At 39.0% G+C, this 55251-nt stretch overlaps 1 protein-coding gene across 1 annotated transcript; it reads left to right on the plus strand.

The window, feature by feature from the left end:
* Positions 1-2558: 2558 nt before the first annotated feature.
* Positions 2559-49896, plus strand: LOC127641903 (cell surface hyaluronidase-like). Its single transcript, XM_052124708.1, has 24 exons — positions 2559-2772; positions 4147-4492; positions 9171-9311; positions 9940-10507; positions 26389-26558; positions 27430-27618; positions 28580-28749; positions 29184-29396; positions 30955-31160; positions 33537-33606; positions 34104-34232; positions 38462-38550; positions 40488-40619; positions 40723-40758; positions 40997-41152; positions 41658-41835; positions 42460-42675; positions 43642-43853; positions 43975-44157; positions 46416-46644; positions 46863-46961; positions 47902-48047; positions 48311-48417; positions 48535-49896. Exons 2-24 carry the CDS (start codon positions 4168-4170, stop codon positions 48741-48743), a joined length of 4173 nt encoding a protein of 1390 aa, XP_051980668.1. The 5' UTR covers positions 2559-2772; positions 4147-4167; the 3' UTR covers positions 48744-49896.
* Positions 49897-55251: the final 5355 nt, after the last annotated feature.

Raw genomic sequence — 55251 nt, forward strand, 5'->3', positions numbered from 1 at the left:
AGGACATGTGCATGTCCAAAAATCTTAACCAATTATGTAGCATTTGGAATATGTTTGTAAATCAGTCAGTGTAGAAAGAACTGTAAGGTCTTACTGTAGCTCTAAGTAATGTAAGTTAGAGTCATCTATTTTATTTTTTCTTTATAATGGTATGCTCATAATTGAATTGCTTTTCACAGTGTTTCCAAGCCTGGGGCTTTGGAACAAATGGAAGTGAAGAACACATTTGGCCCATTCTGTTTAGGGTGGGACTGTGTTTAAAGATAGACATTAAAGTGGGTTCAAAGGATTAGAGGAGAAAAAAAAAGTGATATTAGTCTAAACATCATTCTTTGTGTTCTGCAGAACAATGGAAGTCACATATGGGATGGCATGAGGGTGAGTAAATGAAAAGAGAATTTGCATTTTTAGTTTGGGTGAACTATCCATTTAAATACAGTAATAGATAGATATAGACACTGTGTGCTATTAAAAAAAAAAAACCTTTTATGAAAGTTACAGTGGAACTAAATGATTTGTTAATGGCTTTGTTGAATGGTTATGCAGCTTATAATGCTGAGAATAACATATAGCCTTATGCCTAACTTTCTGCACTGATCAACTGAACGCTAACTCATGAGCCCCTGCAAAACGTTAAATTAGTTTTTCACTCCCTCTCTTCATGCGTGTCATACGCACGGATCCACATTGGGATCCACTTTTTAAGTGTTGTTATGAATAATTATGAATCTGGTGGGCTCAACTTTTTGGACTTCAATACTCTAAACAATACTTTTAAGATTAATTGGGCTAAGCATTTTCTTAAAAACCCTGTCTCTATTTGGACTTTTATTTCATATTCTCTCGCTTTGGTGGTCTGAGCTTTATTTTGAACTGTAAGTACAATGTGGACAAACTCCCTATAAAACTGCCAATTTTCACAAGCAGGTCCTTTTAGCATGGTCTCTCATTTATAAGCATAATTTATCACCTCACATGTATCTAATTTGGAATAACAGATATATTTTTTTATAAAAACAAGTCACTCTTTTTTGAGAATTGGGTACTCAATCAGATTCTGCTGGTGGGCCAGCTATTTGATGGAGAGACTTTTCTCTTATAGAGAGTTTTTATTAACATATAATATTCCAGTTACACCAAGATCATTTGCAATTGTACTTGACGCCATTCCATCAGGCACAATCATGCTTTTTAGAAATACTGGCAGACCTCCGCCTACTTCTGTCTAGTACCTCCCCGATGTGGATGAATCGCCAGTTGGAAAAATCTGTTTTCTCAACTTCCTCGAAAGAATAAGAACATTCGTGCTTTGTTTCAGAAAGAAATTGTCTCTATTCCAAATGTTATTTTTTATTGGAACCGATTTGTAAATGTCATTGATTGGAAAAAAGTTTGGATGATTCCTCACAGATGCCTAATAATAAACAAGGTGAAGGAAGTGTCGCTCAGAATGATTCACAGATATACCCTGCTAATCATTACATGGTTAAATTTAAAAGAGACATCAATACAAACTGTTCTTTTTCTGAAGTCCACCCAGAAACTGTTTTGCACCTCTTTTGGTATTGCTCACACACCAGGACATTTTGGCAAAACTTCAGCAGATTCATCATTGACCATATTTATAAAAACTTTGCCTTACTGTGGGAGAATGTTGTATTTTGCTTTTATAGATGGCAAAGTAAAGAAAAGATGTACTTCATTATAAATGTATTAATTCTGTTGGCAAAATTTCTCATTCATAAACGTAAATTCAGCACTAAAAAAACTAATTTTGTACTTTTTCTCCATGAAGTTGTACATTATATTAATTTGATTTCTGGCTCCAACAACACAAAGGTGGTTAAAAATGTCAACATATGGTCCTCCTTCTCGTTATAATGACCTATAAGCTTCCTCTGGCAAAACCATTGCATTTTTTCTACATATTATGTTTGTATATTGTTATGTATATTTTGATAAGTCACCTGTGATTTGTATCCTTTTTTGGCAATAAAGATGACTTAAAAAAAAACTGGTGCTTGTTATGAACTGTTGTAATAGGTTTCTTCATCTAGGGGTCGCTTGATGGCTCAGGAATACGAATCCTCCAGCGAGCCACATTCAAATACTCTAAAAAAGTATAACCATGTGTATCTATTGATCTAAAGGATTGATACTTGACATACAAATGGATTATTCACGCAAGCAATCTCTACAAAAGGATGAAAAAAATATAGCTAACCAATAATCTCAAACGACGGTGATTGGTCCATCCTGACCAGCGCTGAGAAAAGGAACATGGATCATATGACTAGGTGCTACTTTGTCACAGTCTGGGCAAATCAATAATTACAGTGAAACACTTTACTAGTAATAACATTAAAAATACACAATGAAGAGAAACATTATGAGAAGTACACACATCCTACCTGACAAATTAAAAACGTCTAGGGCCGATATGCTCCGCCCATTATATAGCACAGAATCATTTTAATGTTCCGTTTCTTCCCACTTACTCAATTTCTATAGCGTTCCCTCACACTCACGCCTCTAATTTCACTTCCTCCGCGAGCCGCGCCTGTGATGTGGATGGCTGATTTCAGCACAGGAAAGGAAACATCATGTAAAAGACGAGTAAAACACACAGCGCGTTCTGCCTGTTAAGCACTTTGAGTTGCACGTGGCTCTCTGCGGTTGAGAGAGAGAGAGAGAGAGAGAGAGAGAGAGAGAGAGAGAGAGAGAGAAGCGGAGAAGCAAGGGAATACGTGACAGTGTAAATCTTGCGAAAAGGTAAGATGTCTCCTCCACGTTGACCATTAGGGACCCCCTGCCTAAGATAGGAAGGTATTTCTGTGAGTTTGCACTGACTTTCGGTCATGCATTGCGGAATTTATGTGGTGTGTTGAAAGTCAAGTCTGAAACGAGAAACCAAGATACAAATGTATCTGAAGTTGATGAATCTTTGTGGCATGGTTTAAACTTTAGATGCAACGCGATGTAACGAGTTGTAATGCCAGTCAGTTTACACACAAATGAAACAAAGTTTAAACTACAGCATTTTTCGAAGTTGAGCAAAAGTTGTTATATTCAAGTTGAGAAAAGTTCAAGCACAAATCTATTGTGTCATATTCTTTTATATTACACATTTGTGTAATTGAATTGGAGTATGCTGCCTTTTTTCCTGCAATGCAGGTCATGTGACTTAATGTTGCGTTCCTTTGTGTATGGGAACATATCAAATTATTATCTGAACGTGTTGTCATTAGTATATCCTCCATGTCGTCATTAGTATATCCTCCATGTCCCTCTCTGACTTGAAATACAACTTTGTTTCAAAGCATTGACTGCTAATGTCCATTCACCCCTTTAGTCTATGGTAATTCATTACTTAAACTGTGATTTTTATTTTTTATTTGATTTATTTATTTTTTTGTGCAAGGGGTAATTTGAAAAGTGAGGAATGGGCCACATTAAAGCATGGGTATTGATTATATTCCAAAAGAAGGGTATTATAAAATGATTAAAAATGATTTGTGGCTGAGGAGCTGCTGTCTTGTGCAGTTTTTTATATTATCTGCCACTGAACTGTGCTTGATCAATGCAAGGAAGAAATTAGGTCTAATATTTGATAAGAAATGGGCCACGGCTCAGCAGTTGAATTGGTATTTCTAATGTGTAAAAGATTTGAAAAGGGTTTTGTGATTCATTTTGTCCTGATGAGTTTAACTTGAGTTTATAGTTGTTTGGTACAAGTGAAGCCAAATTGTGAAGAGTCTTTGGTCGGATCCTTTAGGTTGCTTTGAATGATGATTGAGGTATTTGACCGAGGTGGTTATTGGTCACCAGTGTCTGTTGTTCTGTGGCACGGAGGAGCCATTCGTTGAATGACTGAGCACTTTTTTCTGACCTTAATCAGTGCCATGTGTTTTCTAAATAACTTGAAAATGTGAAAACCCACTGAAAGCTTTCACTTCAAAGCACAGTGTGATGCTACTATTAAACTGAGACCCAGTTGAAAGTACTTTTAGTCAAAACAGTGCCAGGCCAGTGTTAATGCTAGGTCATGCTTGTGTAGTCCGTTTTGTTAACTTTGTCGAGAACTCCTTTTCAGGCTCATCAACAATATATTTTGTGTATGCTTGTTGTCCTTATTTTGTCTTGTAGAACGTGGCAGACATTTATACCATGCAGGTGAATGATCGCCCCAGCAGTCACCCCATTTTTGTGACTCCTGTCAATGGAAATGCTCAGCGGTCATCAGGATATGCTCCAGGCAGGATTGTTCCAGTTCGTTCTCCACCCCCAGCCAAGGGTCCTCCACCACCCCCAATGAAGCACCTGGCCCCGCCCCCTGCACAGCCTTCAGTTTTTAATCTGTCGGAAGATGAGAGCAGGAGGGAACGCAACCAGAAAAGGAAAAATACTTATATCTGTTCTGGCATCTTCTTTGGGCTGTTGCTCCTGATTCTCATACCCATCCTCAGTCTTGCCTCCAAAGATGTTTTGGATGGTAAGACACCTAGTACCCTTGAGTGTGCATTAATTTGTGTGGTTGCTTGACATTTAGTTCTGTTAACTCTCAGTCTGAAGGCGAATAAAGGCTGCTCTGTGGCAGTGCCTACTCAAAATTCTGTATAAAGACACAATGCCGCATAAAAGCCAGTCTAAATTATGCCTTCTCTGACTTGGAGGCAGTTCTGATGCTGCTTTAGCTCTGTATATGAAATGCAGCTTCAGACTAGCCTTAAACGTTGTTGTTTTCAGGATGGAGCATGCATTTCCTAATTTAATTAAGATTGTAAAAGGATAATTTAATATTTTCATTCGTTTCATATTTCTATATTCATAATTATATATTTTAAATATTAATCTCATAACATTTTTGATTCATTGTAATTGCTGTGTAAATGCCTTTCTGTCTGCTCTAAGCAGCATTAAACCATCTTTATATTATTAATACACCTAAATGCCACTTCAGAGCCACCTTTGTAATATAAAGATGGTCTGAGACAAGCAAGTGTCTTAAGAGGCCCTTCAGACCAAAAAAAGGAAACAAAAGAAGCTAGATTCTTCGCAATGAATAAAACTTTTAGAAAGTTAAAGTTCTTATTAAAGGAATTTTTCGGGTTCAATAAATGTTTAGCTCAATCGACGGCATTTGTGTGAGGCACTTTCAATGGAAGTGAATGTGGCCAATTTTTGGAGGGTTTAAACACAGAAATGTCATGCTTATAATTTTTTAAATACACTTTCATGAATTCTTCTGTTAAAACTTGTGTATTATTTGAGCTGTAAAGTTGTTTATATTGTCATTTTAACATGTCGCTTAACTTGTATTGAACCCGGTGTTCTGATGATTTGTGCTACCCATCGATATGTGCTACTTACTGGTTATGCGCATGTGCAGACTCAGTTTTGTTCTGCGTTACCACGCCCATAAATCTATGCATCCTTGCTGTGGAGACTTGACGGTGAGCATTGCAATATCTTTAATCCTTTTTTTATTACATAATTTGACATGTGAACGTGTAAATGTTAGCATGCACACCTTATTTTCAGCATAATATAGCAATTAGCTATTTGTGCAACATATACGTGCAAAAAGTGCCAGAGTGTGTGAAATGTGTACAAAGTAGGTAGCAGCACTTGACACGGAAGTAATCAGAATGTGCTAATGTTCATGTAGTGTGATATGGCGTGAGGCTTCAAAATAAATAAATAAATGTACTGTTTTGCCAGATTCAGTGTACTTTCATCATTTATTTAGTTTAAAAAAACTGGGAGCATTATTTGATAGGGCACGTTGGTCTATCAAAATATGCAACTCCTTACATCTTGAAGACATTATTATGTAGTATTGTTTTTTCTAATGACAGTGAACATAAGGTAAATATTCATGTGTCAAAAAATGCCAGCAGAAACAAGAATAACTGAAAGTTTCAGTTAGGAAAGGTGTGCTTTGACAGGTCAAAGATGAATATTTTATGATAATTTTTACTTTTCACACAGTTTTAAAAATAAAAACAGTACAGTATACAGTACTCATAACTTATATGAAATACAATTATAATAAAATTATAATATACAATAATGTCATTTTTATTTGTTATATCAAATGTGATAATTGCTGGTTCATTTAAAATATAAAAATATGCTCCCCATACACTTACCCTGTTTTAAATGAAATAACGATGTCTTAACCCTTGTATGCTGTTCGGGCTGTTTTCAGCCACTAGGGTGTTTTTTTTAGTCGTTTTTTGGCCATAACTTTCTCTGTGTTTCAGCTAATGGAATGATTTTTGGTGACAAATCTTATTTTCACACATATTTTAGGAAAATGCTTTGAAAATTTTCAAAAACTCAACAGTACACTGTGGGCAAATTCACTACCCTTTGGTTATGTTCGTGGCTGAAAACAGCCACTACTTTAAACTGCTGTAAAAATTTATCAGATAAATATTTTTTTTTTTTTTTGCATAAATCTATTAATCAACCTCAGTCCTGTTCAAAACTACTAAATGTTTAAAAAAAATTCAGGATTTTAACTCTTTAATTGCCAAATTCATAAATGATGTCACTGATTTGGGGAAAAAAAAATACAAAATGACGTATTTTCAATATAAAATGTGATTGTGGACTGGATTTTTTTTTACCTTTTATCACAGTCTTGGACATGTCAAAGATTACAAACAACATTGGTTTCGATGCATTGTTAGTTTTTGTGCAGCATCAGATTTAAACTTTTTCTCCCTTATTTACTGTTCGTGGCTGTTTTTGCCCCATTGACTTCCATTATAACCACATTTTTTGATTGCAAAGCCATGACACCATATAGTCATGAATTTTTGATTGTTTGTGGTTTTCCCTGTTGGGAAGAGGTAAAATTTGTAATTTTTACTGTTGATAACCATGTGGCACCATTAACCCTTTAGATAGGCCTGTGCAAAAAAAAGCTTAGTTTCTGGCTTTTACATGGGAGTTATATGGAGTATAATAGCATATTAAAGTGTGTGTGTGGGTGTGTGTGTTGGTGTGTGTGTGGGTGTGTGTGTGTGTGTGTGTGAGAGAGAGAGAGAGAGAGAGAGTGTGAGAACTCACCTTGTTATTTTTTAGTATTTTTGAAGCTGCACATAACAATGAGAATAATCATGCAAACATTGTCAAAACACAAACAGTATCTTCTAAATTTATCTCTAACAAGCACATGAATTCAAGTAAAATTTAACAGGAATAGGATGCATGTAGTAACAAATGTGTAATGGCACATACCTTGTCTAGATTGTCGACACCTCCCTTGCAGCGGTTGTAATCTGCGATTATCTCTGGCTTCTTTTTTGGTCCCTCTGTCTTTTACATGGAGTTATATGGGGTATAATAGCATATTAAAGTGTGTGTGTGTGTGTGTGTGTGTGTGTGTGTGTGTGTGTGTGTGTGTGTGTGTGTGTATGTGTGTGTGTGTGTGTGTGTGAGAGAGAGAGAGAGAGAGAGTGTGAGAACTCACCTTGTTATTTTTTAGTATTTTTGAAGCTGCACATGACAATGAGAATAATCATGCAAACATTGTCAAAACACAAACAGTATCTTCTAAATTTATCTCTAACAAGCACATGAATTCAAGTAAAAATTAACAGGAATAGGATGCATGTAGTAACAAATGTGTAATGGCACATACCTTGTCTAGATTGTCGACACCTTATCATCTCTAAAACTTCACTACAAGTCAAGCCCTTTCTCATGTTGCTTGCTGTTCTTCTCACCATCAAATGACCAGCAGGCTTGCATGCAAGTGTTTAAATCCACTTGCTTTGTTTTTGATTACTCTGCATTTCTCACCATCAAAAGGCACTTTGTTTTTGTTTACTCCATGTAGTTGTGAGAGCTGAGGTGCATGTTTTGATTTTCTCAGACGCAACAAGGTGAGTGCTCACACTCTCTCTCTCTCTCACACACACACACACCAACACACACCAACACACACCCACACACACCCACACACACACTTTAATATGCTATTATACTCCATATAACTCCATGTAAAAGCCAGAAACTAAGCTTTTTTTTGCACAGGCCTATCTAAAGGGTTAATGGTGCCACGTGGTTATCAACAGTAAAAATGACAAATTTTACCTCTTCCCAACAGGGAAAACCACAAACAATCAAAAATGCATGACTATATGGTGTCATGGCTTTGCAATCAAAAAATGTGGTTATAATGGAAGTCAATGGGGCAAAAACAGCCACGAACAGTAAATGAGGGAGAAAAAGTTAAAATCTGATGCTGCACAAAAACTAACAATGCATCGAAACCAATGTTGTTTGTAATCTTTGACATGTCCAAGACTGTGATAAAAGGTAAAAAAAAATCCAGTCCACAATCACATTTTATATTGAAAATACGTCATTTTGTATTTTTTTTTCCCCCCAAATCAGTGACATCATTTATGAATTTGGCAATTAAAGAGTTAAAATCCTGATTTTTTTTAAACATTTAGTAGTTTTGAACAGGACTGAGGTTGATTAATAGATTTATGCAAAGAAAATTGAAAAAAATATTTATCTGATACATTTTTACAGCAGTTTAAAGTAGTGGCTGTTTTCTGCCACGAACAGTAAATGAGGGAGAAAAAGTTAAAATCTGATGCTGCACAAAAACTAACAATGCATCGAAACCAATGTTGTTTCTAATCTATAAAGTAGTGGCTGTTTTCAGCCACGAACATAACGAAAGGGTAGTGAATTTGAACAATGCACAAGGGTTAATATTGTGAGATTTACATCATTATGGAAACAGTAGCTAGAGAATGAATCGACATTCTCTGTGATCGATTCGCGCTTGGGTAGCATTTTTCGACAAGGCAGCACAAATTGTCAGAACACCGGAACATTCCTTTAACTTGGCGTACAAAAAGCTCTGTGCTCTCCGCAAGATGTTGAAAAATAAGCTAGATTCAGGAAACAGTCAAAGACATCCATCTAGCACATGTTTGCAAAGAAAATCGATTGAAAAACAGTGCAGACAGACACAAAATCGACTTCAGTGTGAAGAGACTCTTAAGTCAAAGACATTTTTGATATTGATAATGTCAAACCTTCCCAAACAGCCGTGGCAGTCCCTGACTCTCCATTGTTTTCCTATGCCATTGTCTTGCAGTCAGACACTCAAATAATTTTCCTTACTATGTTTTTAGAGAACTGCCCTCATCACAACCCTGTGCTGCAGACCTGGAACCCAGGCCATGATCCCAAAAAGATGGTGGTTGTACACAGTGGTGAGCATTATTGCTTGGCTGCATCTGCCACCCTGCACTCAATCACCATCCAGTCTGGAGGTAAGATTTTCCTTTTGTCCACTATTGGCCTAATAGCAAGGGAAGCTTGTAGTATTCTAAAACATTTTGAGCAGTCTTTGATCTTAGTCAGAGTAGACAGCATACAATTTTGCTGTCAACTGGATCTTTTTTTTATTTTATTTTTTTTAACAGTTCTTTTAATGTTTTTTCATTAACACGGAGTTATTTAAAGGGATAGTTCAACCACAAATGAAAATTCTGTAATTATTTACTGACCATTATGTAATTACAAACCCATATGAATTTTTTACCTCCATGAATCACAAAAGGAGATGTTAGGCAGAATGTTAACCATTCACATTCATTGATTGTAAATAAAAAAAAAAGAAAAGTGAAAAAGAAAATGGTGAGATGACAGAATTTTCATTTTTGTGTTTACTAGCCTTTTAACAGTCCTGTCCATTGAACAAACTATAAGTTTATCCCTCAAATCTTCATTTTCAGTCATGGAAAATCTTTTATATTGTGTCTACCCTGACTAGGATCTTTTGAGATTACTATTGCAAAGCACTTTTTCCTGTGTTATTTATTGTACAAGTCTGTTTGAGAGTGCATTTTATAACTTTTAAGATGCAGAGTTTTCTTTTTGTGCTGCATTTTATTTTAGGTTCAGTTGTTTTTGCCGATGATAAATTCGGCTCCAAAAACATTACATTACGAACGCGCCACATTTTGGTTAAAGATGGTGGTTCTCTTCATATTGGGGCTCCAAAATGCCGCTATCGCTCCCTGGCCACCATTACCCTGGTTGGCCGCTCAGACGAGACTGCTGTGGCCGAGGTTCCAGGGATGGGACGCAAATTTTTAGGTGTGAATGGCGGAGGTACTCTGGAGCTCCACGGATCTGAGAGGCTCTCCTGGACCCTCCTCACTCGCACTGTACCCTCTTCGGGCCTGGTTATGGGTGGCTATGCCTTCCATAGGAACTTCAGCCGTGGAATTAACCTGCGGGTGGTTGATCAGGATACGGCGCGAGTGCTGTACAAGGAGCGTTTCGATACACATGAGTCTTATAACGACAGTAAGAGGCTGAGTGACCTGCTGAAGTTGTTGCCTCCAGGATGCATTGTTGCACTGGCCACCGGAGATTCAGCAGTGAAGAGCCTACTGGATGAAACCAAGAGGACCATCCAGGATCTTCTTGGAAGCAACCACATCAACGATCTCAAATACAGGTGAATAAAGGTTGCCTTTTAGGAACTATATGAAACGCGGGCCTGGGTAGCTCAGCGAGTATTGACCCTGACTACCACCCCTGGAGTGGCAGGTTCGAATCCAGGGTGTGCTGAGTGACTCCAGCCAGGTCTCCTAAGCAACCAAATTGGCCCGGTCTGCTAGGGATGGTAGTCACGTGGGGCAACCTCCTCGTGGTCGAAAAGTGGTTCTCGCTCTCAATGGGGCATGTGGTAAGTTGTGCGTGGGTTGTAGAGGGTAGCATGTGGGCATCCACCCTCCACATGCGGAGTCTCCACGGTGTCATGCACGATGAGCAACATGATAAGATGCATAGATTGACGGTCTTTGAAGTGGAGGCAACTGAGACTTGTTCTCCACCACCCGGATTGAGGTGAGTAACCACGCCTCCATGAGGACCTACTAAGTAGTGGGAATTGGGCATTCCAAATTGGGAGAAAAGGGGATTTAGAAAAAAAAAAGTAACAGTATGAAATGGAACAGAATTTCAAATTGAGAAATTATTGGCAAAGGATTTTGTTATACAAAAGATGGATGCCCACACTGAAAAGGTATTCAAGTGTAGAGCTGTTTGTAGACCTAAAACCTGGAAGGTAATTAATAGTTTTGAGCCATGAATTCCCTCAAGAGAACTTAATCTTTTTTGTCCTACCACAAATTACACACAGTCAGACCTCAAACATGAAGTAACCCCCAAGTATTTGTGTATTGTCTTGACATAAATTTATATAATGGCTAAATGGCTCTTATTGCAGCAGTTTTGTAATCTGTTTGTATGATGCTAATAGCACAAAAAGCTGAAGATTTTTCATTTTGTGAATCATTTTTTAGGTATGTATTAAGAGTCCAGAAAACCAACTGAACAGGTTAGAGTAATACACTGAGAGAGATTCCCTCGAATTTCATAACAAACGTCATTGAGAAAAGAAATAAAGGGTTTTTATAGTTGTAAAATGAATCCCTGGAGTGTGGTAGCAGGAAATAAATGTTTTTCTAATGAGATGTATTTGCTTTGATAGGTCAGAGTAGAGCTTTGAAGTTAATGGGAACAGAAAGTATCCTGTTATTCCAAAACCATTTCCAGTTCAGCCCACCTCTGGGGACTAGCTACTGAAACGCACAGGCAGCAGCATACATTGTGTCAAGTTTACAAGTTAATTTCATTCAATGACACAAACTAGCCAACATCCAGCATATTAATATTAACTGAAATTTAAAGCAAATGTATTCAGTTTTAGAGTCAGTTGGCAATAAACTGTTAGCTACTGTAGTCAAAGGAATAGTTCACCCAAAAATGAAAATTCTCTCATCATTTACACAACCTCATTCAATCCCTGATGTATGACTTTTGTTGTTCTGCATAACACAAGATTTCTTGAAAAAATTCTCAGCTATGTAGGTCAGTACAATGCAACTCATCAGGTTCGAAAACATTTTAACTCCAAAAAGCACGTAAAGGCAACATAAAATAAATCCATATCACCCAAGTGGTTTAATGTCTTCTGAAGTGATAAAATAGGTGTGTGAGAAGAACTCCATATTTAAAAACTTAAAATAAATTTAAAAATGTGATATTTGGAGTAAGACACTGGTCCTTTTTAGAGTTCTAAGCCAAACCAACCATATTTTGTGTATCTGCAGGTTACACATAGAGGCATGCATGCATGCCTTTATTACCATTCAACCAAAAATATTCTAAATTAATGTCCATTTTACTTTAGCGAAAGTTTAGTGTCAATATAGATTCCTATAGAAATGAAGACTACTTTAAGAGTACACTGCAGGGGCACTTGTGTAAAACATTCTCTTCCCAGTCCAAGAGACTTTTTGTAAGAAAAATATCCATATTTATAACTTTATAAACTATAATCACTGGCTTCCTCTATCCTGTGCGCTTTCACGTTCATCAATTCTCATCAGAGCTTATGCTACGCCTACGTCGGTCATATGCCGGAACTCGACTCCCTCGTGAAAGCGCTGACGGCCATTACTGGAAGCCAGTGATTATAGTTTATAAACGTATAAATATGGATATTCTTCTTGCAAAAACACATTGCTTGCCTTCAGAAGGCCTTTGTTGACACCCTGGAGCTGTATGGATGACATTTTTGAAGGATTGATGTGCTTTTTTGTGCTTCAAAATCTAAGGTACCATTCTTTCCAATTATAAAGCTTGTAAGAGCCAGGATTTTTTTCATATAACTTTGATTGTGCTTGGTTGAAAGAAGAAAGTCATATACAACTACGATGGCTTGAGTGTGAGTAAATTATGGGATAATTTTCATTTTTGGGTGAACTAACCCTTTAATGTGTTTTCTAAAACATAACTGGACCTGCTTGGCAAAGAAAAAGCATATTGTATAGTCTGAGTAAATATGTGTCCATATGCTGACTTATGAGTTGGTTTCATTGCGGTTGTGGTTTAGAATGAAACAAATGTGGCAGGATATGGGCATACATAGGTGTGACCGGAAAACCACATTCTGAGAGCTAAGTTTGACACACAAAACCTTACTCCAACAAGACCCTTAACTATACCAGTCAGACTTGCGTCTCTGAAAATATGCTAACTTGGCAGCTCCCTTTGCAAAAACAGAAGAATCTTGCACAATTAAACTAAAATCTTGCACAACATAAACCAAGCTGTCCATGTCTACCCTCCCGCTCCACATAGGAACTCTAGAGCGGGTGCGTTCCAAATATCTTTGATACACTGAGTCTTTTACTGGCCAGTGATGAATTTGACATATGAACTCTGCCAACTTCAGCCTGACTAGGAAGCAAATTACTGAAAGTTTTCTAGTCCCTCGCCAGCATCCAGCAAAACCAACACCAAGCCCTCATGGAGTTACGCCTGGAGCTGGATCAACGGTTCCAAGCCCTGCTCCAGGCACAAGGACTGGCAGGTTTTCCGGAGCCTGATCGCCAGAGAGGGGGCTGGTGATCAACATACCGGCTCGTTCATGTTAATGGACCCCTTTCATTCGGCTTAAAGCTAAAATGTTCCCACACTGGAGCTGTGAAATTTGAAACCAAGTCCATTTGGATTTATTCTTCCAAACTTTCTGGCTGAAATGATGCAGCCATCGGGAAAACACCTATTACAGGGCTTGACATTAAGCATCGTCATATGCTTGTCCTTTGGACAAGTCACTAGTCAGATTAAAAAAGTTACTTAAAAAAAATATAAAAGCCTCCCATCTTCATTTACATCAGATAGGGATTAAGAACACAGTGCAGAAATATGGTAATGATGGTAAATCATTACTAACTCAAGCCTGTATGAATTTCTCTCTTCTGAGGAACACAGAATTAGATTTTTTTGCAGAATTTTAGTCAGTCACTATTCACTGTCAGTGCATCTTTCTTCTTCTATAAAATAAAAGTGGATTAAGGCTGAAACGAACATTCTCTCTGACAACATCTTTTGAGTTCCACGGAAGATAGAAAGTCAGACCGGTTTGGCTATTTAATATTGACAAAATGCATTGAAAATGATAACAGATAAAATCCTGAGAAAACTTTGCTGCTAGATCCGTTATGTTGTATATTCAAAACAGATATGCATATTAAAGATATTTAATGTTTTCATTGTGTGTAATTTATTAATGCTATAGTATTAATATTATAATGTATATTCTTATATACTTAAGGCAGAGAAAATACCTTGGATACATACATTACATTAGATGGAGCTCTAGAAAGATGAGAGATGTAACTGGTGCATAAGTCTGGTGTTCTTCTTCACTCTACAGATGGTATTATTACAAAAAGCGTTTTATCCTTTTCTATCTTTCTTGCTGTTTTATGAGGGAGCGCCACTATGTGACGAGACAAAATAGATTTCTCCAACATCGCGTGCTTGCGATGAAGACAGCTTTGTTGATTTTAAAACTATTGCTCCCGTTTATCTCGTCGCTTGCTTATAGAGACGTGGTACAGCACCATTTGCATGTCCAATTAACAGGTTTATACAGGTTTATATATGTAAAATCTTAAGTTCAGTAGATACCCACACTGCTCGCACTCACAAGCTGCTTAACTGCAGCACGAGAGAGGGCAATGCAAAGAGGGAATTCCCCGCATTTTGAAAGTGAAACATGCAGGAATTATTAAAATTGTGAAAACTCCTATCGGGATAACATTCGTTGTTGAGATTTTAGTTCAGGCTAAATCTCCGGTCGGGCAAGTAATTATTTTTTAAACTTTTTTTTTAACTTTTAAAATTTCCACTTGTCCCGGACAAGCATAATGTCAAGCCCTGTATTAGATCCCCTTCGAGAGATTTGGCATGGACCTCGACGGACCATTAGAGCGGACTGCAGGCGACCATCGCTTTGTATCCGTTCTAGTGGATTATGCAACGCGATATCCAGAAGCAGTGCCTCTATTCAATATCTCAGCACCTAGTGTTGTGGAGGCACTCTTCAAAATTATCTCCTGAGTGGTGATTCCGAAGGAAATTCTCTCTGACCAAGGCACAACATTCATGTCACGTAGACTACGCGAATTATACTAATTATTAGGCATTAAATCGATTCGCTCCAGCTTTATCTCCCGCAAACCAACGGGTTGGCCAAACGATTTAATAAGACCTTAAAAAACATAAGTTTGTACACTAAGATGCAAAAAATTGGGATAAGTGGCTCAAACCCCTGTTGTTTGCAATATAAGAGGCTCTGAAAGCCTCTACAGGGTTTTACCCATTTGAGCTACTGTATGGGTGGCGAGCCGCATGGCGTGCTCGACGTCATATGGGAAGCTAGGGAGGAAGGACCTTAGAATAGTAAGAACCAAATTCAATACATTCTTGACCTTAGATCAAAACTCCACACTTTGAGGCAGGTAACACAGGAGAATTTACTCCAAGCACAAGAACGGCGACGCCAACTGTACGACAGGAGCACTTGACTAAGTGAATTTGCACAGCAAGATAAATGCCCACTTCGAGCTCCAAATTACTCTCCAAGTGACAAGGACACTTTGAGGTCACATGACGAGTTGGAGAACTCTATTATGAGGTTACGTGACCGGATAGGTGAAGGGCAGGTCAAATCTACCACCTCAAACTCCTCAAACCATGGAGGGAGGTGGTGCCTGTAGCCTTGGTGACAGTAGTTCCAGAGAGGGCGGAGCTTGGCCCAGAGGTGACTTCCAAACAAAATTCTCACCATTGCAGCTTATAGACATTGCCCAGTTACAAGTGTATCTGCTGAGATGTTTTCACCCCTTCTCGGTTGTACAAACCTTGTAGAGCACCATATTGAGACCACCCCGGGGGTAGTGGTTCGTAGCTGCCCCTATTTTCTTCCTGAACGCAAGAAAAATGTTGTTCAGGAAGAATTAGAGGCAATGCTTGAGATGGGCATAATACAAGAGTCGCGCAGCGATTGGGCCAGCCCGGGAGTTCTGGTACTAAATGAGCTACGGCTTGGTCCAGTTCTGTGTTGACTACTGGCAAGTGAACGTGGTGTCCAAATTTGACGCTTGTCCAATATTGAATTGACGAGTTACTCATTCGGTTGGGTGCAGCTCAATTTTACTCAACGCTGTAACTCCCTTTAATAAAAACAGCTTTTTCAACACAGTTCAGATTACACCAATTTGTGACACTTTCTTTTGGTTTGTTCTGGGCCCCGGCCACATTTCTGCGCCTCATGTACAAGATCCTCAGTCTGTATATGTCATATACCGCTGCATATCTAGAGGATATTATAATTAATAGTAATGACTGGCAGCGGCAAATGCAACATCTGAGGGCTGTCCTGAGAGTGCTGCGACAGGCGGGACTCATGGCCAACCTGAAGAAGTGTGCAATTGGGTGGGTGGAAGTTAGGTATCTGGGGTTCCACTTGGGTCACGGGCAGGTTAACGTCTGCAGCAATCACGGCCTGCCCTGACAAGACTAAAAAGGAGGTAACGGGCTGGACGCTACTACCGGAGGTTTGTGCCTAGTTATTCTGATGTCATCAGCCCGTTGACTGACCTTATTAAAATGGGGGCCTCCGGTCCAGTGCACCGAGTCGTGCTGACAGGCTTTCCTGAAAGTAAAGTCTGCACTTTGTGAGGGGCCGCTTTTACATGCTCCTGACTTCTCTTTCCGCTTTATTTTGCAGACAGATGTATCTGACAGGGGGCTGGGGGCGGTGCTGTTGTAGGAGGTGGGATGGGAGGAACGAACAGTACGGTTCATTAGCCACAAGCTCTCTTTCAGGGAGACAAAGTACAGTACCATCTTGCGATTAAGTGGGCTATTCTTACCCTCTGCTACTACCTGCTGGGGTGGGCCTTCACCCTCTGTTCCGATCATGCTCCTCTGCAATGGCTCCACCACATGTAGGATACTAACGCGCACTAACGTGGCATGGGGGGGGGCGTTGTCATGTGTCTGTTTGTGGGAGAGGGAGAGCGGTAAGGCTTGTCACCTGGGTTGTGCTTACTCTAACACCTGTCTCTTATTATAGTGATGGTGGAGGGAGACCTGATAAGGCACACCAGAATGTCAGTGTGGGAGAGTGAGTGACCAGTAAGCACGACAGCCCCGAACTGAGAGAGTGTTTATTATTTAAGAGTGCTTTAATTTCTCTGCGAGGTTACCGACGATTGTGTATCTGAAACTGTAATTAAAGGGGTCATGACACGAGAAACCAAATTTGCCTTGATCTTTTGGTATATAAGAGGTCTTTGTATCATTAAAACGTCCTGCAAGTTTAATATTTTAAGACGTCCTCCCCATTCTAAACGAATCATTTATTTAATCAAGCTCAAAATACAGCTCGTTCTGGATTCATGGTTAGAAGTGACGTGTCGGTTAGAAGTGACGTAACAGCGTTTGCATATGACCGCCTCCAGCACAAGATAACTACGCTTTAAGCGCAAGACAACTACGCTCATTTCAGTATCGCCGTGCGCCTCACAAGTGTTCAGTCAATGGACAGCGAGCTCTGACAGAGACTACTTGTGCACAGGAAAATTACGATGCCACACAGATGTGCTGTTCCTGGCTGTGGTCAAACAAAACCTCTGAATAAGCTGCCGAAAGATCCAGACGTCAGGGAAAAATGGATGCAGTTTATTTTTTGCGGACGTCCCAGTCACGGCAGTGTTAACTTAAGCGTTTGTTCTGTACATTTTAAGGATGACTGTTTTGAGAACAAATCTCAATATGATGCTGGCTTTGCCAGAAAACTGTTGCTCAAAGATAAGTCCGTGCCGACTATTCTGGGAACAACGACGACGCAAACTGTAAGTAATCTATTTTAAACTTTAAACTACTTTTTAAAGCGCAATTTCATTCATTATGAATAATCACAGTGTTTTTACTTAGTTTACTTGCATATTGTTCTGGCTGGGAGCGTCAATAATTGATACATAGGCACTGACGTTAGCCAATCATAACAGTGGGCGTTAACACTGAAGTCTTAAATGGAAAACGCCCCCAAAACAGACTGTTTGAATCAGAGGATGAGAAACTGGGTGGGAAAAGGTCATAAATCACTAGATTTTAAAAGTTTTTCTTAAAAAAAAATATATTAATACTATAATTGCACCTAAGGGAACATAATAATACAATAAAAAAACCCTTGTCATGACCCCTTTAAAGAAACTTACCGAAAGTAAAATATCACAGTCAGCTAACTAGTTAGAGATATGGAAACAGAATTGTATATATTTTTATAGTAAATATTTTTAGAAGAATATCTCCGCTCTATAGGTCAATTCGGTGCAAGAGAATGGTGGACAAAATTTTTAATTTCCAAAATCCACAAAAGGGTGACATAAAGGTATTCCAGAAGACTCTGGTGGTTAAATCCATATCTTCTGAAGTTATATGATAGTTGTGGGTGAGAAACAGATCAATATTTAAAAAATAAATTTCCTTTCACTTTCTCCTTTTGGTTTTTGGTGATTCACATTCTTTGTGCATATCTATTCTACTGGTCCGGGAGGAGAATTTATGATTAAAAAAATTACTTAAATATTGATCTGTTTCTCACCCATACCTCTCATATTGTGTCCGAACACATGGATTTAACCAATGGATTACTTTTATGCTCCCTTTATGTTGATTTTGGAGATTCAAAATGTTGGCACCCATTCACTTGCATTGATTGGACCAGCAGAGCTGAGATATTTCTGTAAAAATCTTAATTTGTGTTCTGCAGAAGAACATACACATCTGATGTGAGTAAATCATGACACAATTTTCATTTTTGGGTGAACTATCCCTTTAAGTTATAAATAACTTTTACTTTTAAACATATATCTTGAGACCCCTGCATTTGTCTACTTTTGTTTTTAGTGCAAGGATGCTTTCATTGTGAACGGCCCCTTACATTGGCACTGGCAAATTGGACCATTGCTGCCTTTTTTAACTTTGAAATAACGTCCCGTGATTGTGAAGGAAAGGCTTTAATGTATCTGTGCTAAACAAACCGAGGACATGGAATTACTATTGTTTTAGTGTGGAAGGTGTTAAAAGTGCTGGAAATGTGAGCTGATTTAGTGACAATTCATTCTTTAATTATATTTGATGTTTACCCTCCCTTTGAGGGGTAGGAAATGAGAATGGAAAAAGACAGATTCTTGTGTTGGTTAGCCATAATATATATATCTATATATCTATATATCTGTGTATATATATATATAAAAAAAGATATATTCAGAGATATCAACTTGCAAAAGGTTACAAAAGTCATGCCAAAAGTTTAAAACATGCAAAAACAGCTGAATATATGGTCAACCACTTTTCAATTACACTTTTCATCCCATGGTTGCTAAATGCACACAATATTGGTCTTCAGTTAAGACACTGTTTAAGTGGTCGACTGTTTTCGGAAAAAAATTTATTACCGGCATTGGCGGATAAATTTGACCCTTTGGCCGATATGTTTCTTGAGGGTGCTGAGAATTGCCTGCTTGCATTTGAAGCGACTGAGACATGTAAACGACCAGTCACAGTTTTTGTTTTCGTTCAAATTGATGTAATAAACCAACCTCACAACTTCAGCAGATCCAGCATCATCTGGAATGCTCATAAATCTTCCTCTGTAGCACGTATTCCAACAGTCTCCTCAACAGTTCCCTTTAACCTTTCTAATTATAAAAAGCAAATATCAATAAAATGTATTGATATACTTATTATATACCTTCTGAAAATATGCAAATATCTTGTTTATACAAATGTAATTCACATTCCATCAGCCAGAATAAAATCTTAAAGATCAGGATCAAAAGTTCCTGTGATTTCACAAATCATGATGGTCAATCCAAGCAGGCAATCCAGGCTGTTTACACTGTCAGGAGATTGCTTCTCGTGCTGGATCCGTGAATAGTGCAACTTCAAAGTAAAAGCGTTTCACGTGACTATGAGTAAATGTCTTATTCACCATGCACTGTATGTACAATTGGTTTGATTCTGTATTTTTTTTAGAAAATGTGATTGTTAACATGGACACACCATCCATGATTGCTGGACTATTGTTTGTGCTGCTATTTCCTTCTTCCTAATATATTAACAATTTCTTTGTGCAAATACATTAAAAAAATTTGATGACTAAACCGAAATAAGAAGAAACTGCAATCTAGATTACTAGGTTAAAGTTTAGTGTGAAATTGAGTAAATATGTTGCTAACTTAGAGCTTATAATTTTTTTTAGCAATTTAATGTTTGTTTTTTTACTCTGTTAAATTGTGTGATATATTGGCATTGTATCAGCCTGTCGGCCACCCTGCTCTGGATATTGGCATTGGCCATTAAAAAAAAAACACATCGGTTGATCACTACTCTGGTTATCCAAAAAGATTTTATAAACCTGTTGTAAACTGAAGTAAACCATGGTTCTTAATGGGAGAAAGTTCAGTGAGACACTATTTTCCAAACCTCTAGAGGCTTTTGTGTTTTGAGCCTTGGCCTTTAGAGCCCAGATGCTTCCATATAACAAATAGCAGTTATGACATAGTGGCTATTAAGTAGTGGCAATACGTTCACAGTGGAAGTAATAATCCAACCACAGAAGCAGGCATGACAGGCAGTAGCCCCAGAGCTTGCTGTGTCACCAATTGAGCCATAACAGTTTTGTATTTGGAAAAAAATTACAAAAAATGAACACTTGCTAGTTCCAACCATGTCAAAGCTAAATGTTGCCTTGTGGGAAGAGAGAAAGGAAGCACACTTGGTTGCACTCTTCATTGGGGAAACCAACATGAAACATTATTGGATTAAAAAGATTTAAAAAATGAGCCGAGTAAAAACTTTCACTGTTCTTTTGTGATAGTCAGATAAAGAATAGGAGGGAATGATCCAATTAGTCATTCACATTCATCCTTCACAGCATTTGACTTTTTTATATTGAGAGTTTTGGCTGCTGTTCCATTCCATTCCATTGATGTGTGATAACTGATCATCTTTTCCACATGGGTGTGCATTTACAATTACAATTCAATTTCTTAAAGAGGAGCAATCCATTCTGATTTGGAATCGACTACATTACTGCCATTGAACAACTGATTGTTGAATAATTAATGTATTGTTTTAGGCAGTTTTTGGTAAAAAATACCCAATTTAGCCCACATAATTAGTCATGTGACGGTATAAAACTTTCACTTCATGATAATTGCTGAAGCTTGTATTATGGTATACAGTATTATCACGGTATTGGTTTACATTACAAAAACAGTTTGAACGATAAACAAACTTTATTTTTGTTCTCTTAATATCAAGTTTAATTACTTTTTCAGTACCGAACTGGCTTTTAAGTTTACAGATAACAAAAGAACTTTGAAAAGCAGCCTGGTCTCATGTAAATGTCAAGGGGGGAGGGGTGGGTTACAGGTTGTAATCTGATGAGGTTTTTAAGGTGAATTTTAGATGGAAGTTTTTAATAAGTAAAACGTACCTCCCTAACCCAAAACTTTACCCTAAACCTAACCAATAGTGTCAAGAAAGATAAATGACACTATTGGTTAGGTTTAGGGTAAAGTTTTGGGTTAGGGAGGTACGTTTTACTTATTAAAACTTCCATCTAAAATTCACCTTAAAAACCTCATAGAATACACATTAACTGAAGCAACCATGTCATTTTGCGTCGCTTCTATGCCACTTTTACTTTTGTGCATTTGGCTGGACTCAAACCATGGCCGTTTAGCCCATAGAACAATGCTCTATAAGGTGAGCTAGCAAGTAAGCTAATGATTTAGGAATAAGTGTATAAAGTTTACATACACCATAGCCAAATACATATAAACTCAGTTTTTCACAATTCCTGACATTTAATCATTGAAAACATTCCCTGACTTAGGTCAGTTAGGAGGGTACACCTCCTATCAAAAGCTAATTGTCTAAAGGCCTAATATCATTTTCTGGAAAAGTTGCTTAAAGGCACAGTTAACTTGTGTATGTTAACTTCAGACCCACTGGAATTGTGATATCATCAATTCAATGTGAACCAATCTGTCTGTAAGCAATTGTTGTAAAAATGTCTTGTGTTATGCAAAGTCCTAAACGTCTTGCCAAAACTATTGTTTGCTAATATGAAATATGTGGAGTGGTTAACATTTTTTTTTAATAACTTCAACCGAAGTGTATGTAAACTTCTGACTTCAACTGTTGGTGGGTCTTTAATACAAGTGGAAAAACCTTACGTGTTACGGTAAAAATGTTATGATATCATAACATAACAGGCCATGAGTAATAAAGTGAAAAATACGTTCCCTCTCGAGAGGTCTCTCCTATTGCGTAAGTAGCTTACGCTATGGGAAAACTCTGTTTCTCGAGAAATATTGAAGTCTTTATGTAAAACGCATTGCAGCTGCACAGCAGAGAGCAATGAGCGAGGCAGCTCGGTCATTTGCTGTGCTGCGACAACTTGCTTCGAACCAATGGCGGGCGACTCTGAACGCAGCGACCAATGAGCGCTTCACGCCAGCAGCTCAGAGCCCGCCAAGATTGGCGTGGCTAAGGCTATATATTAGGCGCCCCGTCATGAGTTCTTTAGATTTAATCTCCTTCAGCAAAGACCTTCTCTTTGCTGGATCCTCTGGATTATTGGAGTATTTTCGCCCGCCGTCGACAAGCCTACAGCAGGACTGCTACGAGGACGGCGCCGCCTTCAAAGCCTTCTGCTACGCCATCCGGCGCGCATCACCTTATATCCTTTACTAAGCAATAACTTTTCAAGTGTTCGCCTCTGCGACGCTTTTTTGTCCTTAATAAAGAGCAAATTCGAGGCGTTGTTAAAAATGCCTTCGACCTGCGCCTCGTGCAGAGGCCCTCTTCCTGACGGGGACCGTCACATTATCTGCGCTCGCTGCCTGGGACCTGACCACGCAGAAGCTGCTCTCACTCGAGGCGGATGCCCGAATGTGACCCCCTGGGCCTCACCGAGCTCTGGCGCTCGCTTTGCCGCCTTCGCCATGAGCGAGCCTGCTACCACCATGCTGCCATCCCCTCTGTTCGAGCCGCGCAAGAAAAGCGCCGTCGCGGAGGCCGCCAGAGCTCGCGGACTTCAGTGACGCCACGCCGGGCCAGTCTCCGCGTGCTTCACCACCACCGAGGACTCCCTGCCGCCAGTTCTATTCACGCAGGCAGACCAGCACCCCTCCGGGCGCTGGGTCTCGTCTCGTTCGGCGCGTCAGGGGACGACGGTGAAAAGGATGACAGCCTTTCCATTGATGCTGCATCCGACGACTGGCCGGGCTCGGCCTTCGACCCTGGTCTTCTCCGGAAGAACCCGCCCGCAGCCGGCTGGACGAGTGGTTCCTGCAAGGGCGCCGGCAGGCCCCTCGACAGAGACCCTCCCCTTTCTTCCCCGAAGTTCACGACGAACTCACAAAGTCGTGGAAAGCCCTGCACTCTGCTCGCCTGAAGCCTTCTTTCTCTTCCTCGCTCTCCTCGGTGGACGGCGCGAGAGGAAGAGGCTACGAGGGAACCCCGCCCCTCGAGGAGGCTATGGCCAACCATCTGTGCCCACCCTCCCCGCTGGATGGAAAGCCAAAGCTGGCTCGTTGAATAATCACTTTGCTTTAAGGCTCAGGCATCTGCCTCTGGCTTTATAGAGCGAAGTCAGCATGCACGGCGTTTTGCATGGTGTTCCCATAGCGTAAGCTACTTACGCAATAGGAGAGACCTCTCGAGAGGGAACGACTCGGTTACTAACGTAACCTCGGTTCCCTGAGAGGAGGGAACGAGTATTGCGTAAGCTGCCGTGCTTGTGCTTGGTCTGTCGCTTCAGTCGATTGAACCTAAAGAACTCTCATGACGGGGCGCCTAATATATAGCCTTAGCCACGCCAATCTTGGCGGGCTCTGAGCGCGCGGCCGTGAAGCGCGCTCATTGGTCGCGCGTTCAGAGTCGCCCCGTCATTGGTTCGAGCAAGTTGCCGCAGCACAGCCAATGACCGAGCTGCCTCGCTCATTGCTGTCTGCTGTGCAGCTGCAATGCGTTTTACATAAAGACTTCAATATTTCTCGAGAAACTGAGTTTTCCCATAGCGTAAGCTACTTACGCAATAGGAGAGACCTCCTCTCAGGGAACCGAGCTTACGTTAGTAACCGAGTCGTTTTTTTTTAAAGACAAAATCAGCTATTGTTCTCTTGATTTGTGTGACTTATTAAATCACACAATTGTTGTAGCGCCACTAGTGTTCATTTCACCATGAAACTGCAGCGTAGAAATGTAGAAAGCAGCACGTACAAGTCAGTTTACAAAAATGCATATTTAGTTAATTCTATGAGACCAGGTTTTTGAAAAGAACCCTGAATATTTAAAAAAAATCAACACCACAGATACATTGCCAAATATAGCATTAAAGGGATAGTTTACCCAAAAATGAAAATTCTCTCTTCATTTACTCACCCTCATGACATCTCAGATGTGTATGACTTACTTTCTTCTTAAGAACACCGTTGCTCTGAAGGTCCATACTACAAGGCAAGTGAATGGTGATCAGACATTTGTAGCTCCAAAAATCAATCATATGGAGGAATCATGGAATCATCAGAAATCATACAAGAAGTAATCCATAAGACTCCAGTGGTTAAATCCATATCTTCAGAAGTGATATAATAGGTGTTGGTGAGAAACCGATCAAAATATAATTCCTTTTTTTATAGCAAATCTCCAATTTTATGTTTACATTTGAAAGTTAAAGTGGAGATTTAGAATTAAAACTGACTTAAATATTGTTCTGTTTCTCGACCACACCTATTATATTGCTTTAGAACATATGGGTTTAAACACTGGAGTCATATGGATTACTTTTATTTTTCCATTATGTGATGTTTGGAGCTACAAAGGTCTGATCACCATTCACTTGCATTATATGGACCTACAGAGCTGAAATATTCTTCTAAAAAGCTTTGTTTGTGTTCTGCTAAAGAACAAAATTCAGCACATCTGGGTTGGCATGGGTGAGTAAATGATGAGTGAATTTTCATTTTTGGGTTGATATCTTAAAGGGTTAGTTTACCCCAAAATTAAAATTCTCATGATTTATCCCAGATGTGTATGACTTTTCTTCTTCAGCAGAACCCAAATAAAGATTTTCATAAGCAGATTTCAGCTCAGTTTGTCCATACAATACATGTAAATGGATTCTATCAGGCTGCTGGCTGTTTGACAATCCAAAAGGCATATTTAGGCAGCATAAAAGTAATCCACCAAACTCAAGTCGATCATTGAATGTTTTCTGTAGCAAACCGATTAGTTGGTGTTAGAAACAAATTGATAATTACATTTTTTTTTACTTTTAAGTCGTTGCTCCGGCCAGCGCTGTATTGCTGTTTGAAATGAACTTACTCTTGTGTGACGTTTGTTCCTCTGTTGTATACAAAGTGTGCACTTCCGACTTCTTGCATGAACACACCACTGCACTTATGTCACTGATGCGTCGACTGCTGGTGGGAAGCATTTTTTTATTGTATTTTTTCTGGATAGCAAGCTTAATAGCCGCAACTTTATTCACATTGTAAGGCAACATATGATTGTGTGGTGTTCCCACTTGAAAGTCATTTTGAAATCATTGTGCCACATTGCCAATTATTAATTACAGGACTTAGTGTTATCTGATTGCACCTGTATTTTAGTTGTAACTAAAAGATGCAAACGTTGCTGTGTAGCTTGCAGAGTTTTAGCGAACTACTCTTTCGCCATTTGAAAGCAAGCTACACATCTGTAAATGATTACAACAGTTCATTTCATTTGTCATCATAGTTGTCACTTAACTAATTGTCTAATTGGCTAATCAGTTTGAAAAAAACGAGTGGAACTGTCACAATTTATTTCGTTAAATTGCATGGGATGATTGTTATACTGCAGCGTTTTGAATCTTGAATTGTTGATGGGATAAAAACTACTGTGAGATCAGCAAAATCCAAACAGTTTGGCAATAAGGTTATCTTGAATTATTTATGGTATTTTGAAGTGCCCACAATGACAATATCGTGCATGTTAATTACTGTGATATAATGTATAACTGAAAACCATCGCATGCCTACACACAATCAAGTTTGGATGTTTACTGTTGGTAACAATCTGCCAACAAGAACAGTGTCAGCTTACAGTTGTGAAATTTTCTCTTGGCAGTAGAAGTACAATTTTGCAATCCAGCCCTAGAAAGTTTTATTTCATGTGTGGAAGGTAATCTTCAGTTACTTGAGTATAAATGCATTTTCTTGTCAATCTTCTTAGATGTCTTGTCACACTGGCTGTATGTACAGTATAAACACTGGCTGTTTCTTGTGTTTGTCATGCTCATCTGAAGTGGGGTGACACCTCTTTGCCTCCCTCTTAATCTTTTTAGCCCTTTGTGTCAGTTTTCTCTTCTCTTATCCCTCATTTTCTGTTTCTATATCATTATTTTAGGCAGGCATGGGCATTGGTCTCTGTCATAGGTGGCGGGAATGGTTCTTGCACGGAAGATGTAAGAGAACATGAGAACCATGACACAGGTGGCAAAGCACTGGCTCGTCGAGACTTTTTCACAGTGGATGGAGATCGATTCAGTGTTTCTGCGTACAGTGAGTGGCGAAATGGTACGTTCCATACAGCATCTAATAGACCCTTCAATGTAGCTGGACAACAACAGCTAAAGATTATGCTATTACTTTTTTTTTACTGCAATAAATATATTTGTGTGGCTATCTGTGGACATCATTGCTCTAGTATATTTACACGTGCACAGATACAACATAGAGTAGTGCAGAAATATAAAACGGTACATTCCCAAACAAGACTAGATTAGGACAAACTTGTTATCAAGAGGTGTAACGCAAAGCAGAATTTATTTTTATTTACTTGCAACGTTGCAAATTGACACTTTATTGCAGAATTCTGATGTGCCATCACAAACGTGTATATCTGCCGTTTTGCAACTTATCCAATCTGTGTTTAGAGTCGAAACTATCCGCGCTAATATATTAGTTTGGACTGTTTGTTACGATTTTGTTTTTAATTGTAAGAGTTACATAATATGAAGCTGTTTTTTGCACTGGTACCTATAATGCTTATAATTTATTATGATTAATCTTGTCTTTTGGTTTGTGTCCGTAAAGTTCCAAATGAACAGTATCCAAAAATTGTCATAACCACATGTTTATTTAATTTATAAACCAGTTACTCGTTGAACTTCCAGCAAAAACAACCATATCGTGATCGTGTAGAATTATTCATACCATGAAGATTGAGATATGACACTGATCCGGAAGACGCTTCAATTGTAAATTATTTCAATAACTGGAGTATCCAAAAATTGTCATTACCACATGTTTATATAATTTATTAACCATTTACTGAAGATTGAGATATGATCCCATAATCTGAAAGTTATTTAAGTAGATTAGTGTTTCCTAAAATGAATGTACATTATGTACCATGACCTACATTGTTCTTTGTTTTACCATCAAGGTTACCCTATATCAGGCTTCCAAGTGGATGCAGTGGATAAAGTGGTTCTGAACCTGCTAGATGATGTCAGCAGCTGGAAACCAGGTGATCGGATTGTGGTGGCGAGCACAGACTACTCTATGCATCAGGCCGAGGAATTCACGCTACTCCCCTGTCCCCACTGTAACAGGAAACAGGTCAGAATTCAAGGTGAGGTTATGGTGAATGTGTATACTGTATATTTGCACTAAACAGCATGCATGTCTTCCAGATTTCTTGTGGTGAAATATTGAAGTTTTGCTGCCCTGAACTTTGCTGATTTATTTCTTTGTACACAACAAGACCACAGTAAAATAGCATAAAAATATCATGTCGTGAATCATAAAAGCATCTGTTATTTAATTTGTGTTGGACAAGATCTCTTTTGGTTTTGTTAACTGTCCTCAGAGGAATGCTCTAAAAGATCCATAACAGTTTTATAGGAAGATAATGAGTTTGGGACAGGAAAAGGGAGAGGACTGTTTACCAGAATCCCATAGACAAACTGTCATTTCTGAGAAGATTCCAGCAGTGGCAACTATTCCACCAACTATTCCACCAACTATTCCACCATCTCTACCCTGTTAAAAACGCTGATAAATTTTAGCCATTTCGGTAATTGTTTTCCAATGCTATATCCCAGTTGGTTTTTGTAGAGAGTGGAGAATTTATGGCCATTATTCCCAGCTCATACCAGGCCTGGGAGATGTCTTCAGTGTGTCACCTTCATTAAAAGGATGTAGTTTAAATGTCAGCTTGTGCATTGTGTCCTGTTGGAAAAGCTGCTGTCAACCCTTATCCTTCCGGAAGGAAACTGTGTGCACTCCGGGTGTGGGTAAAGGGCAATCTCAATGTGTGGACAGGTTGATTTCTTTCCTAAATCTATTAGATTTTGTAAGGGAAAGTTTTCAGGATATTCTTATATATTCATTCTTCTGATAGAGAAAGATAAATAAAAAAAAATCTTTGTATTCAGAAGTTATATTATAACTTATATATATATATTTTTTTTTGTTTTTGCCTCTAAATAAATCATAATTAAAACTGTATCCTTGGATTTTAAAGGCCAAATTCAATGCAGTTAAAATAGTTAGTTTTATGGGGTGTGCATTTGTGTGTGGGAATGTCTCAGGAAAACCTCAGTTCACTCACGTGGGAGAGATACTGGACGGTGTGGACATGCGTGCGGAGGTGGCTCTCCTCTCAAGGAATATCCTTATTCATGGAGAAATGGAAAAGTCCTGCTATGGAAAAAACTGGTGCCAGTTCTTCAGCCACGACACTTTCGGGGGACACATCAAGGTCTGTTTGAGGGTCTGTGTTATGTGTGTGACTGGGAATGACTAAGTGAGCATATGTATATTTATTTAACACTAAGCTGTCTGGTGCTGTCATGTGGAGAAATCACAGGCTGTTGAATGCTGGGACTAATTTAGATTAATTTAGAGTAGCGCTTTGTGATCGGAAACAATTGAAAGCGATAATACATCTTAAATGTATGTTGAAATCATTAATTTGTGTTTTAGATTTTGTAACCAAACCTTAAAACATGCAGCAGATTTGTATTTTAATATTACAGAACCTCATTGTAATCTTCTGGAATTATGGAATTGATTTCTGCAAATAACATAGTTGTCTGGCCACTCACAATTAAAAGACAAAAAAAAAACAAGTTTGTTGGCTAACACTTTGTAATTTGGTGCTGTGTTTTTAATCTCCTCTTTGTTCATGTCAAGATTATGGGGAACTTCTCGTCAGTACACTTGTCTCAGGTGGAGTTGAAGCACATGGGTCAGCAGCAGGAGAAGGGTAAATACCCTGTGAACTTTCACATGTGTGGAGATGTGGACCAGCGTGGGGGCTACAGTGACCCCACCTATGTGGACTCCCTCTCCATACATCACTCCTTCTCCCGATGCGTCACTATACAAGCCACCAACGGCCTGCTGGTGAGAGAGAAAGATACAGAGAGAGAAACTGCTGGCCTGTGTGGACACATGTGTTTAAATAACAAAGGCTTGGGAATTTAACTTTACACAGCAAACCTAAAGATTCTTAAACATTAACATCATATTGTTAAAGGATTAGTCTTACATTGCATTTACACTTTTGTTTTTATTATTTCATCCATAGGGGATTTAGAATTAAAAAAATAAATAAATAAATTTAGTCAAGATCAAAAATTTAGGACATACTTGACTTTCTTATGACCTTAATGCTTGACATTTGTTTTGCAGTTATACATTTTTCCTCCATATTAAAATGTTTATAAAGCTAAATTTTTGTAATAAAAAAAAAATGTTAGTTTCATTAAAGTTTTACAAATAGATTTTTAATTGATTGCCAATATGACTTAAAAGGCATCTCGGGTGATATATTCCTCATGGAGGCTAAAGGACTCTGCACCCTTCCTACGAAATCAAAGAATGGGTGTGACATCATTTAGTAACGTTTGGTTCGTAACAGCTCGCCAGTGCGAACTTTCAGGAAAACTTCTTGCCAGCTGTTTATCACATTCTTACTGACACTGGTCCATGTCATCGGTAAGAGTGACCTGGAGTTCCACCTAGTTTGAGGCTGACAGATTATTACCGTTGTTATTCAGTTAGATAAGATCAGTCAACATAAACACACTGGCAATTATTAGCGAGCTAGTGCAAACTTAACTACATTTGTACGATCGTTCGCATAAAGTATTTTTCCAAGAACGATGTTTTTTGTTTGTTGTTGTTGTTGTTTTTTTTGCTTAATTATCTCTCTTAAGTGCCCATTCACTTATGTGAACCAAAGCCATTTACACATCTGCCTAAAGTAAGATATGCCTCTCATCATAATTAGTGTCTCTATTCTACCCATTAACACTCTTTTATACTCACATCTTTGCAGTAGTATCAGTTTCATCATATTTAGCAATAACAGAGTGCAATATTATGGCCTCTTACAGTATAGCATGTTAGCACATTAGCTCCATTTAATTCAGAATGTAAACAAGACAAATTGCACATTATCTACTGCATAGATATTACTTCAAATCATCACGAGAAGTTAATACGGCTGTTTTACTGATCTTGTGTAAATTCTACTCATTGTATGAGGCTTGAAGTCTTTGCAAACACATTGTAATGTCACCTAAGTTAAGTTTTTACATGTAGTCTTGAGCATCTTCAAATTTAAATGTTCTTCTATAGTTCAGAAACAGTATGACGTTCAGCCGTTTCAAATCCCTTTTACTTTGGTTCTGAGCAAAGAATGTAGACGTTTGCTCTGAGTGTGCTCTTGGCCTTAAGGGTGACATCTTTGAAGAACCTTTTGGTCATTACCAATACCTACATTAGTGTTATTTCATAGTTTTGCCTTTTTTTCTACAATTAAAAAAATAGAAAAACAAAAAAATAGTAGATGTCAAAAATGTTACTATAGTGTAAATTATAAAAATGTTCTCCTAATTCAATAACTATATTTCTACACTATGATCTCATTTTGTCTTATCATCATGTTTTATTGCAGGTTAGGGACACGGTTGGCTACGATACGCTTGGACATTGTTTTTTCCTGGAGGATGGGATTGAACAAAGGAACATGTTTTTCCACAACCTTGGCTTGTTGACCAGGCCGGGAACCATTCTACCTACTGACCGCAATGATAGCATGTGCATGGAAATTACAGACCGAGTACACAAAGGCTATATACCATCTCCTGCAAACGAGTGCAAGTAAGAGACTGCCACCTCACACTTGCACATATTCATTTACCATTGTGCTCTGGGTAGGTGACCTTGACAGTGTGGCCTGCTGTATTTTTGATCAAATAACTGGAGAAAGAACAGAGCTCTCATTTCCTGAGAGTCAGCGATAATTCTCTTATCCAGACAATAACACACCGGCACTCCAAGGCAAAGCTTAGGAGGTGGTTTTCACTAGGATCAGAAATGTTTTTTGAGGGTGTGTGTGTTTGTGTATAGGACTGTAGATCTTGAAAGTGGTTGTTGGAATAAGTTGTTCTTGGTTATCATTTTGTTGATGCTTAAAGGTGGGCATGTGTGGTGTCATTAAGAAGAAACCTTTCAACAAAAAAACATGTTTATGACTCGAGTTAGATTGACTGTGATGTGTTTTGGGGTAAGTAATGCATAACATGCTCATGGAATAATTTTTCATCAGGGCATTTCAAACAGGATTTTAGGTAAAATTGTGTATATATAATATAAATATATAGTACACAATGCTCTGGAAGACTCTATTCTGATTGGTTTGTAAGGTTCTTATATCTCGGAGTATCAACCGCACATCAACATATCAGACCGGTCATCCGTGTATTACAAGTTAGCTTTCCTACTTCTTGGATCACTGTATGATCACTTCAGGTAAGCTAATAACATAATTTCAATGCAAATCAATGTTTAATGCACAGTTATTTAGTTATTTGGCAAATAGACTTGTAATAGGCTGAATAATGAGGAGTCAGACAGACAGTAATTTTCTCTAAATAAACTGGAGCTGGATTTCAGCTGTTCATTGATTTATTCTCATATAATTACAATATTTCCATTTATTTGCTTAGTAGCCATGTTATAAGCAGGATAATGTACATTTAGCCAGTTGTTATCGCCATATATAAGACCCCTTTGCTTCACGTCTGGGTTCTGATCACCCTGTCTGTTTAGCGATATTTACCGATAGTTACTATTTAGCGATAACAACCGGCTGACTGCACATTATCCCTTACTTGCTCTTATCATCTGATCGCGGCTGCATTTCTCCTTTAGTGCATTTAGATCTTAGTGCTGCCTTTGACACAATAGATCATGACATTCTCTTGAATAGGCTGGAGAATTATGTTGGCAGCAGTGGACTTGCATTTGCATGGTTTAGGTCCTATTTATCAGACCGCTACCACTTTGTATGTGTAAACGAGGAATTGTTAAATTAAACAAAAGTTAAGTATGTAATGCCACAGGGATCAGTTTTAGGGCCTCTGCTTTTATCCTTGTATATGCTTTCCCTGGGAGATATTATCAGGAATCATGGAATAATTTTCCACTGTTATGCCGATGATACCCAACTTTATATTTCTGCTAAACCCAATGACTGTGATGCACCTCATTGATCTCTGCCTGCATCACCATTGTCTATTGATGGACTACACTCTTGAAATGGAATACATAGACTATCATTTAATTGCCAACAAAAGCCTTCATCGCCCGACTAATAAAGGACAATGCATCTATGTGAACTTCTGCAGTTAAAGCAGAAGTTCAGTGTCAAAGACATTAGTCATTAATCTTGCAGTTCATAATAATAATTATAATTTTTTTTAAACACTGTACCTTAACACTTACTTAGTTTACTAATCTTAAACCATGGCCTGCACCGCACATAAATTACTAATATTGGCATTAAATTCATGCTGGTTAGCCAGAGGGGAACTGGCCCCCACAGTGAGTCTGGTTTATTCCAAGGTTATTTTTCTCCATTAACCAACATCTTAAGGAGTTTTGTGTTCCTTGGCACATTCTCCTTCAGCTTGCTCACAGGGGTTCTAAATACAATTATTTCATTATTAACTTTTTATACACAATTCACAATCAGATTTAATCAAACTACAAAATGATCACTTTAAGACTTTATAGATATTACACTTTCTTTTTTTGTTAATGCATGATTTTCTGTAAAGCTGCTTTGAATCGATATGTGTTGTGAAAAGCCCTTTACAAAGAAAAAGGACTTGATATGTATAGTAAAGTGTTTATCTTAGGTTGCATACCTGGCCTCCATTTATTTTAAGTTTTATTTTAAGACTTTTTTGCCATCACTAGTTCATACACACCTGTGGTGTAACAGTTTGTTTTAAAGTACAAAATTCCATTTAGTTTCTCAGTTATTATGGTCATTAAAGCTGCCTGCATAACCATTTAAAAATGAAAAAGAAAAATGGTGTTTAAATATACTTTTACATGGTGTCTAGCATCTTACACTACAAGACGTCAACCTTCCGAACATTTTTCATGTTAATTACCCGTGCGTATACTACATATTTGCAATTTATTATAGGTTACACATTTATTTTCTGTTTTGTGTGTGTGTTCTAGGGCAGTGTCTACGTTTTGGATTGCCAACCCCAATAATCATTTGATCAGTAACGCAGCAGCTGGCTCACAGGTATGCACAAACTTTGACCAAAAGATACATTTTCACTTTGATGTCACATGAGAAGCAAGCATAAACTCTCCACAGTGTTTTATCTCAAAGCATTTTTCCAGACTAAATTTGCGCTCTTTGGAATGATGCTGACAGCTTTAAGTAATGGGAACATCAAGATGATTATGCAATCGCAGATAGCATCTTTGCATTCTAATCCTTCATTAAAGATTTATTTGCCAATATAAATCAGATCAGTCTTGTTATTTAATTGGCTGTGCTTGGATTAGTTTGTTTGAGGTTTTGTATAGAAAGTGATGTACCCTCCACCATTCTTTAATGAGAAAAAAAAGCTTCTTATTTAGCCTTGCTCTCAGCAGGGCAGGTTAAGAGAGACTGAATCTGTCTATGCTTCAGAGGTAGAGGTTTTCCACATTTCTTTCTCTGATAGAGATCGGATGGCTCAGGAATAAACAAATGTAATTATCTCTCTCTATGTCTGACATTCTTTATCTCAGGATGCAGGGATTTGGTACGTCTTTCACAACTCTTCTACAGGTGACGCTCATGGACTGGTTCCAGAGACCAAATCTGAGCTTACACCTCTGGGCATTTTTTATAACAACCGAGTTCATTCTAACTTTAAGGTAACCTAATGCCTCATCTTTGTCTTACAGACACGTTGAAGTAAAATTGGTGTTTTGTGTATAACTTTGTCTTTTAAAGCATGTCTATTTACTTTGAAGTCATCTACACCGATCAGCCACAACATTAAAACCACCTGCCTAATATTGTTTAGGTACCCCTCATGTCTCCAAAACAGTGCCAACCCGCATCTCAGAATAGCATTCTGTGATGCTATTCTTCTCACCACGATTGTACAGAGCAGTTATCTGAGTTAATGTAGACTGTCAGTTTGAACCAGTCTGGCCATTCTCGGTTGACTTCTCTCATCAACAAGGCATTTCCATCCACAGAACTGCCCCTCACTGGATGTTTTTTGTTTTTATCACCATTCTGAGTAAATTCTAGAGACTGTTGTGTGTTAAAATCCTAGGAGATCTACACAAATGCTGTCTGGCACCAATAACCATCCATCCGATTATCTAATCAGCCAATGTTGTGGCAGCAGTACAGTACATAAAATCAATGCAGATACAGGTCAGGAGCTTCAGTTAATGTTCACATCAACCATCAGAGGGACTCAAGATGGCGCCGAGTATGGCTGCTGCGTTGCGAGCTCCGTTACAACACTGCGGTTTATTGTTTGTTTTGTTTACAGTTCTTTGTTTTTTTGTCTTGGATGTTGTCTGCCTTATTGTTTACGACAGCCAAACGCTTTTGGACATTGTTTCTACAATTTCACATCGAAAACCGGACTTCAAATTCCTTAATGCCGACCCGCTGTTTACAAACACGCCGGCGGAGCCCTTTGTCTGGGCTGCCCGGCCGCGGAAACGCAGAAGGAAAAGAGGAAAACGAGCCGGCGTTCTCATCAGAATAAGACGTTGTGCAAATCGACCCCCGCTACCCAGTATACTACTGGCAAATGTTCAGTCTCTGGACAACAAGCTCTGCGAGCTGAGAGCGCGGATCTCTTTCCAACGAGAGACGAGGGACTGCTGCGTTATATGCCTTACAGAAACCTGGCTGGCTGCGGAGATTCCAGACTCGGCCATCGAAATCACGGTCTTCTCCGTGCACCGAGCGGACAGAGCGAAAGACCTCTCCGGTAAAAGCAGAGGTGGTGGTGTATGTTTTATGATCAACAAATCATGGTGTGATCAGAGGAACGTACATTTCATCAAGTCTTTCTGCTCTCCTGATCTGGAATATCTCATGCTTCTGTGTCGACCATTCTGGCTACCGAGGGAATTCACAGTGGTCATAATCACTGCTGTGTACATCCCCCCCACAAGCCGACACAGACCGGGCACTCGGGGAACTGTATGGGTGTATAAGTGAGCAGGAAACCGCGCGCCCTGAGGCTGTGTTCATTGTTACCGGGGACTTTAACAAAGCCAACTTCAAAACAATCGCTCCAAAATACCACCAACACATAAAGTTCAACACACGAGGGGACCGGGTTTTAGATCATTGTTACTCTCCTTTCCGAGAAGGCTACAAATCCTTCCCCCGCCCCCCATTTGGCAAATCATACCACTCTTCCGTTCTGCTTTTGCCCGCTTATAGGCAGAAGCTGAAACGGGAAGCACCCACCCTCAGAACGATCCAGTGCTGGTCGGACCAATCAGACTCTGCGCTACAAGACTGTTTTGATCACGTGGACTGGGAGATGTTCCATCCGCCTCTGATGACGACATCGAGGTTTACGCTGACAGCGTAACGTGTTTCATCAGGAAGTGCGTAGAGGATGTTGTTCCGACCAAAACAATACGGATATACCCCAATCAGAAACCATGGGTTAATGGCGAGGTTCGCGCGGCACTCAATGCGCGGTCCTCCGCTTTTAATTCTTCTAACACGGAGGAGCGTAAACAAGCCAGTTATGCCCTCCGTAACACTATCAGTGAAGCCAAACGCCAGTACAGGCACAAACTTGAAGGTCAGTTCAACACCACTGACTCTAGAAGTATGTGGCAGGGAATTAATACCATCACGGGCTACAAAAGGAATAAAGACTCCGCTGTGAACACCGCTGCATCTCTCCCAGACGAACTTAATACATTTTATGCTCGTTTCGAGGACAACACCACCGCCCTCGTAGAGAGAGCACTCGCGGCTGACACTACAGAGGTTGATTCACTCTCCGTCTCTGTTGTGGATGTAACCCGATCCTTCCGACGGGTGAACATTCGTAAAGCTGCGGGTCCAGCCATTCCGGCCATTCCGGGCCGCGTCATCAGAGTGTGCGCGAATCAACTGGCTGGTGTTTTTACTGATATTTACTGATATTTTCAATCTGTCCCTCTCCCTGTCTGTAGTCCCCACATGCTTCAAAACATCAACCATTGTGCCTGTACCGAAGCAAGCCACAATCACTTGCTTAAATGACTGGCGTCCTGTTGCTCTGACCCCCATCATCAGCAAATGCTTTGAGAGGTTAATCAGAGATCATATCTGCTCTGTTCTGCCCCCCTCTTTGGACCCATTGCAGTTTGCCTACCGCAACAACCGCTCCACTGATGATGCCATTGCATCTACACTACACACTGCTCTCTCCCATCTGGAAAAAAGGAACACATGTGAGAATGCTGTTTGTTGACTACAGCTCAGCATTCAACACCATAGTGCCCTCCAAGCTTGATATGAAACTCCGGGCTCTGGGCTTAAACAGCTCGCTGTACAGCTGGATCCTGGATTTCCTGTCAGGCAGACGTCAGGTGGTTAGAATGGGCAGCAACATCTCATCACTGACCCTCAACACTGGAGCCCTGCAGGGCTGTGTTCTCAGCCCCCTACTGTATTCACTGTACACACATGACTGTGTGGCAACACATAGCTCCAATGCCATCATTAAGTTTGCTGACGATACGACGGTGGTAGGTCTGATCACTGACAATGATGAAAGAGCCTACAGAGAGGAGGTGCACACTCTTGACACGCTGGTGTCAGGAGCACAACCTCTCCCTCAACGTCAGTAAAACCAAGGAGCTTGTGGTGGATTTCAGGAGGAAAGACGGAGAACACAGCCCCATCACCATCAATGGAGCACCAGTAGAGAGAGTCAGCAGTTTCAAGTTCTTCGGTGTCCACATCACTGAAGAACTCACATGGTCCGTCCACACTGAGGCCGTTGTGAAGAAGCCTCACCAGCGCCTCTTCTTCCTGAGACGTCTGAGGAAGTTTGGAATGAACCAACACATCCTCACACGGTTCTACACCAGCACTGTAGAGAGCATCCTGACTGGCTGCATCACTGCCTGGTATGGCAATAGCACCACCCACAACTGCAAAGCCCTGCAAAGGGTGGTGCGAACTGCCAGAAACATCATCAGAGGTGAGCTTCCCTCCCTCCAGGACATATACACTAGGCGGTGTGTGAAAAAAGCTCGGAGGATCATCAGAGACTCCAGCCACCCAAGTCATGGGCTGTTCTCACTGCTACCATCAGGCAGGCGGTATCGCAGCATCAAGACCCGCACCAGCCGACTACATGACAGCTTCTTTCCCCAAGCAGTCAGACTGTTGAACACTTGATCTATCACGATCAATAATTAGCACTGCACTTTATTAACCTATAATCTCACACTGGACTGTCAACATATTCACCTCAATATACTACTTCATATATATATATTTCATATACTCCTTACTTATTGTATTGTATATTGTGTATTGTATATTGTGTGTATTGTTTACTGTACATTGTATATAATTATTGTGTTGTGTAAGTATGTGTACATTTGATTTGTAAATTGTTTTGTGTAAGTATGTTGTTTACTGTAATTGGTATATGTCTCGTCACTGTCATGACTGCTATGTTGCTCGGAACTGCACACAAGAATTTCACCTACTGTTGCACTTGTGTACATGGTAGTCTGACAATAAAGTGATTTGATTTGAGAATGGGGAAAAAATTTGATATCAGTGATTTGGACCGTGGCATGATTGTTGGTGCCAGATGGGCTGGTTTGAGTATTTCTGATGTTAATATAATACCTGATTCACTGCTGTGAAGTTAGCATGTCCTGCCTCTGACTCCTAGTACTACATGTCATAAATTATTTGGGATTTATAAAATGTTAGGTTAGTTGAGCTGTGTACTCTGTGTCGAGACTGTCCAGGTGCAGATATACTCTGTTGTGCACCAGGCTTCACATAAAAACACTTCCACAGTATCACTGCACTATTTACATGGTAAATGAGCCTTTTCTAATTGAAAAATCATTGACTCCTCTCTTGTTCTGGCCAGGCTGGTCTCTTTATCGATAGAAAAGTCAAGAGCACCAATGCCACGGCAGCAGACCCACGTGAATACCGCTGTTTGGACAACACCGCCAGGTGAGCCAACATGCTGGAGAGTATCAATAAATCTAGATCTGCCTATAAAGAAATCATCGCTTTCATTTTCTTTTCATATACTTTTCGTGCATTGGTCAAGTCTGTTCTTTTCATTCGTGATTTATAAATAAATTGACATTGTATTGACATATCTCCCAAAACAGAGTTTCTGCCAAACTCCGCAGAATATATGGTATGCTGGGGCAGAGCTCTGGGTTGGGTTGAACCAGCTGTGCAGAAGTTCTCACTTAAGTTGAGATGTAAATTTCACACAAAGGGCTTAGTAACTACAAGTTAGTTTGTAAAGTCAGTGCTGAATTTAGTTGCACCACCTGTTTTAAGGCTATACTTAACTAGTAGGTCGTAAGCTCTCCGTAAAGATATGCATTAATATGGTGTTTTTCTTTTATTGATCCAATAAACAGCCTTCAAATTTGTACACAGCCGTGAATTTCAGTTTGATCTCGTTCGAACCTTGTTTGCTCGTATCTGTCAGCTGTAATAAATTATATCCCCATTGAAATACATAATAAAACAAGATTTCAATCATGATATATTTAACTTATGTAAATAACAATATTCAATAACTGTATCTAAAATGGAAAAGGGACAATAAATAAATAATTAGTAATACAACAGGCTGGAAAAATAGACATTTATTCAATTTAACATGTTGACGCTCATTGAACCCACCCATGGGTTTGACTTTACTTTGCTTATATGAGCTCACATTTACTATATAGTGTGCTTTTAAAAATTGTTCATAATGTTTACATCTGTATAATTTGTCAACATTATTAACTCTTTTTTTTTTTTTTGACTAGACTATATAGTAAATGTGAACTAATTTAAGCAAAGTAAACTCAAACACATGGGTGGATTCAATGAGCATCAACAATATCTATTTCATATATGTTAAAACTTTTGTACATAGGAAAGTGCACAGTTAAATCGGTTTCATGCTGAAAACCGCGTTTTTACATAAAGTTTTCGCCCATAAATATAAACAAGCGTAAATTCCAACATCATCATATATGTCGAAAGGACTGAAGCCTGTCAACCAAAACATTTGCACATTGATGTCACTAAATTAGTCTGCTTTTTTATTCCAATCGTTACTCCTGGCCGGAGGCTTCCTTAAATATTTAGTTTATACATAGGGTTACATTCTACCTATGTTTAATGGTGCAACACTCACATATTTATTAGTGCGTAAATTGTGTCTTAGTGTCCATTTATGCCACAACTAGGCTAAGTTGTAACATACACATAGCTGGTGCAACCGGCCTCTGACCACATAAATCACACTATAAATACACTGTGTCAGAGTTTGTGTATGCTGTCAATGTATTTATGTCATTTCTTATTTCAGATTCCATTACAGTAATCTGAGTCAGAGATATCCCTTCATATGGAAGTTTAAATAGTCCAGTGTGTCTGTAAGGGCTAAGTATTGGCACTGATTTCCAGATTTGATTAGATTTTTATTCACATGGCCTCGTTTCAATTTCAGTTCCAATTTGAACCAATTCAAAATCAGTTCAGATAAGAATATTTTAATTACATACACATGCATTTAGGTTTGATTGCACTGGATTCATGGTGCCAGCTCCTGCATTTGTCCATTCATTTATTTTAAAAAACAGTGTTGGTAAACAAAATATCTGTAGAGAGCAAGTTCATCAGAAATTCTGCACATCTGCAGAACAGAAAGTCAGTTACAAATCATCTCTCATCCACAGAAAATATATATGTGTGGGTGTGTGTGTGTGTGTGTGTGTGTGTGTGTGTGTGTGTGTATGAATGAATGAATGAATGAGAGATGATTTGATATTTAATAGTTCAGTGTGGTGCCTCATTGTTTGTGGGAGGTGCAATCTGACAACCTAATCTCAACTTTCTTGCTCATTAATTAATTAATTCTCACTCTGTCTCAGGTTCAGGCCTCATGAGAACTCTGATCCAAACAGGCCGCGAGTGTCCGCTCTCATCGACAAACTCATCTCCTTTAAGAACAATGATCTGGGGGCCTGGATCCGAGGAGGTGACATCATTATACGAAACTCTGGGTAAGGGACACAACCTCATCATTCAAGACCCATGTTTTTGAGAAACACATTACATAAAGTAAATACACCAATTGTTCTGATTATTATATTACTTTTCTGATAGATTTGCAGACAATGGTGTTGGACTCTCATTTGCAAGGTACTGTGTCATTTTATTGTTTATGTGAGCCTGTGCATATGTGCAGGCACGTTCTTGTTGTGTGTGTGGCTAGCTGCAGGCATATTAATTTAAGAAAACACCACTTTGTTCTGCAAACGCAATCCGATCTGGCAAATATGTGCAAGTGTGTGAACTTGTCTGGGCTAGTGTTCTACATCAGATTATCAGAAAATTAATGAAGCAAGTGTTTACACTCTCTTTGTTCTCCTCAATGCAGTGATGGCAGCTACCCTAAAGATGAGGGCTCCAGTCAGGAGGTCTCCCAGTCTCTGTTTGTTGGTGAAAGCAGAAATCGGGGCACCAACGGAGGGCAAAATAAATACTGGGGCATCAGTGGAGTGGACGGAAAGATGAGGACTCTTCCAAGAAACAAGTACGAGACAAAGAAAGGAAAAAAGAGAGATAATAATGTTAATATAACATTTAAACTATAATATTATGAATGATGATGAACTGTGATGTGAACTGTGATGAACTAGTAGGGATCATGGTGCCTTCTGTAGGATATGAGAAGCTGAATTTGCTAGTTAAACAGTAATCTTAATGTACAATAAGTCTCTAGTTAAGAAAAATCCTACATGAGTGTGTACATGAGTTTTTATCATAATTTAGAAATGATCCTAATGGGATCAAATACAAATCCTCTAAGAATCAAATGAGATCCAATTGGATAAACTGACATTTTGAAAAAATAAGCTTAAAAATAATTTTCTGTTTATTCAGTAGGTTTATTTATTCTCATTGGATCCTTTTAGGATTTAATATAGGATAAGGATATCCCTTTAGGATAAGAATCCTGTACACATTTCTTAACAATGTATTTAACTAGATAAAACTCTTTGATTTGATCCTCTGAAAGGCATATGCTTTTTTCTTAGGACGTTTCCAATTAGAGGTTTTCAGATAAATGATGGTCCAGTGAGGATCATAAACAGCACATATCGAGCCTTCAGCTCGACAGCAGAGCGCTATACCATGGCTGTGGGTTTCAGCCTGAAAAACATCTGGCAACTGACACCCAGAAATAGCCTGTCCTTTCTCGCCTTCCACCCGAGTGTGAGTGCACACATACACACAAGAATTGGAAACTCTTCAAATACCCTCCGACACTATACTGTGGCTACTAACTCTTGTGTAACACAGTCATTACTCCGTTTAATTGTTACTGTGAATAGATGTTCAAAACTGCAGAAAATAGTTTTTTATATTGTTTTTCAGTTATATATTTACAATATATGTTACAATAAGTTGTCTGTTAATTGATCTCAATTTTTTGCCACTTGTGTTACCTTGTAATAGTGACCTTTTCCTCTGAAGCCAAGATCCACCCCTAAACAATAGAAGACTTTGCTGGCCCATCTGTTTATTCATTCCTGATTTGCCAGTACCTGCACTACCTCCTCTGGTGCAGAGTTATGTTGAAATATGTCCTTGTTCTGGCAGCTGGCAGTTCGCATTTGCTAGAGGAAAGAATCAATAGAAAGGTCCTGGATGTGGTCAAGAGATGTTTAACTTATTATGTCTAAAAGGCACATTGTTGGTTCTAGGTGCAGTGTCAATTCAGATGTTTTTTTCCCTATCAAAGCTTAGTATGTGTTACTTACTTTCAGGCTAGGCTTTTACATACCTCCATGGTTAATTTTGTTATTCATGATCACTGATCTTCTTTTCATCATCCAGGTGACTCAGAGAACGTTTTTTGGGCGCCCAGGCGAGTGGTTTGAGCAGAATGATCTGGACGGTGATAAAAACTCAATCTTTCATGACCTGGATGGTTCAATCTGCAATTACACAGACACGTACGTGGGGAGAGCCGACAACTTCCTGATTCGCCATCCTCAGTGTGTGGATGTTCCTCATTGGAATGGGGTTGTGTGTAGTGGCAAGTACTCTCAGGTAAAGACTGGCTCTCTAATTTTACCGTTGTATTTATGTCATCTTCATGTGGAGATGCACCCACTTAGCACTTTATTAGGAACATATTGGTCCTAATAAAGTGCCCAATGTGGTCATGAAAAATCAATAGTTCTCTTCGTGAAGGAGGAAGCAGAAACCGTGTAAACAATCGAACATGATTTTATTTTTCACACACTTTTCAGTGTTAACATAAAGCTTTTCTTTTCAGCATAACTCAACACACACATCCACAATGCTGCGTGTTTCTCTCTCTCTCTCTCTCCCTCCCCTCCGGCGGTCTGGATTGCCCTTTTATTCTCCACTCTTTCTGCAAACACAAAACAGCTGTTAGAGTGATTTCCCACAGGTGTCAATCCTTACCGTTCTGTCTCTCCCGACCTCGCACTCTGCAAACGTTGCTCGGCCACGGCCCATCACCACAGTTGTCTTCTATTGTTGTAGCCCATCCATTTCAAGGTTTAACGTGTTGTGCATTCTGAGATGCTATTCTGCTCTCTACGATTTAACAGTGGTTATCGGAGTTGCCGTAGCCTTTCTGTCAGCTCAAACCAGTCTGGCCATTCTCCGTTGACCCCTCTCATCAACAAGGCGTTTCCATCCGCAGAACTGCCGCTCACTGGATGTTTTTCTTTTTGTCACCATTCTGAGTAAATTCTAGAGACTGTTGTGCGTGAAAATCCCAGGAGATCAGCAGTTGCAGTGACCATAAACCAGACCATCTGGCACCAATAATCATGCCATGGTCAAAATAACTGAGATCACATTTTTTCCCCATTCTGATGGTGGATGTGAAAATTAACTGAAGCTCCTGACCCATATCTGCATGATTTTATGCATTGTACTGCTGCCACACAGATTTCCTATTAAAGTGCTCAGTGAGTGTATATCTCCTCAATTCTGTTCTCTTTAAAAACGTAAAGAATTATTTACTTCTGCTCCATACAGGTGTACTTACAGACACAGGGTGCATCTAATCTCAGCCTCTCCATTAGCAGAGATGAATACCCTGATAAGCCCATGGTGCTGAGAGGCATCAGAAGCCAGACAGCATCATCCCAGCAATACCAACCTGTTCTGATGATGGGCAAGAGCTACACGGTGCACTGGAATGGACCTGCACCGAGAGAAATAGTCCTTTCACTTATTAACTTTGACCAGTAAGCATGTACTCCTGTGATGCCTCACCATGAAGGCAGATGTTGCATTTGATGTATTTGTGTTGATGAAGTAACATACAGTAATGTTCCAATGTGTTTGTTTGACTGTGTTGCGGTGTAGGGGTGACTGGGCTCTGCTTGGTCTCTGCTACCCCAATGATACAATCTTCCAGATCACATCAGACATCTACAACAAGCAAAACAACAGCTTTGATGGCATAGAGGACTACAGCCCTGTTTCATCCATGTCAGATCTAGAGAAACGACAGCTGGATAGGAAGTTCTTTTTCGACAAAACTGTTGGGTAAGAATGAATATGTAAAATGTCAACATATTAAACTCAGAGTGAAGCTGTAGGGCTCTTGGGACCTAAACTGCTTAAATCCAATGAACAGAGTTCCCACGCATCCTGGAAAACCTGGAATTTTGTAATGCAGTTTTCTAGTCATGGAAAAATCATGGAGAATAAGAAAAATACCAAAATGTCCTGGAAAATAATTGTTTGTCCTGGAAAATATTGTAATTTATAGCTGTTGAATACAATGAATTAAAGTTTAACATGTACATTTTTATAAATTGCGAACTAATTGATATTTAATACAGCATAAACACTGGTGTGAAGTGTAGAACCGTTGTAATGTGTCCACCCGGAGTCATTACACCGATGCACATGCCACAGTGCCAGAGCCCTTTTATCAAGGGGAGACTACAAGCATAGAATAGAACAGCATAACGCGATGGTCCCATAGACATGGGCTGTAATGTCGTAACATGCTACTTGACTATTATGCTCTCTCCTATTATAGAGCTGCAGAGGTTGTTATCTCATTAAATAAAAGAATCTCTGACAATGCTTCCCTGTCAGTGATAAAAAATAGGGAGAAAAGAGCTCTTAGCACTATTTGATGTACAAAACATGCCCAGATGGGACTTGTGAAAAAATCAAGTATTTTTCAGCCTTTGTAAGTGTGTTTGTTTGCAAGCATTTTTCATGGTGAGTTCGACACAGGCATCGATGCTCTGACGTGAATCATGAACGCAGCTTCACGATTCCTGTAACAAAGCAGATAGCCACAGTCTACAGGCAGATTAATATTGTGGAGGATTCGTTTTTAAGGGATTTAATGCCCATTGCAATGAATATACAGCCTATGTGTGGACTAGTTCTTTCAATTAGTCAAACTCTTTTGGAAATTTTTAATGTTACTTGAAATGGTGATATAATAGTGCATTTCTATCTTTATATTGTGGAAGGCTTTGTTTGGAAATTTTTTATAAAGCAATATATTGCTATATATTGTTTAGGTTTCTTTCCTAAAATGGAAGTAAATAAATTTATATAAAACTATTTATATGTACTATAAAAAAAGAATCCAATGTTATGGTAAAACATTTATTAAATGTATTCTATTTTTATTTGATTAAAGTTTGAATTAATTCATTTGAGTAGACATCATTTTGACAATAAGACTAAATTAAACTGTTGAATATGGAATTCATAAAAAATAACCACAATATACAGCATGACCTCTCGTTGGTTTTTGCTTAAACGTTACACCGATCAGGCTCATAAAATGTCCTGGAAATGTCCTGGAAAATTGTGCCTGAAAAAGTGTGGGAACCCTGAATTAAGTCTTCTACACTTATGTATTTTGGTTTGTTTCTCCTATAATTTTCTCTTTAAGATCTGTATGGTCTATGAAAGTGTTTCTCAACTTATTATGTTTCAGAATCCAAATTTAGCATTTGAAGTCAGGTTAAACTTGGTTTAACACTAGTTAAAGGGATAGTTCACCCAAAAATTTAAATTCTCCCATCATTTAGTCACCCTCATGCCATCCCAGATGTTCATGACTTTCCTTCATCTGCTGAATTCAAATGAAGATATTTAGAAGAATTTCTTGGCTCTTTTGGTCCACACAATCCAAGTGAATGGGTGCCAAAAATTTGAAGCTCCAAAAATCAGCATAGAAGTAATCCATAAGACTCCAGTAGTCAAATCCATATCTTCAGAAGCTATATGATAGGTGTGGGTGAGAAACATGTCATTATTTATGTCTGTTTTTATTATTAGTTACCCTCCCTGCTCAGTCAACATTTACTTTAACTTTCTTCTTGTGTTTTTGGTGATTCACATTCTTCATGCACATCACCCCCTAATGAGCAGGGAGAAGAATATTAAGACTTAAATATGAATCCGTTTCTCATACATGTCTATCATATCACTTCTTAACATATGGATTACTTTTATAAAGCCTTTATGTACTTTTTGGAGCATCAAAATGTTGGCACCCATTCACTTGCATTGTATGGACCTACAGAGCTGAGATATTTTTCTAAAAATAATAATTTGTGTTCTGCAGAACAAAGTCATAAACATCTGGGATAGCATTAGGGTGAGTAAAATAAAGAATTTATATTTTGGGAGCACTTTTGGGACCACTGGAAAATAACATTACTCTTGTAATGATGTCATCATGTAAGGGCAATTTATTTACAGTGCATTCTGCATTTTATCATTGTGAGATATCAAGCCTGTGGTTAACTCATGACTTCCTCCAGCTTGGTATGGCTGTTTGTACAAGCACGACACAGACGAGACGGCCACAGCTACTGCTCCACCATGGGCTGTGAGAGAGTGAAGATCATCGCTACCGTTCGTGCCAACCAAAAGACACAGACATGCAACTGCACTGCCAGTGCCTACCCCAAATACAGCAAGACTGCCAATGCCATAGTGCCTATGCCAAAGCCAAACACAGAGACCTGCAGAGCCTGTGGGGCCTCACAGGTGAGCCGGGCCCAAGCTCGCTATGAATAGACAGGATAATTTGTGTATCTCCATTTGAATGAAGGGTAGAGAGGAACAGGCTTTAAACTGTGTGCCAGATCGACCGGCTGTCCATCTGCTGTCCTGACAAAGAGCCACTACCTTGCGTTTTCTTTGTATTTTCAATGTGGAGTCGTTAAACTGCCAGCAGTGAGTGATTTTTATTTTCCTTCCTTCAGTTTGCCTTCTCCAGCGATCCGTGGAACAGCTACCTCCAAACCCAGATCAAATCCCTCTGTGTACAAGAGGAACAGAGTGACACACAAGCCTATATCACTGTGAGTATGACTATTCAGTGCATTTATTTCAGCTTGGGAAAATAAACATTACTTGTGTTGACTCTTTTAGTAAGTAAATTGTAGCAATTGTCTTATTGCAATTGTAATTGTTAAAGGTATTATTCACCCAGAAATGAAAATTCTTTCATTTCCTCAACCTTATGTTTTTCCAAGCTCATGGAACACTAAAGAAGATGTTAAACAGAATGTTAGCCACAGACTACTGCCTAACATCTCCTTTTGTGTTCCATGGAAGAAGAAAGTCAGATGGGTTTGGAAAAATTATTTGGAATAATGAGAGAATTTTCATTTTTGGGTGAACTGTCACTTTAAGGCTGAATGAAAGCTCAAAGAAATGGTTCACCCAAAATTATAATTCTCTCATCATTTACTGACCTTCACTCAGCTGTATGACTTTCATTCTTCTGAAGAGAAAAAAATCAAGAAGAATATCTCAGCTCTGTAGGTCGATACAATGCAAGTGAATGGTAACCAAAACTTTGAAGCTCCAAAAAAAAAAAGACAGCATAAAAATAGTTATAGTGAAAAAGGAGTTATATTTGGTGTGTTTTCATCCAAAATAAATTGTATCACTTCACTTCATTGATTAAACTATTGGAATTGTATGGATTACTTTTATGCTGCCTGTGCTTTTTAGAGCTTCAAAGTTTTGGTCACCATTCACATTGCATTGTGTGGCCCTACAGAGCTGAGATATTCTTATAAAAAAATGTGTTTGTGCTCTGCAGAAGAAAGTCACACATCTGGGATGGTATGAGGATGAGTCAAGGATGAGAGAATGTTCATTTTTTGGTAAAATATCCTTTTAATGAAAGCTTCTTTCATATTGCAGATTTTTTTGAGGCAGTACAAAGAAATCATGGTTTGGCTGCCAAATAACTGTTATGAAGACCTATTTCCTTATTTTTCTGTCATATAGGTGAATGCAGAAAGATTTGACCTCAACCAGTCTGGGTTTCTCTTGGTTACTGTGGACGCATGCTCTGGACAAGTCACAAAGAGCTCATTGTTTCCCAAGATGGACTCTAAAATGGAACATTATTTCAAATCTGGAATTATGAAGAGGTTAGGGGTGAAAGTTGTAGTTTGGGGTTTAAGACTACATGTCAACAAGGTTGGGATAAGTTAGCATTTAGTAGTAGTTGTAGTAGTAGTAGTAGTAGTAGCAGTAGCTAATTGGGGATGCAGTGTGTTTAAGCAGGAGTAATGAGGTTAAGGACTGCATTTTAGGTACTGGGATGGGATCAGAGGTAGAGGCAACATGAAGAGACATTCTCACTAGCATTTTTTAAACCCACTATTTGACTGTTCTGTTTGGTTCCATGTAGATCAATTGTTCTTCTCGCCACAAGAGGTCAGCCTGCTGACATTGCTGCTGTTGCACAATATCTGGTCCCTTTGGGATCCGCTAAAGTGCCAGATCTTCAGAATAAAGGTAAGCACTTTTCTGTTTCATAAAAACTACAGTCTTTTAAAGTTCAGTTTTTTTTTTCTCTCCCTCTGATTGAGGTTAATTCTGATTTTGGTTGTCTTTTTGAATGTCTCTTTCCAGAGGCCATTGCTTTCTATGGGTTCCTCGGCCAGGGAGGTCTTTCACCACAGCCATGGGCTACTCTTTTATCCTGCCAAAGTGATGGGGTGCTGGGCTTACAGGAAAGGTTCATTCCTCTGTCCTTAGAGGAATATTCTTGTCCACCACAAAAAGACCCTCCTACGCGGATGGATCTAGAACTCCTGAGAAATTATCTTCGCCAAAAATGAGCCTTTACCAGATGTGAACAAACAACACAACCAATGAATGAATGAATGTGAACTTATTAACTGAATTTATTTTGTCAAAAGAAAGTGTTAGGATTAGTATTGTATTAAGCAAATGAATGTATTTGTGTCTGTTTGTGCCTTGTGTGGTTGGTCAAATGTTACAGCACAAATTGATGCACTTTTTTACAATACATGCAAAACACCTTTAATTCAAACTGCATACAAAATTGACAGGGCATGGTTAGAAATGTTGAAAATTCAATACCCCAAGTACAGCACAATACAGAACAGGACATTTGGTGATTGTTCCAACAATTTGCTTGTGTATTACTGCCGCATAAATGGTTCATTGTCTTTGATTAAACAGAAGAACACTGATTCTTTTTCAGGTTATTTATTCCTCTTATTTTTTTAATGGGGTATGTCACTATTTAATTGTGTCATATTGAAAGGGCTATTAACTCTCAAATTTCACTGCTGCTAACAGCAATGACTGTGCACTGTTTACTTTCACAGTAGATGATTTCAGGTAGTTAAGTGCTTTCAAGTGTTAGACTTCCATTATTCAGGTTTCATTCACAACATGAAGCTTTCAATACATGTTAAATATTTTCAGAAAAAAATAAACCATTGTCTGTTGTTAGGTAGCATATTTTAAAGGTGTTTAAACAGTTAGCAACTGAAATGGAAGATTTCTGTTTGTCATTGGGCTACTTTCTGTTTAACAGCGGAAATCCCACCAAACATTTATATGGCGTAAAATGGTAATGCCCATTAAAACTTGTCTGTCTTTATAGTGTTGCTTGAGAAATACAGTATAACATCCCATATGAAATGTAATCTTGTCATTATTGTGTTTGCTATGGAGGCCTTAGTGGTCCGGACATGACTGTTTTGATTTGAGATGAATTAGTTGCTTGTTAATAGTTTAAAAGATTTAATGGTAGTTGGAAAGTCTTTTGATACAATACACACAAATGGCCGTTGATTTTTGTAAAGTGTTAATTAAAGTGATGTAAAGATGCAGTTGTTCGTATATGTTTTTTTTCCCTCAGAAATGTTTTATTTGTAAATGTCAATTTCCCCTTTTGTACTTGCCAAGCATTGTGTCGTTATTTGATATTCTGAAATTCATATATTAAAAAGCTTTTAAAACACACATTAACATATCGTAGTCATTTATTGTTTTGCAATTTTATGGAAAAAACAATGAAAATGAGGAGGCGTGAAATTCGCATTAAAATGCAGCCTCTTAGAAAAACCACTAGAGGGCAAACTTTCATTACAGGTAATGGACATAGTTTAGAGCTGTCTGTTTAAGCGTATTTTTCCTCATTATATACACTCGGAGCACTTTATTGTACACTATATGAAATCTTGCTCTCAAAACAGCCTCAATTCTTCGTGGCATGGATTCCATAAGTTGGTGGAAACTTTCCTTTAAGATTCTGGTCAATGTTGACATGATTGCATCATGCAATTTCTACAGAATTGTCAGCTGCACATTTATGCTGCGAATCTCCCGTTCTACCACATCCCAAAGGTGTTTTGTTGGATTCTGTGAATGGGAAGGCCAATGAAGAACAGTGAACTCATTGTCATGTTCATGAAACCAGTCTGAGACGACTTTTGCTTAGTGGTGTGGTGCATTATTGTAACGTGAGGGTTCTGCATGTGGTGGTGGATCACTCCTTATGATAATAAACAACAGAATGGAGACGGAGGACTTTCTGAAGTAGTACTTTACTGAACACCGATCACAACTACAACACTTCCTTGTTCAGACCTTCCACGTGACTGAACTAACCAATCAGAAGCGAGAACTTAGACTGAGGTAAACATGAGAGAATCAGAGAGGCAGATTCAGCAGAATATCCTGATCGTGTTAAATATGTAAACACGTAAATATGTAAATAATTAACTGACTAAACATTGCAAATACATTCCTAGTAAATTACTCAAATATAAATTATATTAAATTCTGAGCATTACAACTTCCAAATATGAAATATGAACTTCTAAATCTTACATTATTATGGCTGAGGTAGTTGTTAGAAGTAAATTGTGGTCATGATAGGATGCATGGTCAGCAACAATACTCAAATAGGCTGTGGCATTCAAGCAATGATTGATAGGTATTAAAGGGGTCATGACATGGTTTTTTTTATTGTATTATTATGTTCCCTTAGGTGCAATTATAGTATTAATATATATTTTTTTAAGAAAAACTTTTAAAATCTAGTGATTTATGACCTTTTCCCACCCAGTTTCTCATCCTCTGATTCAAACAGTCTGTTTTGGGGCGTTTTCCATTTAAGACTTCAGTGTTAACGCCCACTGTTATGATTGGCTAACGTCAGTGCCTATGTATCAATTATTGACGCCCCAGCCAGAACAATATGCAAGTAAACTAAGTAAAAACACTGTGATTATTCATAATGAATGAAATTGCGCTTTAAAAAGTAGTTTAAAGTTTAAAATAGATTACTTACAGTTTGCGTCGTCGTTGTTCCCAGAATAGTCGGCACGGACTTATCTTTGAGCAACAGTTTTCTGGCAAAGCCAGCATCATATTGAGATTTGTTCTCAAAACAGTCATCCTTAAAATGTACAGAACAAACGCTTAAGTTAACACTGCCGTGACTGGAACGTCCGCAAAAAATAAACTGCATCCATTTTTCCCTGACGTCTGGATCTTTCGGCAGCTTATTCAGAGGTTTTGTTTGACCACAGCCAGGAACAGCACATCTGTGTGGCATCGTAATTTTCCTGTGCAAGTAGTCTCTGTCAGAGCTCACTGTCCATCGACTGAACACTTGTGAGGCGCACGGCGATACGAAATGAGCGTAGTTGTCTTGCGCTTAAAGCGTAGTTATCTTGTGCTGGAGGCGGTCATATGCAAACGCTGTTATGTCACTTCTAACCGACACGTCACTTCTAACCATGAATCCAGAACGAGCTGTATTTTGAGCTTGATTAAATAAATGATTCGTTTAGAATGGGGAGGACGTCTTAAAATATTAAACTTGCAGGACGTTTTAATGATACAAAGACCTCTTATATACCAAAAGATCAAGGCAAATTTGGTTTCTCATGTCATGACCCCTTTAACAAGTGCCAAGAAAACCTTCCCCACATCATTACCAGCCTGGACTGTTGACACAAGGCAGATTGAGTCCATGGATTCATGCAACTGGTGTCAGATTCTGACCCTACCATATGTGTGCCTCAGCATGAGATTCATCAGACCTAGCTAAATTTCTCCATTCTTCAACTGACCAGTTTTGGTGAGCCTGTGCCCACTGCAGCTAAAGCATTCGGTCCTTGGCTGAGAGAAGTAGAACCTGACGTGGTCTTCTGCTGTTGTAGCCCATCTGCCTCAAGGGTAGATGTATTCTGCATTCTGAGATGCTATTCTGCTCACTACAATTTTACAGAAAGTTTATCCGAGTTACTGTAGCCTTTCTGTCAGCTCGAGTTCTGTCATTCTATCCATTCTCTGTTGACCTCTCTCAAGGCTTTATTATCCACATAACTGCTGTTCACTGGATGTTTTGGGGTTTTGGCACCATTCTTTGGCACCACACTAGTAAACTCTAGAGAACTGTTTTGTTTTAAAATCCCAGAAGATCAGCAGTAACATAAATATTCAAACCAGCCCGTGTGGCAATCATGCCACAGCCGAAATCACTGTTATCAAATCTTTTCCCCATTCTGATGATTGATGTGAACATTAATTTAAGCTCCTGACTCGAATCTGAAGTGGGCACTGCTGCCACACAATTGGCTAATTAGATCATTGAATAAGTAGGTATACAGGTGTTCTTGATAAAGTGCTCAGTGATTTTATGTTAAAGGGATAGTTCACCCAAAAAATTTTAATTCTCTAATCATTCACTCACCCTAATGCCATCCTATGCACAAAATGTTTTACAAGAATATTTCAGTTCTGTATAGGTCCTCACAATGCAATTGAATGGTGACCAAAACTTGAAGCTCAAAAACAGACATAAAGGCAGCATAAAAGTAATCCATATGACTCCAGTGGTTAATTCCATATTTTCAGAAGCAATATGATAAACTTATGTGAGAAACAGAATGATATTTAAGTCCTTTTTACTATCCATCTCCACTTTTGCTCTCACATTCTTGTATTTTTGGTGATTCACATTCTTCGTGCATATCTATCTTCTGCATGATGGATAATTTATAGTAAAAAGTAGACTTAAATATTGATCTGTTTCTCACCCACACACCTATCACATATATTTAAGCATTGGTGTCCTATGAATTTCTTTAATGCTGCCTTTATGTTCATTTTGGAGCTTCAAAATGTTGGTCACCTTTCACTTGCATTGTAAGTCATTGCAAATCATTGTAAATCGTAATTTGTGCTCAGCAGACGAAAGAAATTCATACACAACTGGGATGGCATGATAGTGAGTAATTGATGGGAGAATACATTTTTTTTGGGTGAGCTATCCCTTTAACTGCCAACCTGATCCAGGTCATTGGGTGTCATAATGTTCTGGGGATTTCACGTATACCTGCCATATCAGAGAGGGAATGTGTGAAATATGAAGTGAGGTTGTACCACAATATACAGTCTGACCTCCAGTCGAGTTGAATGTTAGACCTCATCAATCATATGTACCTCATCAATCATATGTAAGCTTCTGTGTTCAAAGGAAACTTCTCTGTTATGAACATAACATTGGTTCCCTGAGATGAAGGGAACGAGGCATTGCATTCTGCTAATGCATATGGGGAGTGCCCTTCCACACAACCTAGAAACCTCTCTACAATAACGGCAACATTCTAATATTGGCTATGGTGTTTGAGCCTCGCCCTTTTAGGCAGGCAAAGCAGGCAAACAAACACCATTCCTCAGAATTTTCTGACTGAGGGACAAAGAATGCATCACTTGCACCTCAAAGAACTTGTCTTGTAGTCTTGTAGTGCAGCCAGCATTCGCCATGTCTTGTTCTCTTCTTCTCAGGGAACCAAGGTTACGTAAGTAACCGAGACGTTCACTTATGACTCAGTACACTTGACATTGCGTTCTACTAACACATATGGGGAACAGAATCCCATCACGCTGCACTACACGACATAATCTCCCAGAGAGGAATCATGATGCCATAGTCTTGCAAGACAGCAACTGTCATTAGTGTGCCCCAGTGTCAGTGAGTGACCCTCATGTTGGACCAGGAGGGGAACACTCAGAATGGATATATGAACTATATTCATATAGTATGAATTAACCACTTCACGAACCCAGTCGGGAAGGAAGTTTATTTGTAATGAAAGTGCTTGTGACTTTATGGTAAATTATAACAGCCTGAATCCAGGTGGTGAGTTAAATGATGGGGAGCCCATATTTAAAGGGAGGGGCATTAAGTCAAACGTTTGGCAAACAAAATAGCAAGCACTCTAAACAAAGAGGACTCGTGAAGAGAGAGAAATTGTTAATTTATTTTGAGAAGACCATCCTTCTGTAAAACATATGTCTTGTAAAGACACACCGTTCGTACATGCCTATGAGGAGGCCATGCATCTAGTTGAGTGTGCTTTAACACCAATTGGACAAATCTTACCCTGCATAAGCCAGGGCAACCACATCAATGATCCAGTGAGAAAGTCTTTGCTTGGAGATGGACATTCCTTTTGTGCATCCTCCATAGCGCACAAAGAACTGAACAGGCAGTCTGAACTGTATGTGTGTAGCAGAGGGCATAACAAATGCAATGATTGTTCCTCATCCGAATTAAATGGAGGAGGGAAGAAGGTTTGAAGGTGAACCACCTGCACTCTGATGGGTGTGGTTAGAACCTTAAACACATAGCTGTTTCTGGGTTTGTCAGTTGCTTTTGAAAGACTGGGTCCAAACCCCAGACATGAATTGTCAATTGATGCATGTAAGTCACTGACCCATTTTACTGAGGCCAGAGGCAGCAGTAGTTCAATCTTATTAGAGAGCATACGTAAATCAAGTCTAAAGGCTCGAAGGGGGTCCTGTCTGTGAACACATTCCATTTTAGATGTCCACTAGAGACGTAATTTCTTCTTTTGTGTTGTCTGAACGAATCAGAATGTGGTAATTTACAATATTGGAATGAAAAGCTCTCAAAGTTAGAAAAACAGCCAGTAGCTCTAGGTGGTTGACATGTTACAGCCGTTTCGCACCTGGTTCCAGGTGCGGAACGTCTGTCGTCCATTACACACCATGTCCCAACCTTTGTTGGTGCATTTGTGGTGAGCAATTTCTTTCTGAAAACTCGACCCAGCATAATACCCTGTTGGTAGAAGGCTGGCACTTTCCATGGTGCTAGAGCAGCCAGACAGTGGTGTGTTACCGCAATGCACATGAAAATGAAATTACATTGGTGATAATGTTTTTTTCAGTTTGAACTGAAACAGACACAGAAGAATGGTCTATACATGCTCGTTCATGAGCTGTGCACACATAAACTCTTAAAAAGTAGATTTACTGGCTGGGGAAATGTGT

Source organism: Xyrauchen texanus, chromosome 4 (assembly GCF_025860055.1).
Source record: "Xyrauchen texanus isolate HMW12.3.18 chromosome 4, RBS_HiC_50CHRs, whole genome shotgun sequence".
Classification (NCBI taxonomy): domain Eukaryota; kingdom Metazoa; phylum Chordata; class Actinopteri; order Cypriniformes; family Catostomidae; genus Xyrauchen; species Xyrauchen texanus.

Coding starts and splice junctions, on each gene's coding strand:
- LOC127641903 (XM_052124708.1), top strand. CDS start 4,168: ATGCAGGTGAATGATCGCCCCAGCAGTCACCCCATTTTTGTGACTCCT. Junction 33,607..34,103: donor ACGCAGCAGCTGGCTCACAG/GTATGCACAAAC, acceptor TCTTTATCTCAG/GATGCAGGGATTTGGTACGT. Junction 41,836..42,459: donor TTCTCGCCTTCCACCCGAGT/GTGAGTGCACAC, acceptor TTCATCATCCAG/GTGACTCAGAGAACGTTTTT.